Raw genomic sequence first — 62,668 nt, 5'->3', positions numbered from 1 at the left:
AAATATCGGTGCCCATATAGATATCTAGACTGGTGTTCTTGAAATAATGGCACTACTGTTACATTTTAGCTTCCATTTCAAAAAAACCAATATAAAAAAATAAAAGTTTTAATTGAAATAACCGTTATTGCTTTTTATTGCTTGAGTTATACCAGAAAAATGTGCGTCTTATACACTCACTTCATATTCACACAAATAATAGTGTTACTGAGGAGCAAAGCTTCATTGGTTCCTTTATTTTCTTACTGCGTCCCCTTTAACCTCTATTTCTGAGATAGTGTATCTAGATATGATACTGATGATTAGTTATACAGTGTGCAAGTGATTTAATACGAAATATATGGGTTCAGTAAATTTCATATGGGATCACTTGCACACAGTGTAACGAATTTATCTTACCGACTATCAGTATCTTAACAGTCATGTGGCGTTTAGACTAGTGAGCTTTCAAAGTTATCAATTCTTCAATATAAAGAACCTACGTCCATTTGTCTATACAAAAACAAATGTAAACAATAAAAACTTGTTAGCTTTTAGCTTTTGATGTGTTTTCTGTATTTATTTCAATCATTCATCATCAATTTCTTAATCAGATGTCCGTGCGAAACGTTTCAGAATTTTCTTCGATGCCGTGTTGTTTTTATAAAGGGACGTAACACCACTACTAACAGTGTATTAAAATAAACCAAGCCCACTAACCCCATATTAAATATACAGGGTCTCCATGTGGTCCCTTTTTAACCAATGATATTCCTAAAAATTATTAGGAGGTAGAATATTATCTAAGCAATTCGACAACTCTTTAGAAGGTATTTTGTGCTTTGAGTTACGCTGGTGATGCAATTCTGCTACTTTATTACTGATCCCAAACCTATCTTGATAACTTGCATCACCTGTTCACACGAATGACAAGGCCCTACTCTTAATATTGAACGAATCTTTTATTTATATATTTTTTTTCAAATTCTCTTGTCGAACTAATAGGTTGTTTGACTATTTTGGTGTCGGACCAATGGTGTGTGGGACTTTTGGGGTGTTGGGTCAATAGGGTGTCGGACTATTGAGGTGTCGAATCAATGGGTATCGGGCTATTGGGGTGTTGGACCAATAGATGTCGGCCTGGACCAATAGTTGTCGGCCTATTGTTGTGTTGGACCAATGAGGTGTCGGAATATCGGCGATTATTGATTACTTAACAAGTAATACCTTTTCTAAATAGGCTTAGGCTAGCCGTCTCATAGTTCATGGAATTGGAAAATGATTTTTTGCATTGTAGCTTAATTCGTTCGGAATAGCTTTGTATATACATGTTAAGAGTAGTGGATTACAAAAATTTAAAGGCTATTACTATTTGTAAGATTATTCACTTTCCTTTTCGAAGGAATGTATAAACATTGATGGGAAAATGGGGTGGGTGAATTAAGGTATTTCAGTCATCTGCGTTTGTATCTTTTTATAATTTTTTCACAAACAGATCTGTTTTTCGTTTTCTTCTTCTTTCATTGCTTATTTGTTTATTTCTTTGTGTTAATTAGAGAATAATCAAATATAAGAAGATGTGGTATGGGTGCCAATGACACAACTCTATATCCAAGTCACAATTTGTAAAAGTAAACCATTATAGGTCAAGGTACGGCCTTCGACACAGAGCCTTGGCTCACACCGAACAGCAAGCTATAAATGGCCCCAAAAATGACTAGCGTAAAAGTTAAACCATTCAAACAGGAAAACCAACGTTCTAATCTATATAAAAAACGAGAAACACTTATGAACCACATCAACAAACAACAACCACTGAACAACAGGTTCCTGACTTAGGACAGGTGCCAACAAATGCAGCGCGTTTGACCGCTTTCAACTTTGTTTCATTCATATTAGGTATCAAAAAGTGTAGAGTGTGAAAAGTAGTAAAATCTAAACATTAAACAAATTATAGAATTCAAAAGATTTCTCACATCTTTCAAAAAGTATCCTTAAAATTACAACGATTCTCGTAATAGACTATGTTGTGTGTGTAAAAGGGGGGGGGGTATACACTTTTGAGAAGGAAAAAAATTAAAGAGGGATTTAGAAAAAAAGCTTATTATAAGCGCTTGAAATTCAAAACAAATATATAAGTTCGCTATCCTATGTAGTTATCAACATAATAGAATTAACATGTGTTTATCAAAACCGTTCTCATACGTTATTCTTTGTTGTAGTTTTTACTTGTATATGTCTTTCTTTTATTTACTATATCATTGCTTTCAAGTACGGCGCTTTTCTTCAGCTTGTATATATTAACAATTTTTTATGTTCTTTTGTCATATAAAATTTATTAAAACGGATACGGCTGGGATAAAAAAAAAACCGTAGCGTAAGCATGGCCTAATGCTGTTAATATACTGTTCCCATGTCACGTTTTGTGATTTTTCCACTCTTTATACTACCTTTTCGGACGATGATGTTCCTTTGGCACCGTCGTACGGTGTTTATATATGCTAACTCGTTCGCTATGCTCGTGTCTAAAGTGACGTTTTGGATTTCAATGAGCGATCTATGTATTCCTAGTCAATTATTAAGTCGGGAATTTCGTTACCACATATTACTTAAAACCTTAACTAAATTTTTCAATATTTTAAGAAACAAATATATAAGAAAATTCTACAGTTATTAATGAAAAAGTGGTTGTCCAGCTTAGATCAAAGTATTTCCTTTCTAATGGAAGTATATTGTGTGTCCATATCTTAAACTCAATTATAGATTGCTACATTTTACAGATCATGGTTCAACTTATGTACGTTGGGGAAGAAGTGGTTGTCCTTTAAACACGGAACGAGTTTACACAGGTATGTACATATTATTTCATTACTCATAATTTTAGAAATAAAAAAGGTTAAACTAAATTTTCAAATTTAAAGACGTTTATCAAAAAAGAATAACAAAAATACCGAATTCCAAGGACAATTCAAAAAGGGGAAGTCCATAAAAACTGACAAAATTGAACGTTATCAACCAACGGAACGAGTGGAAAACAACTGTCATTTTTGTAGTTGTTAAAACATACAGTAGATAATTAACACTTTTTCGATTAAGTACAAATTAAGTAAAATGTAATAAAAACAAATGTAAACGAATGGAAAATTTTTTGTTATCTTCTTTGGCAAAATGGTATTCAAGGAAGATGGTGGGAACTACTACGTTCTCTTTATAAAAATGTAAATAACAAGGTCATTTTTGGAAATAACGAATCAAACTGGTTTGATCAAGAATTTGGCCTAAAACAAGGATGTATTTTATCTCCTACATTATTTTCTATTTTAATATTTGATCTTGTCTCGATGATAAAAGAAAAGAATCTCGGTATTAATGTAGCGACAGAAGTTATAAGTAGTTTACTCTTTGCATCTACGATAGTGTGTTACTAGGGAAAATCGAAGAAGAATTGCAAACCCTATTGAAGGTTGCCAGTGAATTTGTTTCAAAATGGAACCTAAAGTTTAATGCCAAAAAATCAAAAGTTCTAGTGGTAGAAAAAAGACTTAACGCAAATAAAATCTGGTTTCTAGGGGATGTTTAAATTGATGAAGTAAACGAATATAAATACTTGGTAGTTTATTTCTCAAGAACGTTAAAATTTAATCATCATATCGAGAAATACCTAATGAAAACTTTGAAAAGAAAATTAACTATATTATTCGCGTCTTAGAAGTACACGGTGATTTTAATCGGTTTAATTTTGGCTGTGCTTTGTGGATTTTGGTTATACGCCCATCCATTGCTCATGCTTGTGGCGTATGGTATCCCACGTCAAATCCCGGAAACGAAATGCTAGACAGCTGGCAGTACAAAGTCGCAAAAGTTATAATCAACTCTAAAATGAACTTTCCAAAATGCTCTGTTTTATCGGAGTTAGGATGGGAATCTCTAAATAAAGGCAACAGTAGTATACCGCTGTTCGAAACTCATAAATCGATAGAGATAAAAACAAATCCGGGTTACAAACTAAAACTGAGGGAAATGCATCAAATATAAGAGGAGAACAACGACACAACAAAAACACAACATTAAAATGTAACACACACAGATACGAACTATAATATAACAATGGCCATTTTCCTGACTTGGTACAGGACATTTTACGAAAAAAATGGTGGGTTGAACCTGGTTTTGTGGCATGCCAAACCTCCCGCTTTTATGGCAACGTCAAACACAACACCAAAACGACAACATCACATGACAGGACCACAATACAAATAAATAGGAGAACATATAGGACAAAGAAACACACGAATAATATCTAACAAAAGGTAATAGGCTTAAAATTCAATACGCCAGACGTGCGTCTCGTCCACACAAGACCAAACAGTGACGCTCAGATGAAAAAAGTTTGAAAGCCAAAACAAGTACAAAGCTGAAGAGCACCGAGGACCAAAACTTCCAAAAAGTTGCGCCTAACACGGCCAGGGTTTTCTGCCTGGGACAAGAACATCCTTATTATTTAGAATAATTTATAATTTTGCAAACAGTAAATTTTATAAAATGACTATATAATAGATATACATGATAAAACCGAAGTGGGGGCTAACTACAGAATAAAAACGGATACATTACATAAAACAACTTAATCCAACACATAAAAATACACAGCCGAGTTAGCCAAAGCCTCAACGCACAAAGTGACGTCACATTTGAAATTCTAAAAAAACACACAAAGTGACGTCACATTTGAATTTGTAACAAATTATATGGACCGTCAAAGGATCACATGTTTTGCTAGGTTAGATTCTTTACCTGGTATATTGCAAAATGATTTTTAACGAACTTAAGTTATCAAAAAATTAATATTTTAATCATATTAACGGCATATTCCAGTCCACTGGGATAGACCATTATATACATGGAAACGTTAATATAAAAACGTTTAATAAGTGTTTTGGTACAGATGCTTGTAATAAGCTGAAATCCGAAATCCTTGAAAAGCGAAGCCTCGGTGATTACCGTTCATTTAATGTTACACAAGCACGACAATACTTATTATCAAAAGAAGATGATTTTTGGACCTCTCGTCTTAAATTTCTGGCTAGAACAAACTGTCTTCCATTGAATGCTGTGTTATTCAGCATGAAATTAAAAGATAGTAATGCATGTCAAACATGTTGTATTGAAGAAACTGTTTTACATGTATTGTTGGAATGCCAGGCATATAATGATATTCGAGAACGTTTCTTTTCTGATTTGCACGATTTCCTTCTCAATGCAGGAACCGGCGTGTTTTTCTCAGAATTGCCTCGCTTTAATAAACTTCAGTTAATTATCGGCGACATAGCTTTTTTGTTCGGTGATGATACCGGCAAAAATTATCTGACCTCAGTCATTAAAGCTCGCAATGAGTTGTTTCTTGTTAATTTCTAAATTAATTTATATGTATGAAAGTTTGAAAGTGTGCCAAGTTTATGTGAATATGTATTTTAAGAAAAAGTCTAAATATATGTGCAATCTTTTAATAATATTCAAGATATCGCAATGCACTTTTATGGTTTCTTTTATTCATTTTTATAAATGTTTGCCGCATACAAACTATACAAACAATATATTCAGCGTACGTAAAAATTACATCACTATAAAATTAAAAATGTCAATATAATCGTAAAAGTATTTCTTTTAAAATCCAACCTTTGACAATAAACATTTATAAAAATGAATAAAAGAAACCATAAAAGTGCATTGCGATATCTATAATATCAACTTAATGTAGTTGTCACTGGTTCAGACATACTTATAATATAATTATTTCTGTGACTGCATCCTACATTAATTTGTAAGATCCTCTACGATAGATAATTCAGCTGATCTGTAATATTCCATCGTCATGCCTTATAGATCATGTACTGTGTTACGATGCTAGATAAAAACTGACGAGGAAAGGTAACACCCGGCCACCGAAAGCTTGATTTTTGTCGAGCCTAGATGGTCGAGTGGTCTAGCGCGTCGGGTATAGTGCAATGCGATTTGGTGCCACGATATCTCAGTAGCATGAGTTCGAATCACGGCGAGGGAAGAACAAAAAGTTGGTTCCGCAAATTTACAGATCTAACATTGTCGAGCTGTTATTTAGACGAATTATATATACAGAATGTGTTTTCAACCTTGTATCACCATCACTGGTGATCCGATGGATAAAATCTGTCGTAGAGTTGTCACTGGTTCAGACGTACTTATAATATAATTATTTCTGTGACTGCATCCTACATTAATTTGTAAGATCCTCTACGTTAGATAATTCAACTGATCTGTAATATTCCATCTTCATGCCTTATATATCATGTACTGTGCTACGACGCTAGATAAAAACTGACGTGGACAGGTCACACCCGGCCACCGAAAGCTTGATTTTTGTCGAGCCTAGGTGGTCGAGTGGTCTATCGCGTCGGGCATAGTGCAAGGCGTTTTGGTGCCATGATGTCTCAGAGTATGAGTTCGAATCCCGGCCAGGGAAGAACAAAAACTTGCCTCCGCAAACTTGCAGATATAACATTATTGGGCTGTTATTTAGACGAATTATATATAAATGTTAGTCAAATGCGTTTTGTTAAAATATACTTTTCACTTTTTGGTCTTTTGGAAAATGTTGTTTGTGCTGTATTTAGACCCCTCTACCAAGAAATTTGTTTTACATGCACACGTATAAAAATTGCTGTTTTTATCCAACGCAATCATAGATTTGAACGTTGTTATCAATTTAAACTTGTTTATATTTTTTCGTTTGGGCTTGTATTATATTTTCCTTCGGGTTTATATGATCCGTTCATCCTATTTCGACTCTTTAAAATTCAAGAGTCTAGCCTAAATTGAGGTAAATTATATGGCCTTCCAAATACCGTTTCGATCCCTAACATCACTGAAGAGACATTAATTGTCGAAATCCGTATATGGTGTACAATTTTTTGCACCTCATGTTTGCGATATACCATCTTTTCCGCAAGTTGATTGTTTTCTGTTTGGTATTAAATTAATAATTAAGATCCATGTTGCATATGGTGATCAATTTATTTGGCAATCGCCAATGGCAGTCAGCAGGGTTTAAGAACATCAGTTGTTCGACCTGTTAGTCAAATGCGTTTTGTTAAAATATACTTTTCACTTTTTGGTCTTTTGGAAAATGTTGTTTGTGCTGTATTTAGACCCCTCTACCAAGAAATTTGTTTTACATGCAACAAGAGTGTTACGATATTTCTCCCACGAGACAGTAAAAATTTAATATTTCAAGCGCGAGGCTTGCCGAGCTTTTTAAATAATTAAAATTTAACTGTTGAGAGTGGAGAAATATCGTAATACACGAGTTATAGAGGTGGAATCTGTTTCTCTTATGATTTTTATCCTTCCTTTTCAAAGATTTGCAGAAAGTTGTGTTCTTTATATATGACGTCATCAGGCATGGTCACCTTTTTTCATGACATCACAATAGGAAAATTCAGAAGAAACCAAGAAAATTTGACGTCATAATTAATTTTCGACCAATCATTTGCCGAGAACAGATATTTCATTAGTGAGGAGAAGTATTTTTCTCACACCGATCAAGAAATGTGAAAAAAGCACAAAAATTAGAGAATAATTGATTTCTATACTGGGGGAAAAACCGGTAACCACATTCAAATTTTACATCATTATATCGGAAATGTTCATTATGGCATGTAGCGAATTACATATCACTTTTAAACAACTCAACGCTACAATTTCCTTCCCGTATCATGTCGTTCAGATATCATAAATAAGTGTGTAACTAATTGTTTCATAGTAGGTCCTCAAAAATGAACCATGAAAGCGTTTTTAAAGAGTTCTCATGATTTACATCCTTGTTTGTGTGTCAATTTAAAAAGGAAACATTTGTAAATTATGTATATACATATTAGCTAAGAGATGTCTCACTCTGAATATTGATATGCCTTAGGATGCTGTCTTTGAAGATTGTGGCTGTTGGCGATCGGTAAATTTTTACATAGAAATTCAATTCAAATGCAAATATTATAATTTTTCCTACACTTTGTTGAATATCTTTATTTTATGATAGTTGTAAAATTTTAAATGGTATATGTAAGTTTGTATGTCAAGGTAGATATATCATGTATATACACATTATACATGTACATAATAGATGTTTTAAGCTCATCGAAGTAAATAGTTTCGTATCTAAGTTCTTTCCTTTTCGTTTACAAAAAATAATTTTAATCTTCTAAATTATTTCCTTGCCAAATAATTTTTATTCATAAAAGGCCTCTATTTCAGTTAATCTTTAATCCATGTGATACATTTGATAATAGGTATATGTATGCATGTGTAGTCTACTACTTTACAATTGATTTTTATCCAGTTCTACAAATAAATTGCCTAGTTTAAATCATTGTTGTTTGCTTACGTCCCGCGACAAATATTTCGTTCAAAGTCATTTTATTGACCTTTAATTTTGGGTCCACATATAAATTTTCCATCATATCGAGTGAATAGAAGGATCATGAAGTGATGTAATAGATCGATATTAACCAAGACATGTAGAGGCCCACATACAGTCTTGTTCTAAATCGAAACGAGGCAATCAAAGTTATGAATAAAATCAGAAATGATTTAAAATAAAGTAAAACATTAAGATAAGATAAGATACTTTATTGGTTTAAAAATCCAAAATTACAGGATTGTTACAAAAAACAATAAACATTGGCTATACATAAACATACAAACACATATCTGTCAACATTTATAAGTTTATAAGATATGAAATACAACTTCTACTGGCTTTAGGCAGGCACACGTAAATGTAGCGGAGTTTTAAGGCGGGTTTTACTAGGTTTTTTTTAATAATCTTTTAATATAAAACTAAGAATATGTGGTATGACTGCCAATGAGACAGCTCTCCACAAGAGACCAAATGACATAGAAGTTAACATCAAGAGGTCATCGTACGGTCTTCAACAATGAGCAAAATCCAAACCACATATAGTAAGCTATAAAAGGCCCCGAAATGACAAATGTAAAACCATTCAAACTAACGGCCTGATTTGTGTACAAATCAATAAACGAAAGACAAAAATGGTATGCAGCAACAACAACAAAAAAACAACCACTGAATTACAGGCTCCTGACTTGGGACAGGCACATACAGAATGTGGCGGCGGGGTTAAACATGTTTGATGGCGCCAAACTCCCCCCCCCCCCCCCCTAACCTGGGACAGTTGTGTAACGGTACAACATAAGAACATAAGTGAGTTTTTAGATTAAATAATGATATGCTTGTAGGAATGTTGGTAAAAGGTGCTTGCTTAGATCATATGTTGAAGGACAGTTTCCTAACGATGACATTAAAAATGTGTCGTAAGTATTTACTTAGTGTACTTCCTTGACAATGTGTAAATTTTCAAGTTCGAGGATTTTCTCGTTGACTTCTACTTAAGGTTTATTACTACCTTAATATCCCATAAAAATATATCACACGAAGGAGATTTTTTTAGTTTAACCTTTATACGGATGCAGTTCGATGGACCAATGAATATTCAACTTTCCTTCATGACCTTATTATTCCCTAATGGAGTCATTTTCCTGCAAATATGAATAGAATCTCGAATGTGATTGACTATATATAAGAGTAGTCAATTAAAATATAATGTTGATTGTTTGACACCGAATGACAGTTTTTGTGGGAAGCTTTCATAACATGTTTCATTTATTATATCAATTTTTCATAAATCGTTCAAATATTGAATAGTAATTGTATAGCTTAAATTGATATGTGTGTTCTTGCTGTTTATTTACGATACGTCTTGTTAATACGTACTTTCCATCGTTTCGTATGATTACTGTTCAAAGACATGTGCATCATCAAGGGTAGCCATCGGTATTTTTCTACTTCCGTATACTAGAAATCTGATTGGCTTCTTTCCAATTTATTTGCAAATTGTGTTAGTGAATATACAATTGCCTTATTGAAACCAGATATTATAAGAGATATATAAGATTTTTGTTGATTGGTTGATTGATTGATTGATTGTTCGTTGTTTGCTTAACTTCCGGTGGCATTTTTCTTGATTGCTCAAACCCTTGTATGAAAATAAAATAGAATCGTTTAACAAAATGCTGTATATGTTTATAAGACAGATATGTGTAAATACTTGCTAAAACCAGGTACATACGATATAATTAAATGTTGAAAGTTCTGCATTGTGAGTTTATGTTTGTTTTACTAGGCTGTACAGTATGAGTGAAAGCTTATTTTTCAAAAGGATTCATCTTGGCACCAGGCACGGTACATTTGCCTACCATTCTCTCAAAATGTTTGAAATGTTCATATAACTTCTTAAATCATATCATAAAAATCTAGACCTGAAGTCTTGATGTATCACATAAATTTAAGAATATGCAAGAGTGTATGCTATTATCGAAGGCTATATACAATATGATCCTCAGCTATGATTGAAAGCTATAAACAGTATGAGTGTACATTTAGATAGAAGGCTATATATAGTATGAGTGTATGCTACAATTGAAGGCTATATTCAGTATGAGTGTACATTATGATAGAAGGCTATATACAGTATGAGTGTACGCTATGATTGAAGGCTATAAACAGTTTGAGTGTACGCTATGATTGAGAGCTATACAGTGTGAGTGTATACGCTATGATTGAGGACTATATACAGTATGATAGTACGCTATGATTGAAGGCTATACAGTGTGAGTGTATATGCTATGATTGAGGACTATATACAGTATGAGTGTACGCTATGATTGAAGGCTATAAACAGTTTGAGTGTACGCTATGATTGAGAGCTATACAGTGTGAGTGTATACGCTATGATTGAGGACTATATACAGTATGATAGTACGCTATGATTGAAGGCTATACAGTGTGAGTGTACATATGCTATGATTGAGGACTATATACAGTATGAATGTACGCAATGATTGAAGGCTATATATAGTATGAGTGAACGCTATGATTGAAGACTATATACAGTATGAGCGTACGCTATGATTGAAGGCTATATACAGTATGAGTGTACGCTATGATTGAAGGCTATATATAGTAATATTATTAATTCGTATATTTTATCAAATTTGATTCGTTTAGGGATAGTCACATGTTAAACTATATTTTCGAAGGTAGAGAGAAAACGGCGGATAGCAAAAAGCATATTACACAGCAAAAAGCATATTGCACGATATACTTTGTGACGTCATGTAATGAATTTCAGGATATTGTTCAACGTTTTGAAACAAATGACATCTGTGATCGATTATTTGACAATTTTTTTTTCAAATACATAAGATGTCAAACAAACAAACAAAAAGTAAATGAAATAACAACTAATATGTTGTTATTGTCAAGGAGACAATATAATATCTATAAAATTCCAACAAAATCAAATGTCGATTTTGATACAAATATGGTCGAAAATTAATAATATAACAAATATAGCCTTTGTATGAGGTCAATACAGGATATATCGACCCAAAGAAGTATATCGACCTCGGACTTCGTCCTCAGTCTATATACTTCTTTCAGGTCAATATATCCTTGTATCGACCTCATACAAAGGCTATATTTGTATATGAGTGTACGCTATGATTGAAGGCTATATACAATATGAGTGTACGCTATGATTAAAGGCTATATATAGTATGAGTGTAGGCTATGAATGAAGAATATACAATATGAGTGTACCCTATAATGGAAGGCTATATACAGTATGAATGTACGCTATGATTGAAAGCTATATACAGTATGAGTGTACGCTATGATTGAAGGCTAAACAGAATGAGTGTACGCTATGAATGAAGGTTGTATACAGTATGAGTTTACGCTATGATTGAAGACTATATGCAGTATGAGTGTACGTTATGATTGAAAGCTATATAAAGTATGAGTGTACGCTATGATTGAAGACTATATACATTATGAGTGTACGCTATGATTGAAGGCTATACAGTACGAGTGTATACGCTTTCATTGAAGGCTATATACAGTATGTGTGGACGCTATGATTGAAGGCTTTATTCAGTATGAGTGTACGCTATGATTGAAGGCTATATTCCTTATGCGTGTACGCAATGATTGAAGGCTATATACAGTATGAATGTACGCTATGATTGGACTATATATAGTATGAGTGTACGCTATGATTGAATGCTATACAGTATGAGTGTATACGCTATGATTGAAGGCTATATACAGTATGTGTGGACGCTATGGTTGAAGGCTATATACAGTTTGAGTGATTACGCTATGATTGAATGCTATATACAGTATTAGTGTACGCTATGATTGAAGGCTATACAATATGAGTGTATACTCTTTGATTGAAGACTACATTTATACAGTGTAATTGTAAGCTTATATCTGAAGGCAACACTGTATATATACGCTTATGGTTATAGACTACTAGTATATTGTAAAAGTGTAGGCTTATGATTAAAGGCTTTATAGTATGAGTGTACGCATTTGTTTATAAATTACACAGTGCAGATGTTTTACCTATTTTTTACCCATATTTAAGATTTTTGAAAGTTACAAATCTAAATCGTTTTAGTTTTAAACTCATGAATCCCTGTTAAGATTGCTGAAACCAAGGCCGTTGCCCTAAATCTAATGCGATTACTATAATTTGAGGTATATCCCGTCGATTCTTTCGTTATAATACTGTTTTAGTGTTAAAATATATACATTATCTGTTTCCGGTATATAAGAGAGCAGTAAAATGTGGCCTTTTAAATAAATCTTCTTTATCTTGAATCAAAATTAGGAAACAACTATTAAATAATAGATATTTGAAAATTTAAGAGGAAATAATAATTGTAAATAACGCATTCATATTCAATGTCCTTCTTTTTGAAGTTTATCATTGAGATTATAAAACGATATATCTAAATGATTTGAAGATTGTAGAAGTAGGAGAAAAATGTTCAGCTATTTATTTTACTTCAAAAACAGAAAAATCTGAGAAGTGTTGTTCATTTGGCTACACACCATATTGGAAACTACTAATTAGGTCTTTCCACCTTTCCGTGGAAAGACCTATTGGTTTTCTTCTGATTATTTTTTTTTTCTTCCGCCTAATTTTTTTCTTGCGGTGTATTTTTGTTTCAAAAGATGTCGCTTAGTTTTTTGGTATATGATATCATACAGTCTATACGCTTTTGAAACTGACCCTGTTTAACCGAACACTTTTCTTTGTAAGAGTTATCTCCCCAAACACTGTTTTTCTTGTTATGAGATCTCCTCCGCAACCGTAAAAGAAAGCGACAAATTTATTTTTCCAAATTGCTCGTTATATCCTCAGGATGTTAGGTTTTATTTAGACCGAAGCTTTACGAAGACTCCATATGAGAGTTATTTCCCCTTTTGTATTTGATATATGTGAAATGTATTTGTAACTGGAAAACCATAAGTGATAGAGGGCTAGGGTCTTTTGATTTGAGGTCCTTGGTCCATAAAAATGAAAATGAGGTCAAGGTCAAAGGTCAAGGTCATGTTAAAAATTTTGATTTTGGTTTGTTATCACTAATTTTCAGAAATCTTATAAGATATCGACAAATTTTTTTACAGAATTGTTAGTTGCGACATGTTGTAACACGTAAATTTTAGTTGAAAGGATACGGAGACATTTAATGGGAATTTTCTCCCCTTTTATATTCAAAATTACATGTATGGTGATATAACTTATTCATCTTATATAATTGAGACCTAGGGTCCGATGATTTGAGGCCCTTGTTTCATGACCTTTAAATTGGGGTCACGGTCAAAGTTTAATTTGACGTTCTATTTTTTTTTTTTTTTTCTTCAGCCTAATTTTTTTCTTGCAGAGTATTTTTGTTTCAAAAGTTGTCGCTTAGTTTTTTGGTATATGATATCATACAGTCTATACGCTTTTGAAACTGACCCTGTTTAACCGAACATTTTTCTTTGTAAGAGTTATCTCCCCAAACACTGTTTTTCTTGTTATGAGATCTCCTCCGCAACCGTAAAAGAAAGCGACAAATTTATTTTTCCAAATTGCTCGTTATATCCTCAGGATGTTAGGTTTTAATTTAGACCGAAGCTTTACGAAGACTCCATATGAGAGTTATTTCCCCTTTTGTATTTGATATATGTGAAATGTATTTGTAACTGGAAAACCATAAGTGATAGAGGGCTAGGGTCTTTTAATTTGAGGTCCTTGGTCCATAAAAATGAAAATGAGGTCAAGGTCAAAGGTCAAGGTCATGTTAAAAATTTTGATTTTGGCTTGTTATCACTAATTTTCAGAAATCTTATAAGATATCGACAAATTTTTTTACAGAATTGTTAGTTGCGACATGTCGTTACAAGTAAATTTGAGTTGAAAGGGTACGGAGACATTTAATGTGAGTTTTCTCCCCTTTTATATTCAAAATTACATGTATGGTGATATAACTCATTCATCTTATATAATTGAGACCTAGGGTCTTTTGATCTGAGGCCCTTGTTTCATGACCTTTAAATTGGGGTCAAGGTCAAAGTTTAATTTGACGTTCTATTTTTTTTTTTTTTCTTCCGCCTAATTTTTTTCTTGCGGTGTATTTTTGTTTCAAAAGATGTCGCTTAGTTTTTTTTGGTATATGATATCATACAGTCTATACGCTTTTGAAACTGACCCTGTTTAACCGAACATTTTTCTTTGTAAGAGTTATCTCCCCAAACACTGTTTTTCTTGTTATGAGATCTCCTCCGCAACCGTAAAAGAAAGCGACAAATTTATTTTTCCAAATTGCTCGTTATATCCTCAGGATGTTAGGTTTTATTTAGACCGAAGCTTTACGAAGACTCCATATGAGAGTTATTTCCCCTTTTGTATTTGATATAAGTGAAATGCATTTTTAACTGGAAAACCATAAGTGATAGAGGCCTAGGATTTTTTAATATGAGGTCCTTGGTCCAAAAAAATGAAAATGAGGTCAAGGTCAAAGGTCAAGGTTATGTTCAAAATTTTGATTTTGGCTTGTTATCTCTTATTTTTAGAAATCATATAAGATATCGACAAAATATTTTCACACAATTGTTAGTTGCGACATGTTGTAACACGTTAATTTTTGTTGAAAGGGTACGTAGACATTTGATGCGAGTTTTCCCCCCTTTTATATCTAATATTAGTCGTATGGTAATATAACTCCTTAACAATATAAAGTAAAGACCTAGAGTCTTTTGATTTGAGATCCTTGGTTTATGACCTTGAAATTGAGCTCAAGGTCATAGGTTAATTTAACGTTATAGATTTTGACCTTTGCTTTTACCTCATATGTATACATGATAAAGCCAAGGGACTTTTTGCATTAAGTTGCAAGCAATGTGACATTGAAAAAGTCAACCAGAAGTGACCTTTTGTAAACTGGAAGTAGTTATTTTTTGTACTAAATTAATGTAAAAGTATATAGAACCATATATTTTTGGAATCAGTGTCAAGTAAACTATCAAACAATACTGGAAGTAACATCTTTTAAACCGGAAGTAAAAAATTATCTCCCTTATTTATATCTTTTTGTATAGAAACCATATATTTTTGGAATCAGCGTACAATAAGCTGTCATTTGACGCGGAAATTGACATTTAAAACAAAATTTTAATATTTTCATATCAAAACAGATCCTCACTGGTGGAAAGACCTTCAATTGTTCTCTGAACAATTGGTTTTTAATTAAATCAGAAGTTCTTCAAATTGAGTATAGAATGATGTATAAATTTGACAAATTTAAAGCGATGAAAGCAGTTTTGTCAACAGATGCAGTAATTATTAATGTTGAAAGAAGTAAATGAACTTTTTTCGTCTATACAAATCAAATCTACTCAAATCTACTCACATAAATCCAAATCGGATGACGGAAATGATAGTCGGAATTATTTTTTAATTCGAACAATTTCACAGACAGAGAGGATGAGAAACCTCATTTTGACTTTAGATGAATTTGGCTATTTATTTTAGGTATTTTTGTCATATAGCTCTTCAACGGTTTCGGTACTTATACATCCTCGGATTTCAAATGTTTGGCTTTGAGCGTTCCTGGTGAAGGTGAATCCAGAAAGCGCTTCGGACGCATGAAATTATTAAACGTGTTTTTTGTATGCTAGCTTCATGACACAGAGTCATTCTCATTAATTTAATCTAGCAGTTGGAAACGCAACACACAAACACTTTGTTTTTTTATATAAAATATTTTTATCATGAATAAATCTACATTTTAACAATAGTTTTATTCATATCTTTTGTTAAAAGGAATGGCTATAGGAAGGACATTCAGTTCCTGGGTAAATCTATCCGACTTGTGTTATGGGACACCAATGTTGAAGAAGACAACGCCAGATTGCGTCATTTGGCATATCCTCTAACGGTACTGTTGTGTACTTATCACTCGGAAAAAGACTAACGTGAGGGTACCCAAATTGCACCTATTTTGACAGTTTTTACACCTACGTTTTTTAACGATCCAGACAAAAGTTACCATTCTGTGTTTATTTTGTAGATGTATCCTTTTTTACTGTATAGTTACACCAATTTAATTTTGAATCCATAGTGAATCATAGAAAAATGGGTTTGAACCGACCTCCAAACGATCCATGATTCTGTAATGAAGAGTACCCAGATTGCAACCATGCTTTAATTCACATCCTTAAAAATCAAATAACAGTTGTTTTGTTTTATTTATTCAAATATTTAGAACAATTTGACATTAGTCCATGCTTAGTATTCATTTTTTAAGAAATAGATGCTTGTAACATATTTTATTTGCTCATTTTTAAAAGATGACTTTTTGTGAACGTCGCATGGCGACGTTCCGTATATTTTACTTTTTCCAGTGTGCTTCATCTGTTGAAATATATACTGTGAACGTTTTTTGTATATTTGAATATAGTTACCTATGTTAAAAGACGTCTATAATGTCAAATCATAAAAATACAACTTATTTAGTCTCAAAGAAAACTTGTAAGATTTTTCGCAGCTATTTTTGTTGAATAGGTGCAATTTGGGTACTCGGTGCAATTTGGGTACTTTGACGTTATATTCAGCTAAAAATATTTGGCGTTTCTAAGAATGGAACAGTTTCAAGCATTCATAATAGACTACACAAATTTGTAATGTAGATTTTAATAAATAGATATGAATAAAGAACGATGTTACGTAAACGTCAAACGGGACGGCAACCAAACGTGCAACCAAAGAACAGTCAAACATAAATCTAGTAGTAAATACTGATGATAGAGTATAGGAGAATGTAGTTTCATGCATTTTATTTCACAAAAACTAATTCTGAATGAAATGATAATGTGGTATAACCGTCAATGTCAGACTGTAATATACTATTTTGTACATGTACCACGTGTTAAGCTCTGTATCACGCCTGGAGTTAAGGCAAGTGCAAATAGGTTCAATACAGAATCACACTGAAGACAAGACAAGACACTTTATAAGCATCTAACACCATATTTACATGTCAATTGTTTTGTCAGTGGCACTCGAAATTGAAAATTGGGAAATCCGAAAGTATCAAAAGTCACAGACAAAAAACACTAGTAGTTATCATCATCTAATTCCTAAAAGTTTATACAAAAATAATGAGATAAAAACTTGGAGACTACTAACGAGTCACGATTTATACAATTTACAATACAGCAGAATAATTTAAAAATGAATCAAAACTGATCACACAAACATGTAGAAAGAGGGCGAGGACACCAAGGGGGAATGGCAGAAAATGGCGAATAGGCAAACAATTCGACAAAAAACACTACGACGGAAACTAGATATTGAACAACTCAAATCCTACCAAAAACGAATAGGGTAAACAGTTCCTACTTCCTGCTCCACCCATGGCACACTTAGTGCTGTTCCTGACAAGTAAAAATTCGGTGATGAATCGCACTCAATGATATTACATATACGTACCATAGATGAAAAAAGTTGCAAAAAGATGTAATCCTCATCATTTCTATCATTGTATTTATAGGATTTGTTCCTCTTGTGTTTCTCACTTGTTGATCTCAATAGTATGGAAAACATAGAGAAGATTGTAAGTATTTCCTTCTTTTTCATTTTTGTTACGTTGTACCCTTATAATGAAAACAAAACTTAGTTCTATGTCTACTATATTGATTGAGGGCAGTATAGGAATACCACGCCTTATTAGAATTTCAAAATCAGTTTTCATCTTTTATTCTTCTTACAATATATGGAGGTGTGAATTTTTTGTATATAAAACCCATCGTCATCAGTCAGAATGCACAAATTTCAAATAATGTAGATATATATATGTATTATTAGTTACACAGTGTGCTAGTGACCTAATACGATATATATGGGGTCAGTAAATTCCATAATCCTATATGAAATATACACGGTCCATCATATTCCTAGAAATGTATAGGTAAGATAAATATATATACTAGTATACATTTGACAGAAATGAAATTATACAGTGCCAGATCTGGTATTGCGTAAGAATAGGCAGTGCCTATTCCACATAATCATTCATTTAGATAAAATATAAATTTATTCTTAATGAAAGAGAGCGGATATAATGCTTGACAGTAAAATTTGAAATGTTCAGTTCCTAATAAATTTTCATGGGTTCGATACACAGAAAGTTTTATGCTACTAGTATCCAAAACTACTTAATATTGTTGATGGAAAAAGCTGTGAATATATAAAGCGAAAAAACACTGAACATGTAGGAGAGTTTTAAAAGTCTGAAATGGGATCTCGCGAGGATTTGTCGCTACCAGCATTAATCACATCTGTCAAAACACGTCGTTCAATTCCGTAAAGATGGCAACGGATATATATCCGAGAATAGCCGATTGCTTACAAAAAAAAAACGAACCAATGATACAAAATATAAAAAGACATCATCTGAAGGACAGCTTAGTTGTATGGTCTTTAACAACAAACAAGTGTCTTTACAATATGGAAATAACAAAAACGCTCCCTGTCTAGAAAGTATTTTATAAAAACAAGCGGTTGTATAGACTACGAATGACTTGCAGTTGTATTCTTTTTTACAATTTGTCTAACATAAAGTTCGAGTATTACACATGTGTTTGTCGTCTACTTTCTCGAAACTTAGGTTATTAGGTTGTTGTCTCATTGGCGTTAACAACCAGATCTCCTGTTTAATATCCATGTTGATAGGAATATCTATAAATAGAAAATAATCTTGAAATTCATTTATTTTTCAGTGGTATCGTGAAATTACTCGACATTGTCCTCATACACCTTTTATCCTGGTCGGTACTAAAAGTGATCTGCTCGATAGTAAAATGTCAAACAGCCATGGATGTTCTGGGTGTGTTCGAACTAAAGCAGAAGAATTGTGTAAACGAATACACGCTTTTAAATATGTGGAATGTTCTTCATTAATTAAAGATGGTCTTGACAATGTGTTTAACGTTGGTTTGCATTCTATATGCTCTGCTCAGACACATAATGGCGACAAAGACGAGGAAGAACAAAAAGCAGTGAAGAGCTGTGTTTTAATGTAATTGTAGTATCTTTGCACGCATTTTACTTGTACAACTTACAGGTAACATACAAAAATTGTTTGAAAAAAACTCGAATTAGGAATATATGACCCATATATGAAGTTATGTTTTACACTTGAGTCGATACCGCCCTTTTTCTTCATCTTCAATGTTATGATAATGTTCTGCAAACTAAACTATTCCCAGCATACATATGTATGTTTAAAACTAAGGTGCTTACCACAATATACATGCACAATCTCACGCATCTATGTTATTATTCAAACAAACAACAAAAGAGTATAAACATGTGAGTAGTGAATAGAAAACTATATATTTGTGAAAGAGTATTGAACAAAAGGTTTAAACTTGTTTGTATTTATAGTAATGCTTGTATGACTGCATGTTTATGTTTTTAAAAGATATGAAAAAAATCATTACGCATGCAACCTACTTTTAAAATTATATTTATTTACTATTATGTGTTTATATAATATTTAGACCTTTGTGATTTGATTGTATTGTATTGTATTTCTTTTTTCTTTTTTTTTAGAATTTATTGTATGACATATTTGAAAATCTTGAATAAAAACAATTAAAGTACTATAAGCAAACGTTCACATGGGAACTATATAGTCCCTCAATAGTTCACAAGAACAGCTATTAAAAACATTTATTTGAGGATAGATTTTTATTATATCCAAAAATTGTCAACAAAGGAGAACATTAATAAGTACAAAAAGTTAATTTTGTAATAGACAAAAAGAAGAATGTTAAAAGTTTGTAATTCTGATTTCATTCCAATATCGGCTAAGTATTAAATCGTTGAAATTGAATATTACGTTTCCTTTGCCTATAAGTATTCCATATATTCGTCGATTACGATCGAGTGAGCGAAGAATACAGAGAGAATCCGAAGTTATGATATCCACAGAATTTATGGTGGTATATTAATAAACTAATCATAGATACCAGGCTTAAAATCTTGTACTCCAGACGCGCTTTTCGTCTACAGAAGACTTATCAGTGACGCTCGAATAAAAAAAATATAAAAATGCCAAATGAAGAACGAAGTTGAATAGCATTGACGACCCAAAATTCCGAGAGGTTTTGCCAAATACAGCTAATCCTATAAAGGTAAATACAGCTATAGGGGTAGTCTATTCCTGGAGTAGAAAAATCCTTAGTATTTCAAACAAATTCAAAGTTGTGTGAACAGTTAATAGTAATTTATAATTATGACCATAGCAATGATAATTCAAGTCAACACACACAGAAGTGTTGACTACTGGGCTCGTGATACCCTCGAGGAGAAAACCTTCACCAACAGTGGCATCGACCCAGTGGTTGTAAATAAACTCATCAGAGATACCAGGCGTTTCGTCTACAAAAGACTTATCAGTGACGCTCGAATAAGAAAAGTTTAAAAAAGCCAAATAAAGTACAAAGTTGAAGACATTGAAGACCCAAATTCCGAGAGAAGTTAAAGCCATGTTTATAATTGAGAATGGAAGGAACTTAAACCTGCCTATTTAACAAAGAATTGTAAACTTGATGTGGAATGTGATTTTAACTTTATGTCATGTACTGCATTAAATATATGTCGTTTAGAATTATTCAATTATAATATATATGTTATTCCATCCTTTTCGCAGCTAAAAATTCATGCTAAGTATAAATGATTTTGAAAATTTGTAAAAATTAGAATCAGTTGAGCGTACAAGATGCATAAACTATATAAATCCTTAAAACAAGTATGATAACTATATGTTAAAATGTATATGTAGACTCATGTGAATTAACTATATGTTACAGTGTGTATGTAGACTCATGTGAATTAACTATATGTTACAATGTATATGTAGGCTCATGTGAATTAACTATATGTTACAATGTAAATGTAGGCTCATGTGAATTAACTATATGTTACAATGTATATGTAGGCTCATGTGAATTAACTATATGTTACAATGTATATGTAGACTCATGTGAATTAACTATATGTTACAATGTATATGTAGGCTCATGTGAATTAACTATATGTTACAATGTATATGTAGGCTCATGTGAATTAACTATATGTTACAGTGAATATGTAGGCTCATGTGAATTAACTATATGTTACAATGTATATGTAGGCTCATGTGAATATATAATCTTTTTAATAGTCCATGGGAGATAACCACAAGTGAAGACTTCGGCTGTGATAGCATTGATTATGCATTTTACCTCTTAATGTGTATTTGTGGTTTTTCTTTATAAATCGCCACATTGTTGTTGTTTTTGTTAGTGTGTTGCTTATATGTTTGTTCTTGATGTTAGTCCAATGTTTGGACTTTAATATCAATAAAAATATTTGATTTTGATTTCGTGTATAGTCTAGAAGCTAGTCAGTGTCCTCCGTTCTTTTATTTTTTATTTTCAATATTCATTTATTTGTGCAGGAAAAAGACAATCATGTCCAGGCGAAGCTTGATCACGCAGATGATACAACGATATATTGCACATTTATTTCTGAATTTCACTGAGCAATCTGTGCCGTATTAACGATAGGCTTTGGGTTTATAGTGTCGATTAATATATACTAGCAGTGGCGGATCCAGAGGGGGGCGTAGAGGGCGTACGCCCCCCCCCCCCCCCCCAACCCCCCCCCCCCCCCCCCACCCCCCGCCTTTTGCTTGCACTTTTTTTTTTTTTTTTTTTGTAAAATGATTAATCAGACTAGACTTCGTGAACTTTGCCATTTCCCGTGTATTTAATTTTTATGCGACAATTCTTTACTTATAAAGATACTTTTCGCTCGTATTTACTGTAATATATTATTGATTATGTCAAAGTCATGTGATTCTCTACGGTGGAGTTGACCAGTTCGTCGAAAAAAAACGTCACTCAGTCATTTTGAAATTCAAATTACAGTAACACATTGCTTAGGCTGAGGAAGACAAGCATGACGCCTTCAAAGCGACAAAGTATTGAGCAAGAACGTATTGACTTATATTTCACAATTCCACCCAACAGAAAGTAATACTCTATTACACTCTCATGAAAAAAAAGTTCCACAGCAATATTATTTACCTACGAAAACATGTTTAACCCCACACGCCCCAGCCCATTTATAACATTGCTGAATAGTGATCCCCAGTCAGTAAGCTCTAGATATACATTTAAAGTCTAAGGTACGAACCATTTGATCTGAAGGGGAAGTCTGAGATATTTTAGAGAAAAAATTCTGACCCTGATGTTTGCCTTAAACAAAAATTCTGGCCGTATCTGGATTGAAAATAATAATCTTGTACACTTTTTTTCTATTAGAAAAAAAAATTTTTGAACAATTATTTAGCATTATATGAACATGATAAATCAAAAAAGGGCGTAATTTTTTTTTTTTTTTTGGGGGGGGGGGGGGGGGGGGAAGGGGGGGGTTGCATGTGAATCCCATATCTGACCGGAATGTCTGTTTCGCCGAACTTATATACTGAATACTTTTTTCAAGGCCCGACTGCAACCTGCCTGCTGGGTGTGGCCTATATGTCTCCATGCGTCGACCGTCATTCACAACTTCATTGTCATTTCCGACTCATTCGTAGCCTTTGGTTGATTTGGAACCCCTCACTTCCCTTGTTGGGTGAAACATTTCAACCAAACATTTGGATGAAAATTGCTTGTTTGTCTTTCTTCGTGTCGGTCGTATTGTAAACTTCATTGAATAGCCGTATATCTTGTTTACAACAAGAATTCTGTGAGGTTATGCTAACTAACCATACAACAAACGAGATTTTTCCATGTCCATTTTTTACTGACAAATCCCACATCAAATATATTAATTAGTACATAGCTTTGGATCCATCCAATCATTTCATAATAGACAATTGATTGAGAAAATACGGCACCAAAAATGTCCAACCCCTACACTTTAACTATAAAATGCATTTTACACTTATTTTATGTTTTTTAGTGAAAAAAAGGTCCAAAAAAATTTTCGCCTCGCTCCGATCGGCGAACTTTAATACTACGCCCCCCCCTTTCCAAAATCCTGGATCCGCCCCTGACTAGCAACTTACGGGGGAATAAGTCAGTGTAACTATCGGATTTTTCACTAATTGGACAAATAGACAAAATCGGATGTGTATATAAAAAGGCGCTATGCAGAAAAACTGGCAACAGGCAAACAGAATATCAAGAAGTTTTCGATTCAAACAGTAGAACAAAAGTTGCTCAAAGCGATTCGGTCAATGGGAGATAACTCAACTCCGAAAAATAGAAAAAAAACTGTAATTAACGGGAACATCTTTTATTTCTTCATGGATTCCAAACTGTTACATGACAAGTTGCTGTTTGTCGATGAAAAATCTGAAGAAAATGCACAAATGTGTTATTTTAAGAGTGATCGACGGTTGTCGATAGATGTGATAAAAGATTGAAGTCATATTTCGAGTTCGATTGTTCGATATCAAAAAAACAAAAGATGTACATGGTATTTTTGTCAATGAGACAACTATCCACTAAAGTCCAGGGGAAATGGATTGTAACAATACAGGTCTCTGCACGATGAGCAACACCCATTTACAGTAAGCTATATATAAAAAGTACCGGGTATAAAAAATGTGAAACAATTCAAAATAAAAAAAAAAACGAACGACCTGGTGTAAGCTGAATACATTTATCGAAAATAAATTACGGCAAATGTCAACTGGCGACAAACATTGGAATTCATGCACCTTAATTGGTAAAGGCCGATGAAGAATGTGGCTGAATTTAACATGTTTGAGTCGAGCCATTTCCAACTCTTCGTTACAGTTTTTTCATATGTTGTGCTGTAACACCACTCTCCCAGATTATGGAAGGGTTGCGCGCCCACAAATATGTTTAACCTAGCAACATTCTTATAATATTAGTTACATAGTGTGCTAGTGACCTAATACGATATATAAGGGGTTCGCTATAAATGGGTCAGTAAATTCCATCGGGGTTCGGTCGAACCCCAAATGGAATTTACTGACCCATATACTAGTATATCATATTAGGTCACTAGCACACTGTGTAACGAATTTATCTTACCAACTATCTTAACATGTGGCATTTAGACTAGTGGCATATCAAAGTGATCAAGTCTTCAATATTAAGAACCTACTTCCATTGGTTTATGCAAAAAAAATGCCAACAATAACAACTAGTTAGCTTTTAATGTGTTTTCTGCATTTATTTCAATCGTTCATCCTCAATGTTTTCGTCGGTTGAAACCTTTCAGATTTTTCCTCAACATCGTGTTGTTTTTACAAAGGGTCGTAACACCACTATAGTAGTAACAAAAGGCCGATTCTGCGGCACATCTAAATTTTTAACATTTTTTTTTTAAATTATAAAAATTTAACTCTTACTCTTATCCAAATTTTTTACACCATTTTTTAAAAAAATGTTAAAAATTTGGGTGTGCCGCAGAATCGGGCTTTTGATACTACTCGCTACTACCGTGTATTGAAATAAACCACGCCTTCTAACCCCATATGAAATATACACGGTCTCCAAGCGGTTGCTTTTAACCAATCATATTCCTAGAAATGTATAGGAGGCAAGATAATATGTGCCTGTCCTAAGTCAGGAGTCTATAATTCAGTGGTTGTCTCTGGTAGCTGTCTATCATACTAGTATTTGTTTTTCGTTTATTGTTTTTCACAAATCAGGTTTTGTATTGAATTGATTCACGTTTTTTTCATGCATGTCGGGGCCTTTCACAACTGATTATACGGTATGGGTTTTGCTCATTGTTGAAGACCATGCGGTGATCTATAGATGCTTAAATCCAATCATTGGAAATCATACCACATCTCATTACTTCATATAGTAAGCGATCATTATTAGTTACAGTTCAAGTTAAACTGTCAGTATGAGTTTATTCGGAGCTGAGCTAGAGTGCGATGTAAACTTCTAGTTTAACTTTCTATGTATTATTCATTGTGCAGTTTGAATTACAGGTAAAGTAATAAATTTATAATTATCAAGTGCAAGTACAAATTAAAATTGCATCATAGACTAATTGACAGAAACATAAGTGTTGTGTTTTGCACATAGCTACTAGTACATCATTCTCAATATATTGAAGTTCCTTGCCAGTAGATTTGACACAAATGATTTGATATCCATATTGGATTTGTATTTAGAAACATCTAGTGCATGTAGGCGATGTTATTTGGACTCGGTGATACTCCACCAAATCATGCATCGTCATCAATGGATGTAAGGTGACTGTCCGAAGCTCTTTTCCTAATTAAACTTAACATGAATCACTAACGTTGAAAAAATTAAAAGCAAATGATAAATAAAGCACGATGAACTATATCTCAATCCAAAGGCCAGGGGTCTATTCCTGTAACGAATAATACTTTAGGTAAAAAAAACTTGCTTGACAAATATACTTTTTGATCACTAAATTTTGCCCGTTTAGAGAAATTTAAAAACATATTCATTACACATTTTTTCATTGTCTTAATATATAAATGTTGGCGTCATGACCCTCTGCATATGGCCTTTGTGTTCTATGGTACTAAAATTATTGCTAAGTGTGCTGAATTTTATAATCGTAAGAAAACGCCTGTTTGGCTTGTATAGGGGGAAAAGGATTGAAGAAGAAATTAGAAATGAAAAGACAGGACCGAAAATGTTTCAATAAAATCCAAGATAACCCATGCCCCCACCCCCAAAAAAGGCTGGATGAATATGTCTGTGCAACTGGACATAAACGTTGATACTTAGAAATGTTGTAAAAAATAAACAATTTTTTTACATTATATGACAAATAGAGTTACCGTTATGAGTTTTGTATTGTTGAAGGCCGTAAGGAGATCTGTAGTTGCTAACATCTATACGTCAATTTGTCTCTGGTGGATAGTTGTCTTATTAGCAATTATACAGTTCGGGACTAGATCCTCTTTGGTCAAATGAAACAAATTCATAGTTGTTTCAGGGTATGGTATTGATATAAGAATCACCTATCCATCTTTATTTTTCTTCTAAACATAATTTATCTTAAACAGTATTATGAATTTAGTAAATCTTTATGTGGGAGTACCAGCACCAAATTGAGATGTACAAGAAGCAAAATAGTTGTTGTCTGTGCTTTTTAAAGATGGCTTATAGCAATAAAGCTGACAAATAATTTTGTTCCAAGGTTGGTTTCATTTCTTAGGAAGTTCCTTGGTGTTCATCAAAACTTTTTAAATGTATGCCAGAAAATACATCTCCAACATATTTATCCGATGATTTTTCCTAGTCCGTGAATTAACTTTATACCGACTTGACATGGTTAAAACCTAGATATATGTCTGCAATAAAGACCACAGCCTATAACCGTTTATCGCTTCGGCAAATACAATCGGATCTGTTTTCCCCGATTGCTGTTCAAAGAAATTGTGTTTGTTTCGTGTACATCGGATTTTTGGTCGCCGTTCCGATTGTCATTTATTCATCCCGCACTTCCATACGGACACCCCACTTTGGTACGGTTTTTGGTGTTGGTCGGTCGGAAGAGGACCATGATGACCATATGTATATACCCAATCAGTATTTGTAACCATATTTGCATGCCAATCGATTCGTAAGCTCATGCAGCTCATAAATTGGTTTTATTCTTAATGACTTATCCTTTAATGGAAAAAACACCAAAGAAACATATTCTTCGAGAAAATCTATCCTTGTTTTTTTTTGTTTTTTTTTTTAGTTTTTTTTTTTTTGTTTTTTTGTTTTTTGTTGTTTTTTTGTTGTTTTTTGTTTGGTTTTAAAAAAATACTATTAGTATTAGTAAAATGTGACCTATGATTGCCAATGAGACAAATGTCCACCGGAGAAATATGACGAAGAAACTATAGGTTACCGTACGGCCTTCAACAATGAGCAAAACCCATACCGCATATTCAGCTATAAAGGACAACAATTCAAACGAGAAATCTAACGGCCTGATTTATGTACAAAACGATGAAAGAAAACAAATATGATATACAGCAACAAACGACAGTCATTGAGTTACAGGCTTCTGACTTGGGACAGGTCTCTTATGTTTGTTCTGTTAAATAGCCTGTAAGCATTCATGTGATACAGTGCTCTCAACATTCTTCCAGATAAGCACAAGAGAGAGGCGAAAGATACCAAAGGGAATTTCAAACTCATAAGTCGAAAATAGGCGACAACGCCATGGCTAAAAAAGAAAAAGACAAACAATAGTACACAAAACACAACATAGAGCTGAAGACTGAGCAACACGAACCCCACCAAAAACTGAGGGTGATTTCAGGTGCTTCGGAAGGGTAAGCAGATCCTGCTCCACATGTGGCACCCGTCGTGTTGCTCATGCTAGTACAAACCCGGTAATATTTCCCGGGGAAAGGGGACGGGATTGTAATTACGACATTTGGAACATATCCGCGATCATCTGTGAAACGGATATTCCATAACGGTCAACCAACTCGTGATGGCGTCCGTAAAATTTACGAAGGGATGATTTCAACTTCACCACTTGGAACTATTGATTTAATAGCTTCCTTGTGAGCAGCAACCCTCTATCAAGGAAATCATGATAGGAAATACAGTATCAACTGGGAGATATATACTCCGTATGCAGGCGCTGCTGGAATGTTGCTACATAGAAATGGAAAGTTCACAATTGTGCAGCTGAAATCATCTCTTTTGTCGTAAAGTTTTGTTTTCAACCGACCCTCATTGTTAATTTCTACATGTAAGTCAAGATATGAAGCAGACTTAACAGTATCTGTTGTATCCTTTATCTAAAGTTCGATGGGATAGATGCGTTCAACATAGTCAACAAATTTTGAATTATTTAGTGAGAGAACATCATCTATATAGCGGAAAGTAAAGTTAAAGGATAGTGCTAACTTCTTTTCTTTTTTCCTAAGAAGTCCCTGTATTCTGTCAGCCTCATATGAATAAAGGAACAAGTCGACAAGAAGAGGGCACAGTTGGTTCCCATGGGAATACCGATTAATTGTTGAAAAATACGTACTCCAAACGTAGCAAATATGTTGTCAATCATGAAATCATGCATCTTGATAATGTCAGTTTCAGAGTATTTTTTGTTTGAATCAGAGTGATTTTTTACAAAGTAGGATTTATCCCTCGCTAAGACAAGATACTTGTATCTAAGTTGGCCATTCTTTTTTATGAAACAAAGTAGGACCAACTCTTTTAATTTGGAATGGGGAATACTTGTGTAAAGTGTAGAAAAGTCAAATGTTTTAATACTATTGCAAGATGAAAGAGTCTTAGATTGTATGTACTCTAAAAGATCTTTGGATTTTTTTCAGTATCCACATCTGATTCACGCCACCTCTAGAATAGGTAGTTTCACAATAACTTTGAAGCCCGGCTTTGATTGCTGATAAAATTGATGTTAATAATTTAGAAAGAGGTTTCGTGGAGCACTTGGAAGACCCAGCAATATACCGTTGTTTGTAAGGACACTTGTGTAGTTTGGGTATCCAATAAAGAGATGGAAGATCCAGTTCTTCGTCTTTGGTTTAAATTCCAAAGGAACATACAACAGACCTATGATTATCAAGGACTTCCTCTTTTGGTAAGTGTCATGGAGGTATATGTTGAGTTTCCAAGTAAATTGTCAATACTTTATTCATTTATCAAGCAGTTTATGTAATGTGATTTACACACAAAAACGATGTTGTTTGGGGCTTTATCTGCGGGGACAACCACATATTTGTCATGGAGGTAGGACAAGTGTTTTGCAACATTTGGGTCTTTAAAGATTGATGTAGCATGGGTATTCATAGACCGATTCAGTTTCTTAATTCTGGTTTGTATCAACGACCTCACAGCCTTAATCCATTCGGAAAGAGTATCTACGTTTAATCCATTGCCTGGCATAATCCTCGACTGAATCCATCGGTATTTTGAAGTTGTGTTTCCAATTGATGGATTTAGGCTCACGATATTTCGGGCCTTTGGATAACACATTTTGCAGAAAAGTGTTATTGACAATGTTTAGGTCACCAGTAATAACGTGGCCATCCGGATTATATATTCATTCGGAACTAACACAGGTGCAATCAGGAGGTTTAGACTTGAAGTCGTCAATATTGAGATCATGCAACACGTGATTGTAATTAAAATTTTAGTTGTAATAGGTTTGGTATAGGTATAAGAAATGATGGGTATACAGACTGATCTTTAAAATAGGGAGGTATATCTATAACCTTCAAGTAGCCGCTAGAAATGACTTTGGTCGTATTAACACCGCATTCAACATGTTCAATAAGTACCCAAGCATTTCACACTGTATACATTACAAAAATTCATGTTTATCTTTCTTTCTCTATTGTATTTTTCACCTTTTTCATATTTATATATTCATTACAGAGCATGCCAGTTTTTATATTTATGTATTGTTCAATAAGTGTATTATTTGTGTAATAGGAGACAGATTTGTAAAAGCAAATTTGCTTGCTTCTGAATCCTAAATATTTATTCCAATTGTATTATATCGTTTTGTGATGATTTATCTGATTCAGAATAAATATTGTTTCAACTAACACCGCAAGTGGTAAAATTTATCTTGTAAACACGGTCATATTTGTCATTGCCTGACCCTTATATATATAGTTGAAAAAGGCATCTTTTCCCGACATGTCACAGCTAGTTTGACGTCGTGAAAAACAACATTTTTTTTTTTATTTTAGCAACGTCATTACCTATAATATAAATATAAATAAGAAGATGTGGTATGAGTATTAATGAGACAACTATCCATCCAAGTCACAATGTGTAAAAAGTAAACAATTACAGGTCAAAATATACGACCTTCAACACGGAGCCTTGGCTCACACCGAACAACAAGCTATAAAGGGCCTCAAAAAGACTAGTGTAAAACAATTAAAACAGGAAAAAAAACGGTCTAATCGATATATAAAAAAGAGAAACACTTATGAACAACCACTGACCAACAGGTGCATAAAAACGCAGCGGGTTTAAACGTTTTAACAGGCGCCAACCTTCAACCTAACCTGAAACAGTGGTATAACATTACAACATAAAAAGACACACAATAAAATATCAATTGAAATGGCGTAACTCGATCAAAAAGACAATACAAAAAAATAAGTAAATATACACTGAACGAATAAGTTTGATCTATGACACAATATAAATAAAAAAGATGTTTCGATGTCAAAAAGACAATTTTAACCTAGTACAAAATGGCGTTAATTAAGTAACTTACACAGGTAAATTTAAATATAATAATTTTGTTGTTAGTACAGAAACATTTTTTACAAAATAAATTTGTTATACTTCAATGGCCTAGCCACTGGAAAAAAAATGTTAACATGGGGTCTAGTGGCGGCAGCCCCTCCCCATTCACAGAAGGTGAACGATTATAGTAAAATTCTTATTGACAAAAAAAAATTTTAAAAGTTTTATAAAATTATTTGTTAGTACATGCTTACAATGCTACACTGGTGCTTCGCCACTAAAGTTTATCTTATGTCCTTAATTGGACTTAATTCAGTGATTCAAGCTCACCTGGGACTATTATACATGTACTAACAATATATTATGTCCCAGATCTCACTATTCAGTAAATTATCGTCTTCAAATGTCATATGGTGACTGCTCTATGTCTTTTTTTCATTTTCAGTGCAAATTCAAATGTAATGACACATAACATAAAAAAGGGATAGAACTATCTTCCAAAGGGACACAATTTGTTCCCATCGGAATATCAAGAAACCGGTTTAATAGTTGAGACTGAGTACTATTCAACAGAGCAAAAATAAATGCAATCAAGCCGAAATGATTGACAATAATTTCATTGCATTATTTTTTTTTTCAGTGGATATTGTAGATCATTGTACACTCTATCTGAAAATGTGTATACATGTATACCTATCTTCCAGAAATCAAACCAAAAAGCAAATTATTTTACTGTACTCAGTGAGGCGAGTTGACTTTTGATCACTTTTGTAAAACTGCAGTACTACTTTTAGACATTGTTCGTAGTGTTTAAATTGATCTTGGAAGTAATGTATTTATATAATACATGTATTTTTATCTATGTGTTCTTATTTGGTCATATTTATAACTTTTGATCAAATTATTTATAAAGTTTTCGCAATTTTTTTGTTCAGAGCATAAGCGGTAAGGATTGCTCTCATCCGGGTCTCAGAGACTATTTTTGGACGTTCTAAAAATAGCGGAAGTGAGTCGGTATATAAAACTTTCGACGGCCATTTTTTGGTAGTGTTTATGAAGAAGAGGTGGAGTGAAATTCTTAGTGTTTAGTGATTTATATAAACAATTAGACATTATAGTATCTAAAAATGCAGGCTATAAAATGTGTAGTGGTTGGTGATGGGTAAGTAACATATAAAACTTGATTCAGGAAACTTTTTAGAGTTTGGTCAATGCGGAAATGACCGTCCCAGTTTACGAACAACAGGTAAACATGTAATTAAAATAAAACATCGCCCAGACACTGAGTCTTGCCTATTTTAATTCAAAGATAGATTGTGAATGAATTTTCTTAGACAGGCCTGCAACTTTAAAGGGGATATTGTCGACATTCCTGAGGTGGCATACATTGAATATGTAAGCAAGGGCGGATAACTCGAAAATTAAGTGTAGAAAATGTTGTCAGTGTGATTTATGAAACCACATTTTTACCTCCAATTCAGGTTGTTGGTTTCTGTTCTATTAATGAAAAATGTTTATCAGTTGTCTGATTTTTTTTTATTGCAGTACTTGTCTAGAGAGGATTGGAAATGCCTATCTCTTTAATCATTTCCATATATTTATATGTGTACAGAATGTGTTTTCAATGAGAATGGTCATGAATTGTATTTAGTATGTGCCTGCGGGGGCGCTTTATTTAAAAATAAAGACCTTTGAACTATTCCCTTTTCTGTACATTCAACTGGCATTTAATATTCAAAGATGATATTCATGATATTCTTAACTTGCACCTAAACCTTGTACAGTAAAATATATCTTTTTCACCTGGTTTGTCATGTTTGTACCACTTTGAAATTAATAAATAATTACATTTGGAACATTTTTTTGATAGATGATACATGACCACACAAGTTTTTTTTCAATAAAGTAAAATCTTAATTTTAAACTTAAAAGTTTAAGGTGAAAATCGGTGGATTCCACATGTCTTTACCACCTTTACAATTATTGGTGGTGTCTGATAGTCATTAATGGTCTTGCTGTATCAATAATAGACGACTTTCGAATTCATGCACTTTCCCATAATCTCCAGATATCACATTGCTTATATGTATGAATCTAGCAATTTTCCAAAAAAGGGTAATTTTTTAATGACTTGCATGTACAATGTATATACATTTTGTAAAGGCTATTTGGTCATGTAGATTTAAATAATAAATCGTATAGCAATAAAATTTCATGTTCTCACTATTTAGCTACTAGACTCACCATGGTCAAAAATTATGAGTCCCTGGACTCTCCTTTGAAAATACCTAGCATTCCTAGTGAGAATCCTGATCAGTTAGTATTTAGGTTTAGGTTAAAAAGTAACAAAAAATATTTTACATAAGACTATACATGTGATATGAACATGTAGAATGCGAATATTCTCGACTTCAACAGTGCTCTAAAAAAAATATCTTACAGAGTTTAACCAAAATGACCATTAAACATTCTGGAAGGTAAGGAGACAGGAAACAAAAATTGGTTTTTGTCGAGCCTTCGACTTTTGTTGAAAAAGCAAGACATAGCGATCCTACATTCCGTCGTCGTCGTTGGCGGCGTCCACAAATATTCACTCTGTGGTTAAAGTTTTTGAAATTTTAATAACTTTCTTAAACTATCCTGGATGTCTACCAAACTTGGACAGAAGCTTGTTTATGATCATAAGATAATATCCAGAAGTAAATTTTGTAAAAAAAAATCCATTTTTTCCGTATTTTACTTATAAATGGACTTAGTTTTTCTGCCAGGAAACATAACATTCACTCTGTGGTTAAAGTTTTTGAAATTTTAATAACTTTCTTAAACTATCCTGGATTTCTACCACACTTGGACAGAAGCTTGTTTGTGATCATAAGATAGTATTCAAAAGTAAATTTTGTAAAAAAAAATCCATTTTTTCCGTATTTTACTTATAAATGGACTTAGTTTTTCTGCCAGTTAACATTACATTCACTCTGTGGTTAAAGTTTTTAAAATTTTAACAACTTTCATAAACTATCCTGGATTTGTACCAAACTTGGACAGAAGCTTGTTTATGATTAAAAGCTAGTATCTAGAAGGAAATTTTGTTAAAATTTTGTTCCATTTTTTCCGTATTTTACTTATAAATGGACTTAGTTTTTTTTCCGGTTAACATTACATGTACATACAGTCTGCAGTTTAAGTTTTTAAAACATTTATTAGATTCATAAACTATCCTGGATTTTTACCAAACTTGGACAGAAGCTACTTACAATCAAAAGATAGTATAGAGAGGAATATTTTTATTAATTTTTTTCCTCATTATTGTTGAGCCTGTACATGTGATTAACAGCAAAAGTAGGCGAGACACTGGGTTCTGCGGAACCCTTACAAATTTTTGGTCTTTATATTTACAATTGCTGAAATAAAAGTTATACCAACTTACAAAATGTATATATTAGTGTGACAGCTGGTGACATATAATCAAAGGTCATTGTATTTAGGGTTACTCTGTCTCTTTGGAACAACTACATGTACATACTAGAATAAACAGTTCATCATCATGATGGAGTCGGTACGTCATAATCATTAATCTACCGTGTACAAATGTAGATGACCAATTGTATTGCTACATTCATCATCTTCTACATGTTCTAAGAAAATGTTTTTCTATGGCTGTCCGATTTTGTCATCTCCACATTTTAGATTGTACTACAGGTATATATATATATATGATCCATCGCCCTGTGAGATTTATTGTTGGCTATTATTCAGACATTTTATATATATATATATACGTACGCAGTTGATTAAAACTTCAAGAAAAATATACAGACCCTTTCCATTTTTATCTATGAAATTTAAAAAAAAATTGTTATGTTAAAGTTCTTAATTTAATTGTTTCCTTACTGACATTGTATTGCATCATGTGTTAAATAACTCTGATTTTACATTGTGTTTAAATGCAAAAAAAAAAATAATTGAAATGAAATTATCCTTCCTATAGCCCCAAAATATGTTTGACTGTCCATGAAGTCGTGAATATATTTAATGTAAATTTTATTTTTCCTCAAAATATTAGCATGGTTAGTGCACATGTAGAATCATTGATTTTAGTAAAAAGTCATGAAAGTGTTGATTCAAATATACAAGTCCACACATTCTTGTACAATTTAAGTGCTTGCCTAATTATGGCATCAGTGAATGAAATGTTTGTGTAACATTTGACATAAATCTGTTAATTTGTTGACATACTTATTGACTCATTGTCACCTGGGGGAAGGTTGTCATTCCTGTAACAACCTTGTCCTTAACTTTACCTTGGTCATAGTATTGTCATTTATTCAATGATTATAAGCATGATTATCCATCATAATTTTTGAAATTGGAGCAAAATAAATAGAATTACTGAAGGCAATTATTCCGTAATTTAAAAATTTTCTGTGATAATTTGGAGTTGATTTCTTTTTTAACATTAACTTTTTATTTTATAATTGGTAAGGTTAATTTCAAATATATATATATATATTGTTTTGTATAGAATGATAATTCTCGTTCTATATAGGGTTTGATGTATGCTTTTGTTTTATGATTAAACCCACCAGTATTTAATTGCATATATAGATAATCTGATTTTATGCTAAATCCATATTTCCTCTGAAAACCCTTTCGTTGCCAGGTTATAAAATAGGAGTCTGGAGATGACGGATTTAAGTAACGTTAGGTTACCTTACATGTACGTATGTACAGCTTTCAACAAGAGCACAAAACACATACTGTAGTGTACATGTATAGTCAGCTATATAAAATAAACTGACATGACAAATTGTGAAACATTTTTAAACAAAAATACAAATATGTTAGACAGCAATCTTCATTATACAACAAACACTGAAAAATAGACTGCTCTCTTGGGACAAACACACAGATTGTTTGTGTGCATTTATGGCCGGCAAATTTTCAAAAATGTCATAAGGACCTAACAGCTTCGGTTCCGTAGCTAAACATACATGTACGCGTAAGACCAAATTGTAACTTCTTTTGTATTCTTTTGATTTTTGAAGAATAAAAAAAGGACAAGATGATCTGGCTTAAAATGTGAGCTGAATATGGAAAATATTAGTGTAACCCCCCCCATTTGTAACAGATTCTTTGCTTTGGATCAAGGGAAATGGAATGATAAAAAAGTTGACAAGATCTAAATGTTTACAAAACATAAAACAGAATAGAAAAATTATGGAAATACAGTGTTGCCTATTTCATGAATTTAAAGCACAACAACTCACATTAAATCAAACCATAGATAAAGGCATGTGCATATTAAAATAACAGTTGGATTTAGAAATGTGCAAGTGGCTTCCATTATTTTAATCATGGCACGATGATGAGTTATATAGAGAATTTTTATGCCAGCCATGATTTATTAATTTATTATAGTTTTAATAATCTACTATATGAAGGGTAGATAAGGACATACCAAATTAATTATTAAATAAATGAAATATGGAATGTATATACAATGTATCATACTTTTCCATTATTAATGAAATCATGAGGGTCACTTATATCAAAAGATTACTCTTGCTTGCCAATCTCTTTTATTGTACATTGTTATATGTATCTGATGTATTCAAATTATATAATCTAAATACAGTGTGTCTACAATTTAAAAAATATCATGCAAGACAAACCTGAAAAATTAACTTCTAACATGTACATATCATTCATCTATTATTATAAAGTTCTGATTAACTTAGGCCATACCAAATTAAATTGTTGCTCTATTATTATAGTGTGAGTTCGTGGTCTAGTGGTTAAGACCGATGGCTATAGTGCTGAAGGTCCCAAGTTCGATTCTCACTCGGGGTGCTAAACATATCAGTACATCAGAAGGTTGATTTTCACCCTCTCACACACATCTCTCAGACTCTGGTACCTAGACCGGAGTTTAAACTAGAATGGGTACTATGGGGCCTCGGTTGGTCAAAGTTGTTCCCGACTTTGACCTGGAGATCAATCTGCTGATATCTTTTTGGTTTGTCTGTTCCCGCCGAGCAGCCCGGTGGTTCTCTCCGAGTACTTCGGCTACCTCCACCATAATAACAGATCCGCCCGGTGTCCTAACACTCCCTGGTGTTGGGTTGGGGATTGTCCTTGTAAATATTGAACATTGTAAATACGTTAGTGACACATCTCCATTAATCCCGATAGGGAGTGTTCACGGATTCCACTGTACCCTCGCAGCTCTCGAGGGGTGCTCCGTAAACGGAGGGATCTACGTACATACATACATATTATAGAGGTCAGATTAACTTAGGCCATGCCAATTTACATTGTTGCTGTAGATTTTTTTCTGCTGGAAAAACTCAAGTAGCTGTCATTCTTTTTATGCCACACCTAGGAGCATTATGTTTTTTGGTCTCTGCGTCCATTCATTCGTCCGTCTGTCCCGCTTCGGGTTAAAGTTTTTGGTCAAGGTAGTTTTTGATGAAGTTAAAGTCCAATCAACTTGAAACATAGTACACATGTTCCCTATGATATGATCTTTCTAATTTATGCCAAATTAGAGTTTTTACCCCAATTTCACGGTCCTCTGAACATAGAAAATGCAAGTGCGAGTGGGGCATCCGTGTACTATGGACACATTCTTATTTACTTCTTTATTTTATGATAATGTACATAATGTAGGTCTATAATTGATGAAGAGTCTACTATATGCAGTACAAGTAATAAATTCTATTCATTTTTGATACATATAGGATAGTTTTGATAGAAGTGATCATTCCTTTTTCCTTCCTATGGTTATAAATTAAAAATCAAGAATATATGAAGTAATAAATAAATACATTGATGTATGCTTTTAATAAAAATAAATTCTAATAGAAAATTTAATCTAAATGTTTTATGAGAAAGCAGGTCCAAATTTGTATGTGTACTAAATAAAATGTAATGTGGAGCATTATTATGTACATTTGTATAAACATTGCTTTGGTCTCACAAAAGGATGTCTTAAAATGTGTTTATTTGTATATTTCAGTACTGTTAAGAATAATCCTAAAATGCTTTTATTTTTATATTTCAGTGCTGTTGGTAAAACCTGTTTACTGATCAGTTACACAACAAATGCTTTCCCAGGAGAATATATTCCTACAGTGTAAGTATTATAGTATTTGAACTTTGCAGTATTCAGTTTGAAAGACTGATGTTAAGATTTCTGAAAGTCAGGGTTACAGGTAATCTTCTTTAATGTGTGTTAATTTTATAATTGTTATAAGTGCACTAAATTGACTATATCCTGTATCTATCTTGTTTGTATCTATCAATATGGCATTGTCGGTCAACATTTTCAGATTTTCAAAAAACAATTTTTTTTCTGTGACACATTTGCAAAAATCAGGTTTATAAATTGTGTGTTTGAATGCATATTTAGGAGATAACCCTTGGTAAGGGGAGATCATTTTTTTGTTCAGTAATTTGCTTGTTTATGCAAGTTTCTTCAAAGTTTTTTAAGTGTTCTTGAGAAACTGTTAGTTCTTAGAGCTACAGTGGTTTGTATGATAGAGAAAATGGGGGAAAGGAGGAATCAAGGACCATAACTCCTGAACGGTAAAAGTGGCAATTATCAATATTTAACTGGACCTCCATTTTATTATCAGTAACAACATATTAAAATTTTAAAAGCTTTGGTTGAACCGTTCATGAGTTAAAGCACGGACACAACTGGAAACACCATTTTTCAATCTTTCAAGAACCACAACTTATAAACGGTGAAAGTGAAAATCGTCAATATCAAACTTGACCTCCATTTTGTTATCAGTAACAACATATTAAAATTTTAAAAGCTTTGGTTGAACGGTTCATGAGTTAAAGCAAGGACACTACTGGAAACACCATTTTTATACGCCCATTTACGGGACGTATTATGGTACATGTATACCGTTGACCGTCTGTCCGTCCGTTGTCAACATGTTGGACATTAATTCAAAAATGCTTTAACCAATATGCATGAAACTTTGGTGAATTGTTTATATCTATGAACGTGAGCTCCCTTTCGTTTTTTATAAATTTCAGATTTATCATTTCCGGGTTTTGGGGTTTATTCATTAAAAAAGGGAGATTTTCCAGTTTTCGGACAATAACTCAAAAACAATTTCACCAATTAGCATGAAACTTTTGTGAATTGTTCATATCTATTGATGTGAGCTCCCTTTCGTATTTTATAAATTTCTGATGTACCGTTTCTGAGTTTTGGAGTTTTATTCATTAAAAAAGGGGGGGTTTTCCAGTTTTCAGACAATAACTCAAAAACAATTTCACCAATCTGCAAGAAACTTTGGTGAATTGTTTATTTCTATTGACATGAGCTCCCTTTTGATTTTTATAAATTTCAGACTATTAAATTTCCGATTTATGGGGTTTTATTCATTACAAAAAGGGGGATTTTCCAGTTTTCAGACAATAACTCAAAAATGCTTTCAGCATTTTTTATGAAACTTTGGTAAATTGTTTATATCTATTTTTGTAAGCTCCCTTTTGATTTTTATAAATTTTCGATTTTATGTTTCCGAGTTATAAGATTTTATTTGTTAATAGTCTGACAACAGATTTACTAAGTATTACGCAACAGCACAGTGTATTGCACAACAGCAAGAAATCTTTCATATAACCAATTTCAAGTTCTTTGACTACATTTATTCAGAAACCTATAATATATCAAATATTTAATTACAATCCAAATTCAGACCCGTATCAAGCTTGAATATTGTGTCCATTTTTGCCCCAACTGTTCAGGGTTGGACCTCTGCAGGCGTATCCATCTGCGCTCAGCGAAGCAGTTTATTCAATCTTTCAAGAACCATAACTCCTGAAGGTGAAAGTGAAAATCCTCAATATCTATATTGACCTCCATTTTGTCATCAGTAACAACATATGAAAATTTGAAAAGCTTTGGTTGAACGATTCATGAGTAAATGCATGGACACTGTTTGGCAGCCGCCCGCCCAGATGCTCGCCAGCCTGCTGTACATCCCCAAATTAATAACCGAATTTTCCTTCAGAATGAAAATTAAAAAAGATTAAATGAAAAAAGTAAGAACTGTAAATATTATATTATTGACAAGTTAAGAAAAATGCAATCTTTTATAATTATTGTGTTAGTTTTGTATTTGCAAAGGAAGGAAACAAACAATGAACATAGCTTTAATGCACATTATATAATAATACTCAACTAATTGACATCAAATTTGTTTTTAAAAAATCTGAATTCGTTCATTCAACATATTATTGTATGCATTGTGTACAGTTAGTATAGACTTACCAGGAACAATTTGTTATGTTTAACAAGTCAAAAATATTTTTAAAATGATTTAAAAGTAGGTTATTTAGTCCAGGAAGTAGTTGAGCACTTATTAACTAAATTGTTGACACAATTGATAAATTCAGTAAGGTTGAAGTTTTATGAAACAAGAGCAAGTCTATTTATGGAATAGTTTGAGAAATTTCCTTGTTTTTTATCATGTTTATTGTTTCATAAATTTTAAATAACTTCTTTACTATGACAGGTTTAAAAATACTTTTCATCATGTTTGTAAGGCATACAAATTTAGGGTTTGAATTTTATTGTTTAATGATGCTTTGTATATTGAAATGGCTATACACAGGTTACCAAAATGACTTTCTTTTAACCAAAAAAACAGAAACCAAATTGTGGATAGAACATAAAAAAATATTAGTTTACTAAAAAAAGATTTTTGACATTTATTTAAAAATACTTTTAGTATATACCACCCCTGCATTTATAAAAAAAATGTAATTTGTTAATAAGTACTTAAAATATTAGCCCTGCATAAAAAAAGAAAAAGATTTTTGACAATTGAAAGGTACTTTTGATATTACACCTGCTAACTATTTATGAAATATTTCTCATTTTTCATATTTCCTTTACAATATGATTATGACATGGTTGAGGAGGTGTATAATTACATGATTAATTTTGAAGAGGATTGTGATACACAGGAAATGACAATATAAATTGATGTCAATTTGGGAAGTAGTAAATTATATACATGTAGGGAAATATAATTTATGTAAATTAAATTCAGCCTGTCAAAGGTTAAAGGGATTGTAATTATAATAACAATATGAAGTTAACATTTTTGCTACTCAATTTTCCTAAAATTTAAAGTACAAAGATATGTGTACACATATCAATCATATCAGTGCTTTATCTACATGTATATATATAAATGTATGTTAATTACATAATGTACATTTGTAGTTAAATATGTATATAAAATAGGTTCAAACCTTAACTGTCAGCATGTAAAAAGATCATAAGGATTTTGAGTATACACAAATTGACAAATGCTTAAATTAAAAAAAAATATACATATATTACATACATTAGTGATTTATAATTAGAAATGTACCAGGTAGTTTGGAACTCAAAAGAACATGAAGAAGGACAGAAAGTCATAGACAAAAAGTCATGGACTAAAAGTCATTGACAACACAATTCAGTTTTGAGATTATTTTTCTTTGAATAAAAAGAACATTTTTGTAATTTCTTGAACTATTATGTATAAAGCTTCTTTGTAAACAAAATTTATTTAAAAAAAAAAAAAAAAATGATCAAATAATTGTTCAGAAAAGTGACTTGGTACTTAAATGGCTTCATAGTGCCATGAAATATATCCATTGCATGATTAAAATTTGATAAATCTTCATTTATCAAGACTTTTGAACAATTTCTTTAACTGTAAAATAAATATATCAATATATATGTTATTAAAATTAATTATTTCAAGAACTTTCTCTTATATATTCATAAAATTATAAACAAATTATTAGTGACTTTTTGTCCTGTCAAATTTGTGACTTTTTGTCCACCTACAGTGAAACTCTATAGCCCATAAAACACATGCTACCAAGCAATTGCATTTTTATACGCCTGTTCACAGGACGTATTTATAGTATACCGTTGTCCGTCGTCAACATGTCGGACATTAACTCAAAAAGCTTCAACCAATTTGCATAAAACTTTGGTGAATTGTTCATATCTATTGATGTGAGCTCCCTTTCGTTATTTATAAAATTTAGATTTTACGTTTCTGAGTTGTGGGGTTTTATTCATTAAAAAAGGGGGGATTTTCCAGTTTTTGGACAAGAACTCAAAAAGGCTTTCACCAATTTGCAAGAAACTTTAGTCAATTGTTTATATCTATTGACATGAGCTCCCTTCTGATTTTTATAAATTTTAGATTTTATGTTTCCGAGTTGTGGAGTTTTATTCATTAAAAAAAGGGGGGATTTTCCAGTTTTCGAACAATAACTCAAAAATGCTTTCAGCAGTTCTCATGAAACTTTGGAGAATTGTTTATATCTATTGATGTAAGCTCCCTTTCAATTTTTATAAATTTTAGATTTTACATTTCCGAGTTATGGGATTTTATAAAAAAAAGGGGTGATTTTCTAGTTTTCGGACAATACCTTTAAAGTGCTTTGAGCAGTTTTCATTAAACTTTGGTGACTGGTTTATATCAATGAATATAACCTCCCTTTAGTTTTTCACAAATTTCTGATATGACATTGAGAAGTTATTGAACTTTATTCGTAAAAAATGTGACGGCGTATCATGCGCTCGTGGCACAGCTGTTTATTAAATGTTTACTTTAATATGACAATTAACAATGATTAAATAATTCGACTGAAATTTTAAGTAAAGTAATTCACATACAGTTCTTCTCAGTTTTATTAAAGAAAAGTGATTGTGTTCTGTAACATTACTTTAGAATATTGTAACATGTATATATGCCATTTTTTTTCTTTCATCATTTGACTTGTGTACGTACAACACTGTACAATACCTTGGAAAAAAGATTTCAGCTGTTATAGAAAATATTTTAACCAAATCTGAGGTTAACTTTGTGTTGGCAGGGTAGGAGTGGGTTGTTTTTAAAAAATCGTTGAACATTATGTAATAACAAGTCAAATGCTTTGTGGTTTATAATTGATTTAAAAATATCCATGAAGGAAGTTATTCTCTAAGGTCCTTTCAATTGGAAGCAACTGATACTCACTACACTTATATGACTACATTTAGTCCCGACAACTCTAGAATTTCAGGAAAATATTTTTTCTCAAGATGAGAAGTTAAAGGAAACTTGAATATATATAGGGAAATATTAAATTTAGTGGTTTTACTGATCATGAGAAATTATAATTTACCCTACACAAATATTTCAATGACATTATGTTCAAGGCCATAAAATACAAACAGTGTACACCTCAAAGATTAAACTGTTCTTTCTAATAAGGACCCAAACTGCAATCAAAAACAGACGCAAAAATAATCAAACATGTATTGTGAAACTGTATAGAAAAAAACATTCTTTTGTTTTCTTTTATATGTATGATAATTTATTTACATCAGTATCTTGTAGATTTATGTTTTTTTTGCATGGGGGTTTAGGTCATGCAGGTAGTGCATTTCATATACAATGTACAAAACAAGACATGATGTACTTTTAATGCTTGATTTTCACAATGAGTACCTTACTTGTACCTTATTTTATATATTAACTTCAAATGCACATATAGAAAGTAGTTTTATTTTAACAATGGCATCAATTTGTTTGAAATGGTTTTACAATTGACAGAGAAAAAACAAGGTCGGTCTTATTGATTCATAAAGCAGCTCATCTAAAGGTCAAGTTGTGTTTTCAGATTATGAATGACATATGCAGTTCAAATTTATTACAAAAGGACTAGTACTTCCAATTTTGAAAGGATTTTAAAGAAAAGAAGTCAAATGCCATTGAGATAGTATGTTTTTACTTTGTGTCTACACTATATCTCTTGAGAATTCTGTCATTTCCATCTGCCCATGGTTTGATCATGTTGAGTGGGTACAGAATGGGCTAAACTTGTAAACAGTCCTCTATGACAACCTTTTGTGGTACCAGTGGCAGATTCTGAAAGGGGGGGTTAGAGGGAGGATCAGGAAACATATTCGTTTTTGCTTAAATTTTTTTTAATTGGCTAACCTACACTCTTCAATATTTTTAACATCCTTAATGATTACATTCCCACATTCCTCGGACCCTGGGTACCCATCTTTCAGTCTATATATGTCTTTAAAATTTAATTAAACTAAATTTTAAAATGTGTAATGGTGTCCTTTGTTGAATATATTTGTTTATCAGGTTGAAGTGACTGTTAAGCATTATTTGTAAATCTTATTCTAACATGTATTATGCATCTTCTTCCATATTTTAATTGGTTGACTTTTAATTTTTTTTTCAGATTTGATAATTATTCTGCAAATGTTATGGTAGATGGTAAGCCAATTAATTTAGGATTATGGGATACAGCTGGACAGGAAGATTATGACAGGTTACGTCCCTTGTCATATCCACAAACTGTAAGTTTGACCATTGTCCCAAATGATTCTAGATTGGAAATGGACATTCTGATGTGATTTCAAAAAGATAAACTAATAGTACATGTACATGTATGTACAAATTAAAAAACTGAAAGGCAGCTGGATAGCAAAAGGTTAAACGATTCAAAAAGGGCAATTAGCAGCTCTATGAATAAAGTAGATTCTAAAGGACTCATTGAAATTGGACATTGGTAATTATCAATGTTGAAAAAAAAATAATTTGACCTTGATGAGAACAAATATTACCAGATATGTCAGCCTTAGGATTCACAGTTTTAAGAAACAGCAACCTAGCAACACACTGAAACTAAATTAAATAAAAAAGAAATATATCAACTTACTTTCATTTCAATGGGCTAAGATGTGAATACATTTAAACAAGTTACAACACCACCAAATTTCTTAATAGAAAAAAATTTATTAAGACATAACAAATGAGATACTACTCAGCACAAGCATATATCAACAAATGGTCATGTGATGGGTTAAACTAGTTTAATGAATTTTTAAACCATCAATCTTTTTGATAAAGTGCAAACTAAGCAGCACATTGAGGAACTCTTTTACTTTGTCCAGATTCTAGAGAGAAAGAGATATCATGATCACTGGCCATGGGCTTAAAATGAAAACTCATAGTCTGACCACTTTTATTTTTGCCCATTTTAGAAAAAATATACCACCTCAGTGCACAATTATGTACCATTATTACACATATAAAATTAAGGAGATATGGTATGATTGCCACAAGAGACCAAATGACACAGAAATGAACAAATATAGGTCACCCGTATGGCCTTCAACAATGAGTAAAACACATACTGAACAGTCAGCTATATAACGCCTCGAAATGACAAATGTAAAACAATTCAAACGAGAAAACTAACGACCTGATTTATGTACAAAATAATGAACGAAAAACAAATATGATATACAGCAACAAACACCAACCAACCACTGAATTACAGGCTCCTGACTTATTTATTTTATAATATATATGAATAATTAACAAATTACTTTATTTTTCAGGATGTGTTCCTTATATGTTTCTCTCTGATAAGTCCAGCCAGTTTTGAAAATGTTAGAGCAAAGGTAAGGATTTGTTGTGTAGATTATCAGTGTGGTGTACAACTACAAAATTTAGTCTATTTACTAAATGGATATACATAGAAAAAAATGGTATCAAACCACATGACAAGGTATATTTTTACCAACAGTATTTTGTGATCCCCTTGAAAAAGTAACTTCCTCCCATCATGTCACAGATGTATAAAAGGACTTCCAACAGTTCTTAAGATTTTTGTCAATCTTTGACAAGGAAAAAACATTTTTTAGATGTTTTATATGTCATGTATGTAATCTTAAAGTTGCACTGAAGGTCATCATGGTTACTGCTTTTAAGTTTATTTGTACGAAAATAAAGTACATACTGTAAACTGACTAATTTTCAAGAGCAGTTTATTTCTGTGTTTTTAGCGAGTAGAAAATTACGCAAATATTAATCGTTGTGAAAATGAAAAACTTGGGTGTCTCCTATATACATATAAATGCATTAAAAAACAGAAAATTGTTAAAATAAATCACTGTTTCTTTGAAATGTTCTACCACATGTCTGCTGAACTACTCCATAAAACATGTATAAGGTTATCAGTATCACATCATAAAAAGCTTTAGCTGCTCTTTTGTCAAATTTTATGTGCATTTTCTTGTATTTACATTTTATTGTGCTATTTAAATGAAAAAGTATAATTTATCCAAATTAATGCATTGTAATACCAGCAGCCAATTTAAAAAAAAAAAAGGAGAGTTAAACGGGAATAAGCATGATATCTTTCCTGGAATTAAGCGAATCGCGTCATTTGAAACGAAAAATTTCAAGAATACATGTAAAAAGGTAACTTTTTATTTCAAATTCTCGCCAAAACATACTGCCTAATTTTGGGAAAGATTTGCTTACTGCTTGTTCACAGAAAATCATTTAAAACACATTTTAAAATGCTTCAATTAACATGCAATTGCTTCAATTTTTATATGGAAATAACATTAAAGGAATGATTTAAAAGTAAGGTTATGATTTCATTGCACATGGAAAATGTTTCAAAATAAATGTTATCAGGTATGCACATAATCCAAATTTAGCCAAAAACACAAACAGGAAACAGAATATCAAAATCTGCAAGGGTAGGAATAGATCTCCAGCATCCAAATACTTAGGGAAAACTTTTTATGTTAACTATAATTGGAAGTAAATCAGCTGGTTGATGAAAAATAAGTTAACTTTATAACATGTTTAACATTTCTGGGGGAGAGTTGTCTTATTGGCAATTATACCACATTTTCTTATTTTAAGTTGTCTTAATTTACAAAGACTAATAAAACAAGCTTCACAAGCCTTTTACAGGTGTTTCATCCCATTTTCTACAAGCTTTTACATGAATTATAAAAAAAACATTACTGGTAACCAATAGCAAATTATTACATTAATGCTGAAAATCATTCATAACTTTTCTAAATGTATGGAAACCAGTTATTCTTAAGGTAACATGTAATGATTTTAAATAGATGGCATTTAATATATAATGTTTAAGGTAACCACAAAAAACTTAACCATACCACTTTGATTATCTATTAAGACTTTTTTCTTAAAAGGAAATCAGATAAAATATCACTAATCATGCTAATGTAGAATATGCTGCTTTTAGACGCAAATCAGAAAATCCTGTAATGGTGTCATTGTTAGACAAATTAGGTTTATAGTTATCAATGTGTTGTCTTTTTTATAATATATATTGGGAGATTTTCCATTGGTGTCTAGTTAGCACTATGTGAGTTGTAGACATTTTGTAGCAAAATTAACCTAATGCAAACATTGCAGTGCACAAGACTCCAAAATACAGCTCATAAAATAACTATTCATGACTGAAAACAACAACAGTGTCATAAAACTAATGTCTTTCTTTCATTTTTGAGATCTCTTAGAGCTATTCCATTAAAATGTATGTGAGAGGGTAGGAAGGGTAGTTTAATTATTGAATGTGGGTCATGTGTCTTTTTTCTGTATGCGTCTATTACCATTATGCAAAATTATCTAAAAAATGGTTCTTGGTTGTAGGGATATTTTGAAAGTCCCTTCCTACCCTCCCACATTTCTCCCACAATATTTCTTTGTATTTCTTATGTAGAATTAAACTATCACATTCACTGATGCTGTTTATGACTTTTTCAAAACTATCACCACACAAAAACTTTTTGAACATAAAGCTAAATATTCAAAAGTTTATATTATTTTGAAATAAGTTACTGTCATGACTGGATTTGTGACCATTTGTTTGGAACTAATTTTCGTGGACTTCATGAGTATAAGATACCCCAAAACTTAAATGTTCAACAAATGTTGCAATACGCTTGTATGCAGAAATCAAATATTGTCGACAATACAATTTTTCTTCAATCCACAAAAATTGGTACCACCAAAAACATGTGAATCCACAGTATAAAGAAACTTAAATGGATGGGAGAGCTTTTATTAAATTTTGTTTTAAATAGAATAGTATTTCAAAAAAAATCAACTGAACAAAAGTAAGTTGATAACAAAATAATGTTGTTTGTGAAATATGTAAAATAAATAAAATTCTTTATTATCAAAAGTATTATTTGTGCTTCAATTGTTGTAGTTTGCACCCAGGTGTTATATAGCTCACATGGTCATATTTTATTGCTAGTTTATGTTCATTCCTTTTATCTTTTGCAGTGGTATCCAGAAGTTAGTCATCATTGTCCAAACACACCAATTATATTGGTAGGCACAAAACTAGATCTGAGGGAAGACAAAGAAACAGTAGAGAAATTGAGAGAGAAGAAACTGTCGCCAATCACATACCCCCAGGGACTGGCCATGGCAAAAGAAATCAACGCAGTCAAATATTTAGAATGTTCAGCTTTGACACAGAAGGGTCTGAAAACAGTGTTTGATGAAGCTATCCGAGCTGTGCTGTGCCCTAAACCCAAACCAAAGAAAAAGAAGTGCAAAGTCCTATAATAGAGGAACTTAATAGATTTTTATGTGTTTTTGGGGAGGATGTTTTTGTTATTAAATATAGTACAGTAAACTCTCATTTATTAATAGACATAATATGTGATATTGAAGAAAGTATTGGTGTGTGTCGTGGTACGTAGGCTGAACGTTAAATATGTTTGTTTTTACACAAGAAGTTTGTGTCTTAAAACTACACTAAAGTTGGTTTACCTTGATCAATATAATCATGATAATTGAGACCAAGTTTTTGATAAAATTTTATTTCCTTACTTTAGGAAAAGCAAAATTTGCTTTATTATTTTATGGAGAATTAAATACAACGGTTGTTAAGCTGCATAGTTATTTTTTTTGTTTTTAATATGTTTAAAAGTTTAAACCCAATTTTCGTTCAGAATCTAAAAAGGAAATTAATGTTGTAAATAGAAGTTATTGGTTTTGTCTAGAAAAAATTTTGAGGGGATTTAATCAAATAATCTTTTTTTTTTTGTTATACATGTATATCATAAACGTTATATTATTATTATGGAAACAAACATATTTGCATGCTATGCCTTTAATACCAGGAAGCCTTTAAATCAAGAATTAGAAGTGCAGAAGTATATCATAATGCACCTTGAATACTGAAACACTTCTTGGATATTTTGAGGCATTGTTTAAAACTTTTTTAATAGATAAAATACCAAGTTATTTTTGCACAATGAACAAGATGATTCGTATTGCACAGTTTAATATTTCAAATTATTTTTATATTTTCTATGTTAGAAGGAATATCTACACATTTCTGGTACAATACATGGACGTTGCAAAAGTATTGTTATTATTTTGATTTTTATTTTATGACTAGATCTAAGGAATTTTGGGACATTTAGTGCTATTTTGTTTGATGAACTTTTTTATAGGATTAAAACTCATTTCATTCATAAATAATATTTAGCATTCTGGTTCAATGAATTAAAACAAAATCTTTTTAACAAATAAAACGTTTTGGTTTTATGTTCATATTTCAAACTAATGTGAAATCATTATTATTATACTGTGGATAAACTTTTTTTCATGGTTACCAATCTTCGTGGATATTTGATTTCGTGGTTTTGTAGAAGTCTGCATACAAGTCTAGAAAAACATTTAAATGTGTGGTTCACCCTACAAAATCAAAGACAATTGATATCCCACTATTAATAGTGAATCCACAGTTTTTATTTTTGGCAATTTCAGAAAATTCACTTTCACATCTGATCCTGAGTCGAACATATGATAAGATGTGTTCATAATTGAAATTGAATCCAATTGTCATTAAATGCTCTTATCATTTGAAAACATAACATATAACAGGCTATTATTTGAACTTGGAATTATTTTCAATTATGGAATTTGCATAATTTCTTGTGCTTGAAATTTTTAATAAATTCCATGTTTATTTGGTATAATAATGTTTTGAGCAGTGCATAACACTTCTCATACAATGTATTTTGTATAGATAGTGTTGTGCGCGGCACAGTACATTCTATTGAAAATGTACTATCTTCTTTGTAATAGAAAGTGTTGTGCGCAGCACAGAACATTAAAGTCCAAATAAACATGGAATTTATTAAAAATTTCAAAAACAAGAAATTATGCAAATTCCATAATTAAAAATAATTCCAAGTTTAAATAATAGCCTGTTATATGTTAAATATAAGGGCTATTTTAATGGAAAAGCTCTCTTCACGACTGTACTTTCTGTGTAAGATTTTATCTGCTTTGTTGGCTTTAGTGTTGCTTCTTATTAAAGCTAGAAAATTTTATTTTTAATTTTTCTCAAAGGATAATTTGTGAATTTGTTATATTTTTTATCATAAGAAGTTTATTGTTCTGTTTTTGAAAATGATCCTTTGTATCATGTGTATGTACATTGTACATGATTATAATATAGATAATGTACATAGACTGAACATATGTTATATATCTATAAAATTGTACAGAGATATTTTTTCTTAACTATTACATTTCAGAGACTGTAGAAATGTGACATTGTTTCATATTTAGTGTGGACAAAACATATTTGTATGTGAAAACTATAATAAATACCTAAAAATTAATTGGTACATTTGAATTATTTCTTAGAAATACACAGTTTTCTCTCATTTATATAGTGGGAAATATATTAGAAGCATTACTTGTTTTCTGTAAGGAAATTGATGTAAAGTTTCTAAATGACAAAAAAATAATAAAGTTGATTGACTCAACTTGCAGTTATGAAGGTACACATTTATTAAACTTATTAAAACCACTATAAATTGTCTTGCACTTTTTTTAATTTTGTTACACATGTAGTTTTAGGAGATATTGAATCTTTAAAATACAAGTATACTGAATTGTTTTACAAGTGTTTGAATATTTGTATTTCCTTTTTGTAACATTATTGTATGGCTAATCATGATAGATTTGTTCTTAGACAATTAAATTCACTTGTTGATTTTTCAAAGCTTGCTGAACAATACATTTGTAGTTATATTTTCGTGTTTTCATAATGTACTTATAATCATCGAAATTTAAGGATCACTGTGGATCATAACAGTTGTTCTATCTACTTTCATATATTTCTTCACCCAGCCTTCAGATCATCTTCATTCTTAAAAGGTCACTAAGGGAGGTCACTATGGTCAAAAGGGATAAAATGATTGGTTTAGAATTGTGGTAGATAATGTTGAGCAGATAGTTTCAGCAACTAAAAAGATGTTAGAAAATATGATTTTATTTTGTAAATTTGTATTTGCTGTCTGGATTTAATGTTTCTCAAAAGGAGGCTGACGTATATATTACAACTTGGAATCTCAGGTATGCTTCTCTTTTGCAACAAGTTTTTAAAGAGAATTGAGAAGTATTTTAAAACTTAAGCATTAAGTTATATTAGAGATTCTAAAAGTAATGGTGGAAAGTAACAACACTGTATTAGTCACCTTATTAATATACATGTTTTTATATTTCTATGTATGTGTGTAGATCTAATTAGAAACCGTAGAGTTTAAGATAGGGATAAGTCAAAGGCCTTGTTTGAAATGTGTTCTTTTTTGTTACATTAAATTGAGATAATGGTGCCAAGTTTTTTATCTAGCTATGCATGGAATATAATAAATACGTGTTTACATGACTGCTTGGCTGTAACAGGGGAAATATGATCTTCTAAACTCTTATAAAAGAAAAGAAATATTTAGAAATTTTATATATCAGACAAGAGATTTATACATCTGTTCCTTCTAGATTTCTGCGTTTTATTCTGATGACATTTCTGTGGCGTACTCATGATTTTGTCAAAATGGTGGATGCGACTTATTTAATCATCCTTATTATCTGGGAGGTATTTCTTTGATGCAATACATGGTATGTTTTTTAAACCTACTTGTGGTACTTAAAACAAAGAGAAAATTCATCTCATTAAAAGTTTGAATAGAATGAAAATTAGAGAAATATTTGAAGTTTTACTTTTCACTGTAGATCCTCAGTGCAGCAAACCAGTTCTCCCTTTGAAAGGGAACCGTATGAAATATAATTTTAGGGTCAATTCAGTTTTCAAAGCATGATTGTTGCTCTAGAATAAGAACTGTAAATCTACAAAAACCTTTGTAAGGCTAGTGTATGAGTAACTTATAACTTTGTAATTGTTATCATTAGAGAGTTGGTTATTCTGTAACTGAAGTCCACACACCTTATAAAAGTTATGATGTTCACTTCATGTATTTTGATGTTTTCATTTGATGTGAATATATATAACAAATGTATATGTTCATATAGGCTTCATTTAATGATCAATAAAATATTAATATAATTTATTTTTGTTTTGTTTTGTTGTCTTTTTATAATTCAGTAGACATAGATATCTATTCTTGTTTTGTGTTAAAAGTTTGCTTTCCATTGACATTAATCAAATATAATTGAGTATCATTTATATTGCTGTGGATTTGTTTACTTTTGTGGGTACCGATTTTCATGGATTGAGGAAAAAATGCATTTTTGTGGATATTTAATTTTGTGGTGTTGTCAATGTCCGACTGTAAGCCTATAGAAAATTTTATTTTGTTGAGGATTAAATTCTTGGTACACTGTTACCATGAAATCCACGAAAATTGGTATCCCATGAATAATAATGAATCCACCGTATGTTGCTTGAATTGTGAAATGATTCTGTTGCATTCTAAACCAATTAGAGCTATTTGAGGTTTCGTAGAAACCAAAGCCTAAGATAAAACATTTCATGCTACTCAGAAATGACTATATTAAATTTAACTGTCTTTTTATACGCCCGTCTGGTATACAAATGTCCGGCGTCCACATGTTGCACTGTAACTTGAGAACAACTTATCCAAATTTCATGAAACTTAACATAGTTGTTTCTTATGATGGTCAAACGATCTGTATACTTTTTGGTGAAAATAAGATTAAAACGTTGTGAGTTACGGGACTTTGTATCTAAAACAGGGGGATTTTTTTTCACATGTCGCGCCATATCTCAAAAACGATTTATGATTATTGCTTAAAACTTTACAAACTTCTTAGTTATATTAATCTTAAGATCTGTATACTTTTTGGTGATGATTCAAAATTTTATTTTAGAGTTATTGAGCTTTTTGTAAAAAAAAAGGGGGGGTTTCACATGTCGCGCCGTATCTTAAAAACGATTTATGATTATTGCTTAAAACTTTACACACTTCTTAATTATATTAATTTAAAGATCTGTATACGTTCTGGTGATGATTCAAAATTTTATTTTAGAGTTATTGATTTTTTTATAAAAAAAGGGGGGTTTTCACATGTCGTGCCGTATCTCAGAAACGTTTTATGATTATTGCATAAAACATCACACACAAGACAATGTGCGTATCATGCGCTCGTGGCGCAGTTGTTTATTTAAATCAATACTTAAAGTAAACTACTGTCAAGATAAACAGTACTTAAAATGTTTTTCATTTGAGGCATTGGATATCTTCTTTTGAACATCCACTCCATATCCTTCATTTTCCAACTTTAGTGGATTGTATTTGTTGAAAACAAAGTCTTTGCAAGGGACCAAAAAGTAAAGCCCTCAAAAATGTTTCATCACACATTTAAATCTGATTTTATTGTACAGTTTTTGTGCCAAGAAATGAGGGGTTTATTTTCTTAAATCATTGCACACAAAAAATAAAATGCATTTTAAATTTTGAAAATACACATTCACATACAAATATTGTATATCATGTCATGATTATAGATTTTAAATTGTTTATTTTCAATTTGGAAATAATATTCTTGTACCATTGAGGGAATATGAAACTTTATAACAAACATAATTGAATTGTTTCATATTTTTATACGACCGCAAAAAAATTTTGTGGTCGTATATTGGTATGTCGTTGTCGTCCGGTGTCGTCGTCGTCGTCCGAAGACACATTGGTTTTCGCACTCTAACTTAAGTTTAAGTGAATGGATCTTTTTGAAATTTGACCATAAGGTTAAATACCACAAAAGATAGGTTGGGATTGATTTTGGGGGTTATGGTACCAACAGTTAAGGAAAAAGGGGCCAAAAATAAGCATTTTCTAGTTTCCAGACAATAACTGTGGAACGGTGTATGGATCTCTCTGAAATTATACTACAAGTTTCCATACCACAAAGGGATGGTTAGGATTTGCTTTGGGGGGTTATGGCTCAAACCGTTTAGGAATTAGGGGCAAAAAAGGGGGAAAAACAAGGTTGTCCTGGTTAATGGACAAATACTTTAGTACAAAACATAATTTAAAGCAGTGTAAGGGAGATAAATCAAATACATCATTGAAATTATCTCCCTTACACTGCTTTTAAATTATGTATAAAGTAATGGTTATTGAACAATAAAGGTAATTTAATACAGTGTAAGGGAGGTAATCCAAATACAACGTTTTGGTTACTTCCCTTACACTGCTTTTAAATTATGTTTAAAGAAATGCATATTTATAAAGGAAGACCAGTAAAAATATCTGCAAATGTTGCATCTTTTTTTTTTTACAAAAAAATCCATATGAAAGATTTGACACTATATTTTTAATTCTATTATAAAATAGATTAAGTTAGCACTATGGTAAATTTAAATGGGTAATTATGGTTGCCAACTCCATTGGAAATTTGAATTGAGATTATGACCATATCTTGAGGGAAAGAATTTTTTGGGGGAAAAAAGGGGGGGGGGGATAAAAAGAAATTGTGGGAGGTCAATTTTTTCTCATTTCAGATTTCAGAAATTAAAAAGAATTATTCTTCAAATATTTTTTTTTTTTCAAATTTCAAATATTGAAAAATTTCAAGAAGTAATCTTTAATTGCACAGTATGGCGCATTAGATTTGTAAAATCTTTGATCACATTTATTTATTTGTTATGCCGAATCTAACAGTGTATTTAGATTTTTAATTTTGGGTCCAGTTTTCAAATTGGTCTACATTAAGGTCCAAAGGGTCCAAAATTAAACTTTGTTTGATTTTAGCAAAAATTGAATATATGAGGTTCTTTGATATGCTGAATCTAAACATGTATTTAGATTTTTGATTTTTGGCCCAGTTTTCAAGTTGGTCCAAATTGGGGTCCAAAATTAAACTTTGTTTGATTTCAACAAAAATTGAATATATGGGGTTCTTTGATATGCTGAATCTAACCATGTATTTAGATTTTTTATTTGTGGACCCCGTTATCAAATTGGTTCATATTAAGGTCAAAAGGGTCCAAAATTAAACTTTGTTTGATTTCATCTAAAATTGAATTATTGGGGTTCTTTGATATGCCAAATCTAACCGTGTATTTAGATTTTTAATTTTGGGTCCTGTTTTTTAAATTGGTCTACATTAAGGTCCAAAGGGTCCAAAATTAAACTAAGTTTGATTTTAACAAAAATTGAATTCTTGGGGTTCTTTGATATGCTGAATCTAAACATGTGTTTAGATTTTTGATTATGGGCCCAGTTTTCAAGTTGGTCCAAGATAGGGTCCAGTATTTAAACTTTGTTTGATTTCAACAAAAATTGAATATATGGGGTTCTTTGATATGCTGAATCTAAACATGTATTTAGATTTTTGATTATGGGCCCAGTTTTCAAGTTGGTCCAAATTGGGGTCCAAAATTAAACTTTGTTTGATTTCAACAAAAATTGAATATATGAGGTTCTTTGATATGCTGAATCTAACCATGTATTTAGATTTTTTATTTGTGGGCCCCGCTATCAAATTGGTTCACATTGAGGTCAAAAGGGTCCAAAATTAAACTTAGTTTGATTTCATCAAAAATTGAATTATTGGGGTTCTTTGATATGCCAAATCTAACCGTGTTTTTAGATTTTAAATTTGGGTCCCGTTTTTTAAATTGGTCTTCATTGAGGTCCAAAGGGTCCAAAATTAAACTTAGTTTGATTTTAACAAAAATTGAATTCTTGCGGTTCTTTGATATGCTGAATCTAAACATGTGTTTAGATTTTTGATTATGGGCCCAGTTTTCAAGTTGGTCCAAGTTGGGGTCCAAAATTAAACTTTTTTTGATTTCAACAAAAATTGAATATATGGGGTTCTTTGATATGCTGAATCTAACCATGAATTTAGATTTTTTATTTGTGGGCCCCGCTATCAAATTGGTTCATATTGAGGTCAAAAGGGTCCAAAATTAAACTTTGTTTGATTTCATCAAAAATTGAATTATTGGGGTTCTTTGATATTCCAAATCTAACCGTGTATTTAGATTTTTAATTTTAAGTCCCGTTTTTTAAATTGGTCTACATTAAGGTCCAAAGGGTCCAAAATTAAACTTAGTTTGATTTTAGCAAAAATTGAATTCTTGGGGTTCTTTACTGCTGAATCTAAACATGTGTTTAGATTTTTGATTATGGGCCCAGTTTTCAAGTTTGTCCAAGTTGGGGTCCAAAATTAAACTTTGTTTGATTTTAACAAAAATTGAATATATGGGGTTCTTTGATATGCTGAATCTAACCATGTATTTTGATTTTGGACATTGGACCATAATAGGTAAATTAAAAAAATTCAAGTTCTTAGACCACATTCTTTCTGTGTCAGAAACCTATGCTGTGTCAAATATTTAATAACAATCCAAATTCAGAGCTGTATCAAGCTTGAATGTTGTGTCCATACTTGCCCCAACTGTTCAGGGTTCGACCTCTGCGGTCGTATCAAGCTGCGCCCCAGCGAAGCATTTTATTTATGTTGGTCGGGGTTAAACTAGTTTGTTGGTGCCAAAACCTCCCCTAACCTGGGACAGTGGTGTAACAGTATAACATAAGAACAAACTATAAAAATCAGTCGAAAAGTGCTTAACTCATCAGATTGATACAAAGCAGAAAACCATGTAACAAAAACACAGATCGGACGTGGCAGGTTTTTTTCCTTTTTATTAAGTTTTATTTAAACATCAAAACCAATTTGTATTTTCCACATGGATTTCGATAAATTTACATAGTGATAGTATATGCCACATCGTCACAAATATGTACAAAGATGAAATAGTTCTTAGTATACAAAATTAGTACATTAAAAACAAACGCAATTAAAGCTGGTACTGTCAACTGATGCTCCACGAACGTTACATTTATTGACAATCTAATTAAAATTAAATCATCGCACTTGCTCCTCGTTGTTTATATGTCACGCCACGCGCGACATATAAACAACAAGGAGCAAGTGCGGAGATTTAATTTTAATTAGATTGATTTATTGAGAAAATATTTACATTTCAAGTGTTATTCTTGACCTTTGAAATTTTTACCAGAATATCAATTGGATTCTTCCTCTTTTCTATATATTTCATCTATATAAGTTTCAGTACAAACCAAAAAAAAAGGAAAATCAAGTTACAATTCCGGAACAAAATTTAAACAAATCTTCATTCTTAAGCAACAGTGACCTTGACCTTTAACATATTGACCCCAAAACCAATAGGTTTCTTCTCCTTCATTATATATCTTTAATCTATGAAGGTCTCGATCCATTCAAGCAAAGTAAACTCAAGTTATCATTCGATAAACATTTTTTCAACAAGCAAAACAAGTATTTTTTATCAACAATTACCTTCTCCTTTGACCTATTGGCCCAAAATCATGCAATAGACTTCTCCACAGGCACTTGTCTTTGAACAAAAAATCCAATATTCCTTAATATAATTTTTGTTTCAGAGACAAGTGCCTGTGGGCTTCTTCCATCTTCCATCTTCGCAAATTTCATTCCAATCGGGCAAGAAGTTCTCCAGTTGTCATCCGAATAGTAGTCATTTTGGACACACGGACGAAAACACAAACGGATTTATATAACTATATGCTCCATGATTGTTTTGGGGGTTGCAGATATTTTAAAACTCTGTCTTTACATACATGTAACCAGGGATTTTTAAGGTGATAACATTTCTCGTATATGTGTCGGTCCGGAATTACCTAAGTCGTTTGAAAAATTTTGCACTTACATCCTTTGCCTTTTTGAAATCGTTATTGTACGGGTACTATCAGTCAACTTAAATGTGAAATTTTTTAAACAAGTCTGTCTGTAAGCATGAGTTACAATTTTGATCATGGTACTTTTGAAATCTTTGAAAATGATTTTCAATCTAAAATTACCACAGTGAGATTGTATACCAGTTGGAAATCAAATTTGGGACCCTTGTATACATATGCAGTAAGGAACCAACCATTCATCTAATGTAGAGTGGGCATGCTTTTTATGCCCCGCCAGAGGCAACGGGGGCATTAAGTGTTACCCTTGACCGTCCGTTCGTCCCATTTTCGTTTCCGTACTCTAACATTAGTTTGCCTCATGCAAATTTTATGAAACTCATACAAAATGCTAAGAACCACAACACTCAGACAAGAGTTGAATTTAGATTGTGAGTCATTTACCGTTCTAGAGTTATGTCCCTTTTAACTTGGAAAATTGCCAAGCTTGAGCGGGGGCATTCGTGTCCTCAGATACAATCTGCTTTTATTTCTAGATGAATTCATTGATTTCAAGATTCTTCATTGAGTGATTGATTTTTGGTTGCTCAACGTTTAGAGGCAAATTTTTCTTGAGAAAATAAATTGTTTTAAGAGCGAAGTGAAAAAAATAGTTTAGTTCTATTGAAATTTAATATTAAAAATCCAAATAAGACATTATTGTTCTTGATTTAAAGTTGAAACGCCAGTGAACTATCAAGAACACTGGGCTATATGTCTAATAAACTATATAGATATAAGAAGATGTGGTATGAGTGCCAATGAGACAACTCTCCATCCAAGTCACAATTTGTAAAGGTAAACCATTATAGGTCAAAGACAAGTAATAGAGGGCGGTTCCACTTTACTTTATTCTTGTTTTTGTTTCAGTGGTATCCAGAAATCCTTCACCACTGTCCAGATACACCTATTATTCTTATTGGCACAAAGTTGGACCTGCGCGATGACAAAGAAATGTTGGAGTCGCTCAAAGCCAAGCATCTGTCGCCGATAACTGCACCACAAGGCATGGCACTGGCCAAGGATATTAAAGCAGTAAAGTATATGGAATGCTCTGCGATGACGATGAAAGGCCTGAAACCTATATTCGACGAGTCTATCCGAGCTGCTTTAAACCCACCACCTGCTCGTCTGAGAAAGAAAAAGAATTGCAGACTTATATGACATTTTTGTGTTTTATTCCTTATTGTTTTCATATTTAAGTGGTGATATCTTTTAGAATATTTTCCTTATCAACTGTTATTTTTCATCGAAAATATTTAATGTAATATTATTACCTTAAATGAGAGGACAAGATCTTTTCTTTTAAGTTGTTTTAGGCAGTTTTAAACTTTTGTTAACTGTTATTTCGAAAATAGACGTGCTGCTTACTGTTATTGACTAATTTACTGTTTTCAGCAAAATTAAAAAAAAATGTTAACCTGTTAATGGACCCCACCTTCCCCCTTAAATAATATTAAATATAAACGTTAAATAATTTGATAATTGATAACTGATTAAATAATACAGCTTTGTTTATCTTTTTGACTTGTGAAAATCGGGTTTTTGTTTCAGAAATTCCCTGATTTTCAAGTTATAACGAAAATAATGTGCGATTTGACAATTGACGAAACAGAAAAATTAAAAATACCGTTTTAATTGAGCAATGGTGGATCCAGTATTTGAAACATATGTGGATATAAACACAAGTATAAGTGACGAGAGTGTATTCAGTTTATAACATATATTTTTTTTCCATTCTCGTCTCGTACCTGTGGGTATGAACCACAGAGAGATACAAAATATGCCAATGAATTCGTGAGTAAAATGTTACTTTGCCATGTGCATTGAGGACAAATAACACAAGCTAAACTTACAATTCTCAGATTTTCTCTTTGGAATTAAAATTCAAGATGTCTTTGAGCTGAACATTTGAACATTCGTACAAATGAAACTGGATCATTATTTAATTTTGAGGATACTTGCTGGAACCACTACAATTTGAGAGGTTTTTTTTTAAAGATACGTACAGATCAGCTATGCATGTTTCTGAAATCGAGAGTCCCGGGAGTTGATCGGCTACATCTTCACTCTACCCGACTGTGAAAACCATTCTCAGTCAGGTAGCTTGAGATGGAGTATAATTATGAGGAGTTTACTTCCGCTTTTTAAACTATTTTTTTTTCTACTGGGGAGTAAAATGTGCTAAACTCCAGAATTAAAAAATAAATTATCAGAAAATTTCTGATATTATACTTTCTTTTTATCATCTTTCAGATCTTGAAAACTTCCATCTCGTATGTTGAAATAATGATTATGGTGTCACTAAATGTTGCATTAAAGGCATTAGTGAAATTTACAAATTGAGATGTTTATTAATTTAATTTATTTCACTATATATCACTTATAAAAAAAATTTTTGTATTATATATTATCTTTAACCATTATGTATTTATATTATCATATGGACATTAATAACTGTGTGTAAGCTTGTACCTCTTCAGTCAAATTGAAGAAAAAAAATCGTTTTTTCTCTAATTTTTTTTTGCACTTTTTGTTTTGATTATACATTTATATATATTATAATAATGACTAAAGGTTGTTCTGTTCTGAGTGTGGTTGATGACAATCCAGATTTTTTTTAAAAATTTTATATCAATAAAATCCTTGACTTTTGACCTTGTTTTTCTTTTTGATGATGGTATTGCGAGTTTTCTGTCAACTTATGGATTTTGAATACCCCCATGGTATCTTTTTCTTCTCTTAGGGAGCTACCATTTGATTTTTATCGGGGGGGGGGGGGGGAGGGGCTAGGATGAAATTTGAAAAAAATAGGCAGGACAGGAGTTTTGAGTAAAAAAAAAGGCAGGATGAGAAACTTGCCAAAAAAAAAGTCAGGATGACAATTTAGGTAAAAAAAAGTCAGGATAAACTTAAAAAAAAAAAGCAGGACCGAATAGAGTGAAAAATAAAAATGCAGGACAGAGATTACAACTAAAAAAAAAATGCAGGACAAAATTTTTCATCCTAGCATGTGCATGGAAATCGGTATTATACGATTGTCAAACCTGAATATAAAGTTCTCCTTGGGACTAGGAAAACACGACCTTATAAGAAAGGTGCCATTTAAATTGAGGTTCGGGCAACATGCATAAGTATTAATACAGCGAGACAACAAAATGATGACCTGACAAGTCATGTTTTGCTTTAAATGGTTGATCTTTATATCCAAGGTTTGACTGTGACTTCATGTAGAAGGCAAAGAATAAATATAAGGGAAGAAATGCTATTAATTCTGCCACTTATACAGAGTTTGGGGGTTATTTGAGTATCCCCGATCCTGAAGTTTCACTCGAAAACCAAGTTCTCATGTCATTTATGTATATGATTAAGAGTGCATATAACTTCATATACATCCAGTAGAAAATAACAGCTTCCCACAAAAAGTAAGTCACTCTGAACTATATTTTACGTTTCATTGAATTATCATGATTGTTTACTTTGAAGCCGCGGTTCACATGTGACTGTCATATGCCTTGGTGTGATAAAATGCATTTTTTGGAGAATATATAAAGCAGCCTTCCAAATAAATGAGTCATTCTGACATATTTTCACCGACTTAGAGTGGTTTTTTTTTTACCTCAAACTAGGCAACGTTTGGAGTGGGACATGTAAAAGGTCTATGCATTCATCATGTGTGGCTCAATAAGTATACCCCCTTAAATCAGCCTCAGAGCTAGGGTTGTTTAAAGTTTTATATGTAAGTGTTTAATAAAAAAAAAAGAATGTCACTTCATTAATTAATATCAGGTTTAAATTTTGAGATCATCTTTCAGTTAGGTATTTGTGACAAACATTCATATAACTTGGAGCAAGCATGCATGCACCATACAAGACATAACAGCCTTTCTTAAAATTTAGGTATAATTATGAGCTTATTCGATAGTGAGTACTTTAACTATCCAGGTTCATTCATTACTCACTAAGAGACTTACATTTTGGTCGTTTACACATTCAAAGAAAAGTTTCGGTCCCATACTTGTTTTAATTATTACTAAATGTACTCGGCCAATTTAGTGTTGTGATGTGCTTTTAATTGTATGTTTTTCTGTAATAAAATAGATTGATTGGAATAGCAAAAACTTTTAATGTCAACTTTGCATTACTCATATCTGTGTACTAGTTGTCCTTGGGTACCTTAGTGTTTATAAGCAGTAGAACTTGTAGATTAATGACAGCTTAACACATCCAGCGGCAATTATTACACATATTTTAAAACAGACAATAGCATGTGAAAGAAATTTAAATATACCCTGCTTTGTACTATGCCAGTATGCTAACTCAGATTTTTAGTGTTCTCGCTCATAAGGTAACAGTCCCCTGGAAGACATGTCTCCCTACCAGACATTATTTTGACTCTGAAACAAACAGCATTTGCTCCAACTCCTAAATTCTGCTTACCTGTCAGAGGAGTCGAACACAAATTTCAAAAGAGTTTTGTTTGTCCTAGCCAGGAAAGGAACCCAAGACCTCTTGCACTTGAGGTAAGCACATTTCCACAAGACCACAAAGACGGTTGCAGAGACCTCCTGCACTTGAAATAAGCACACAGCCACGAGACCACCAAGACGGTTGCAGAGACCACCTGCACTTGAGGTAAGCACCCAACCACGAGACCACCAAGACCGTTGCCGAGACCTCCTGCACTTGAGGTAAACATAAAACATCGGGACCACCAAGACCGTTGCCGAGACCTCCTGCACTTGAGGTAAACATAAAACATCGGGACCACCAAGACCGTTACACAGACCATCTGCACTTGAGGTAAACACACAACCAGGAAACCACCAAGACGGTTGCACAGACCACCTGCACTTGAGGTAAGCCCACAACCACGAGACCACCAAGACGGTTGCAGAGACCTCCTGCACTTGAAGTAAGCACTCTTTCACAAGACCACCAAGACCTCCTGCACTTGAGGTAAGCACACAACCACGAGACCACCAAGAGTTTATTCAACATATTGAAAAATTGAGTATTAGCAAACTGAAAGTAGCTGTTAAAGGATT

General features: G+C 32.2%; 2 protein-coding genes across 3 annotated transcripts; both read left to right on the top strand.

Moving 5' to 3' along the window:
- The first annotated feature begins 7,781 nt into the window (after positions 1-7,781).
- On the top strand, positions 7,782-21,858 carry LOC127710004 (ras-related protein Rac1-like). The gene is made up of 5 exons (XM_052215714.1): positions 7,782-7,966; positions 9,271-9,345; positions 16,254-16,368; positions 17,983-18,045; positions 19,211-21,858. Exons 1-5 carry the CDS (start codon positions 7,932-7,934, stop codon positions 19,511-19,513), a joined length of 591 nt encoding a protein of 196 aa, XP_052071674.1. The 5' UTR covers positions 7,782-7,931; the 3' UTR covers positions 19,514-21,858.
- Positions 21,859-31,683: 9,825 nt separating this feature from the next.
- On the top strand, positions 31,684-60,277 carry LOC127710008 (ras-related C3 botulinum toxin substrate 1). 2 transcript variants are annotated; one of them, XM_052215720.1, is made up of 5 exons: positions 31,684-31,862; positions 37,764-37,835; positions 43,985-44,102; positions 45,150-45,212; positions 58,491-60,277. In XM_052215720.1, exons 1-5 carry the CDS (start codon positions 31,828-31,830, stop codon positions 58,782-58,784), a joined length of 582 nt encoding a protein of 193 aa, XP_052071680.1. In that variant the 5' UTR covers positions 31,684-31,827; the 3' UTR covers positions 58,785-60,277. The 2 variants fall into 2 exon arrangements, with proteins under 2 accessions (XP_052071680.1, XP_052071681.1); XM_052215721.1 differs by lacking the exon at positions 58,491-60,277 and adding an exon at positions 47,872-49,477 and having other exon boundaries at positions 31,691-31,862.
- The last annotated feature ends 2,391 nt before the right edge of the window (positions 60,278-62,668 follow it).

The sequence above is a fragment of the Mytilus californianus genome, unplaced genomic scaffold (genome assembly GCF_021869535.1).
Source record: "Mytilus californianus isolate M0D057914Y unplaced genomic scaffold, xbMytCali1.0.p SCAF_7, whole genome shotgun sequence".
Classification (NCBI taxonomy): Eukaryota; Metazoa; Mollusca; class Bivalvia; order Mytilida; family Mytilidae; genus Mytilus; species Mytilus californianus.
This window is presented reverse-complemented; position numbering and strand designations above follow the sequence as displayed.

Excerpts from the sequence above, each read along its gene's own strand:
- LOC127710004 (XM_052215714.1), top strand. The coding sequence starts at position 7,932 with ATGCTGTCTTTGAAGATTGTGGCTGTTGGCGATCG. Across the intron at positions 7,967-9,270 it reads ATTGTGGCTGTTGGCGATCG|GAATGTTGGTAAAAGGTGCT; the intron begins GTAAATTTTTAC and ends ATATGCTTGTAG. Across the intron at positions 9,346-16,253 it reads GATGACATTAAAAATGTGTC|GAATGGCTATAGGAAGGACA; the intron begins GTAAGTATTTAC and ends TTTTGTTAAAAG.
- LOC127710008 (XM_052215720.1), top strand. The coding sequence starts at position 31,828 with ATGCAGGCTATAAAATGTGTAGTGGTTGGTGATGG. Across the intron at positions 37,836-43,984 it reads GGAGAATATATTCCTACAGT|ATTTGATAATTATTCTGCAA; the intron begins GTAAGTATTATA and ends TTTTTTTTTCAG. Across the intron at positions 45,213-58,490 it reads TTGAAAATGTTAGAGCAAAG|TGGTATCCAGAAATCCTTCA; the intron begins GTAAGGATTTGT and ends TTTTTGTTTCAG.